We start from the raw sequence: 72,089 nt of genomic DNA, 5'->3' as shown, positions 1-72,089 counted from the left end.
TTACATCGATGCAAGCTTTGACACAGATCCGGACGACTCTAAGTCGCAAACCGGATACGTATTTATTCTTAACGGGGGTGCAGTAAGCTGGTGCAGTTCCAAGCAAAGCGTCGTAGCAGATTCTACATGTGAAGCGGAGTACATGGCTGCCTCGGAGGCCGCTAAGGAGGGTGTCTGGATGAAGCAGTTCATGACGGATCTTGGAGTGGTGCCAAGCGCACTGAATCCAATAACTTTCTTCTGTGACAACACGGGTGCCATTGCCTTAGCAAAGGAACCACGGTTTCACAAGAAGTCCAGACACATCAAACGACGCTTCAACCTCATCCGCGGCTACGTCGAAGGAGAGGACGTAAATATATGCAAAGTGCACATGGATCTGAATGTAGTAGACCCGCTGACTAAACCTCTTCCACGGCCAAAGCATGATCAACACCAAAACTGTATGGGTGTTAGATTTATTGCAATGTAATTCGCATGATGATGTGAGGGCTGGATTATTGACTCTAGTGCAAGTGGGAGACTGTTGGAATTATGCCCTAGAGGCAATAATAAATATAGTTATTATTATAATTCCTGTATCAAGATAATTTTTTATTATCCATGCTATAGTTGTATTGAATGAAGACTCATTTACATGTGTGGATACATAGACAAAACACTGTCCCTAGCAAGCCTCTAGTTGGCTAGCCAGTTGATCAAAGATAGTCAGTGTCTTCTGATTACGAACAAGGTGTTGTTGCTCGGTAACTGGATCACGTCATTAGGAGAATCACGTGATGGACTAGACCCAAACTAATAGACGTAGCATGTTGATCGTGTCATTTTGTTGCTACTGTTTTCTGCGTGTCAAGTATTTGTTCCTATGACCATGAGATCATATAACTCACTAACACCGGAGGAATGCTTTGTGTGTATCAAACGTCGCAACGTAACTGGGTGACTATAAAGATGCTCTACAGGTATCTCCGAAGGTGTTCGTTGAGTTAGTATGGATCAAGACTGGGATTTGTCACTCCGTGTGACGGAGAGGTATCTCGGGGCCCACTCGGTAATACAACATCACACACAAGCCTTGCAAGCAATGTGACTTAGTGTAAGTTGCGGGATCTTGTATTACGGAACGAGTAAAGAGACTTGCCGGTAAACGAGATTGAAATAGGTATGCGGATACCGACGATCGAATCTCGGGCAAGTAACATACCGAAGGACAAAGGGAATGACATACGGGATTATATGAATCCTTGGCACTGAGGTTCAAACGATAAGATCTTCGTAGAATATGTAGGATCCAATATGGGCATCCATGTCCCGCTATTGGATATTGACCGAGGAGTCTCTCGGGTCATGTCTACATAGTTCTCGAACCCGCAGGGTGTGCACACTTAAGGTTCGACGTTGTTTTATGCGTATTTGAGTTATATGGTTGGTTACCAAATGTTGTTCGGAGTCCCGGATGAGATCACGGACGTCACGAGGGTTTCCGGGATGGTCCGGAAACGAAGATTGATATATAGGATGACCTCATTTGATTACCGGAAGGTTTTCGGAGTTACCGGGAATGACGAATGGGTTCCGGGAGTTCACCGGGGGGGGGGGGGCAACCCACCCCGGGGAAGCCCATAGGCCTTGAGGGTGGCGCACCAGCCCTTAATGGGCTGGTGGGACAGCCCAAAAGGACCCTATGCGCATTGGAAGAAAAATCAAAGAGAAAAGAAAAAATAGAAGGAGGTGGGAAAAGAAAGGACTCCACCCACCAAACCAAGTAGGACTCCGTTTGGGGGGGAGTCCTTCCCCCCTTTGGCTCGGCCGACCCCCTTGGGGCTCCTTGAGCCCCAAGGCAAGGTCCCCCCCTATCCCACCTATATATACGGATGTTTTAGGGCTGATTTGAGACGACTTTTCCACGGCAGCCCGACCACATACCTCCACGGTTTTTCCTCTAGATCGCGTTTCTGCGGAGCTCGGGCGGAGCCCTGCTGAGACAAGGTCATCACCAACCTCCGGAGCGCCGTCACGCTGCTGGAGAACTCTTCTACCTCTCCGTCTCTCTTGCTGGATCAAGAAGGCCGAGATCATCGTCGAGCTGTACGTGTGCTGAACGCGGAGGTGCCGTCCGTTCGGCACTAGATCGTGGGATTGATCGCGGGATAGTTCGCGGGGCAGATCGAGGGACGTGAGGACGTTCCACTACATCAACCGCGTTCACTAACGCTTCTGTTGTACGGTTTACAAGGGTACGTAGATCACTCATCCCCTCTCGTAGATGGACATCACCATGATAGGTTTTCGTGCACGTAGGAAATTTTTTGTTTCCCATGCGACGTTCCCCATCAATGCGATGGGCAGCCCGCATGTGCGCCACCTTTAGTCCCGGTTCGTGTCCCAAACCGGGTCTAAAGGTCTGACACGTGGCATGCCGTAGTGGTGGCTGTTGGAAATATGCCCTAGAGGCAATAATAAAATGGTTATTATCATATTTCCTTGTTCATGATAATCGTCTATCGTTCATGCTATAATTGTATTAACAGGAAACAGTAATACATGTGTGAATGAATAGATCACAATGTGTCCCTAGCAAGCCTCTAGTTAGCTAGCTCGTTAGTCAATAGATGATCATGATTTCCTGATCATGGACATTGGATGTCATTGATAACGGGATCACATCATTGGGAGAATGATGTGGTGGACAAGACCCAATCCTAAGCCTAGCACTAGATCGTATTGTTCGTATGCTAATGCTTTTCTAATCTCAAGTATCTTTTCCTTCGACCGTGAGATTGTGCAACTCCCGGATACCGTAGGAGTGCTTTGGGTGTATCAAACGTCACAACGTAACTGGGTGACTATAAAGGTGCACTACGGGTACCTCCGAAAGTGTCTGTTGGGTTGGCACGAATCGAGATCGGGATTTGTCACTCCGTGTGACGGAGAGGTATCCCTGGGCCCACTCGGTAGAACATCATCATGAGCTCAATGTGACTAAGGAGTTAGTCACACGATGACGTGCTACGGAACGAGTAAAGAGACTTACCGGTAACGAGATTGAACAAGGTATAGGTATACCGACGATCGAATCTCGGGCAAGTTCTATACCGACAGACAAAGGGAATCGTATACGGGATTGATTGAATCCTTGACATCGTGGTTCATCCGATGAGATCATCGTGGAGCTAGTGGGAGCCACCATGGGTATCCAGACCCCGCTGATGGTTATTGGCCAGAGAGGTGTCTCGGTCATGTCTGCCTGTCTCCCGAACCCGTAGGGTCTACACACTTAAGGTTCGATGACGCTAGGGTTATAGGGAATTGTTATACGAGATTACCGAAAGTTGTTCGTAGTCCCGGATGAGATCCCGGACGTCACGAGGAGCTCCGGAATGGTCCGGAGGTAAAGATTGATATATAGGACGGATGGTTTCGGACACCGGAAGTGTTTCGGGCATCACCGGTAACGTACCGGGACCACCGGGACCACCGGAGGTGGTCCCGGGGGACCACCGAAGGGGGGCTGCGACCCCAAGAGGTAAGATGGGCTAAGTGGGGGTGGGAACCAGCCCCTAGTTGGGCTGGTGCGCCTCCCCACTCAGCCCATGGCGCAGGGGAAAGGAAAAGAGGGGGGGAACCCTAATTTAGGTGGGCCTTAGGCCCACCAGAGGGGTGCGCCACCCCTCCCCCTTGCCCTGGCCGCCACCCCTTCCCCATCTGAGGGCTGCCGCACCCCTTAGGGGTGGGAACCCTAAGGGCTGCTCCCCCTCCCTCTCCCCCTATATATAGATGAGGTCCGGGGCTGTTTGAGACACGGTTTAATCTCTCTCTCGCAGCCCTGCTTCTCTCCCTCCTCCTCTCTGCCGGCGCTTGGCAAAGCCTTGCCGGGAGACCTCGTCTCTCCACCAACACCACGCCGTCGTGTTGCTGGTCTTCTTCCCCAACCTCTCCCTCCTCCTTGCTGGATCAAGGTGCGGGAGACGTCACCGGGCTGCACGTGTGTTGAACGCGGAGGTGCCGTTGTTCGGCACTAGATCGGAATCGCTGCGAGTACGACTCCATCAACCGCGTTCTAGCAACGCTTCCGCTTAGCGATCTTCAAAGGTATGAAGATGTTGTTACCCCTCTCTCGTTGCTGGTCTCTCCATAGGAAGATCTGAACATGCGTAGGAAATTTTTTGAATTTATGCTACGTTACCCAACAGTGGCATCCGAGCGAGGTTTTCTATGCGTAGATTCTATGCACGAGTAGAACACAAAAGTTGTGGGCGATGGTTTGTCAATTTGCTTGCCGTTACTAGTCTTATTCTTTTCCGGCGGTATTGTGGGATGAAGCGGCCCGGACCGACCTTACACGTACTCTTACGTGAGACTGGTTCCACCGACAAACATGCACATCGTGCATAAAGGTGGCTAGCGGGTGTCTGTCTCTCCTACTCTAGTCGGATTGGATTTGATGAAAAGGGTCCTTATGAAGGGTAAGTAGCTTTGGCATATCATCGTTGTGGCTGTCACGTAGGTAAGAAGGCGTTCTTGCTAGAAACCCAAATCAGCCACGTAAAACTTGCAACTACAATTAGAGGACGTCTAACTTGTTTTTGCAGGGTTTGACATTTTATGTGATATGGCCAAAGTTGTGATGTTGCATGTATGATGTATGAAATGATCATGTTATTGTAATAGGTTTCACGACTTGCATGTCGATGAGTATGACAACCGGCAGGAGCCATAGGAGTTGTCTTAATTTATTGTATGAGATGCAACGCCATGTGCTTACTACTTTTACTTCATTGCTAACGGTTAGCCATAGTAGTAGTGATAGTAGTAGTTGGCGTGACGACTTCACGAAGACACGATGATGGAGATCATGATGATGGAGATCATGGTGTCACGCCGGTGACGATGATGATCATGCGATGCCTGAAGATGGAGATCGAATGAGCAAAGATGATAATGGCCATATCATGTCACTATATGATTGCATTGTGATGTTTATCATGTTTTACATCTTATTGCTTAAAACGACGGTAGCATAATAAGATGATCCCTCCTAAAATTTCGAGAACGTATTCCCCTAAGTGTCCACCGTTGCGAAGGTTCGTTGTCTCGAAGCACCACGTGATGATCGGGTGTGATAGATTCTAACGTTCGCATACAACGGGTGTAAGCCAGATTTACACACGCGAAACACTTAGGTTGACTCGACGAGCTTAGCATGTACAGACATGACCTCGAATACAAGAGACCGAAAGGTCGAACATGAGTCGTATGGTTGAATACGATCAGCATGAGTTGCTCATCATGGTGACTAGTCCGTCTCACGTGATGATCGGACACGGGTTAGTCAACATGGATCATGTATCACTTAGATGACTAGAGGGATGTCGATTTAAGTGGGAGTTCATACTTAATTTGATTAAATGAACTTAATTGTCATGAACTTAGTCTAAAAGTTGTCTTTATAAATATTGTAGATGTCCAACGTCAACCTCAACTTCAACGCATTCCTAGAGAAAAACAAGCTGAAAGATGATGGTAGCAACTATGCGGACTGGGTTCGCAACCTGAAGCTCATCCTTGAAGCAGCTAAAAAGGCTTATGTCCTTAATGCGCCGCTAGGTGACCCTCCCGCTCCCGCAGCAGCCCAGGACGTTCTAAACGTCTGGCAAGCGCGGAGTGATGACTACTCTCTGGTCAGGTGTGGCATGTTATACAGTTTAGAAACGGGGCTTCAAAGACGTTTTGAGCAACACGGGGCATATGAGATGTTCCAAGAGCTGAAGCTAGTTTTTCAAGCTCATGCCCGTGTCGAGAGATATGAAGTCTCCGACAAGTTCTTCAGCTGTAAGATGGAGGAGAACAGTTCTGTCAGTGAGCACATACTCAAAATGTCTGGGTTACACGGTCGTCTGACTTCACTTGGAGTCGAACTTCCGGATGATGCTATCACTGACAGAATCCTTCAGTCTCTCCCACCAAGCTACAAAGGCTTTGTGCTTAACTACAACATGCAAGGGATGGATAAAACCATTCCCGAGTTGTACTCGATGCTCAAGTCTGCAGAGGTAGAAATCAAGAAGGAGCATCAAGTGTTGATGGTCAACAAGACCACTAGTTTCAAGAAAGGCAGGGGTAAGAAGAACTTCAAGAAAGACGGCAAAGCTGTTGCCGCGCCCGGCAAGCCAGATGCCGGGAAGAAGAAAAAGAACGGACCCAAGCCTGAGACTGAGTGCTTCTACTGCAAGGGAAAAGGTCACTGGAAGCGGAACTGCCCCAAATACTTAGCGGACAAGAAGGCCGGCAACGTTAAAGGTATATGTGATATACATGTTATTGATGTGTACCTTACCAGCGCTCGTAGTAGCTCCTGGGTATTTGATACCGGTGCTGTTGCTCACATTTGCAACTCAAAGCAGGAACTGCAGAATAAGCGGAGACTGGCCAAGGACGAGGTGACGATGCGCGTCGGGAATGGTTCAAAGGTCGATGTGATCGCCGTCGGCACGCTACCTCTACATCTACCGTCGGAATTAGTTTTAAACCTTAATAATTGTTATTTAGTACCAGCTTTAAGCATGAACATTGTATCAGGGTCTTGCTTGATGCGAGACGGCTACTCATTTAAGTCAGAGAATAATGGTTGTTCTATTTATATGAGTGATATGTTTTATGGTCATGCTCCGCTGGTGAATGGTTTATTCTTGATGAATCACGATCGTGATGTTACACATATTCATAGTGTGAGTACCAAAAGATGCAAAGTTGATAATGATAGTCCCACATACTTGTGGCACTGCCGCCTTGGTCATATCGGTGTTAAGCGCATGAAAAAGCTCCATACTGATGGACTGCTAGAGTCTCTTGACTTTGAATCATTTGACACATGCGAACCGTGCCTCATGGGCAAGATGACTAAGACTCCATTCTCAGGAATAATGGAGAGAGCCACCAACTTATTGGAAATAATACATACTGATGTGTGTGGTCCAATGAACGTTGAAGCTCGCGGTGGTTATCGTTACGTTCTCACTCTCACCGATGATTTGAGTAGGTATGGGTATATCTACTTGATGAAGCACAAATCTGAGACGTTTGAAAAGTTCAAGGAATTTCAGAATGAGGTTGAGAATCAACGTGACAGAAAGATTAAATGTCTACGATCTGATCGTGGAGGAGAATATTTGAGTCACGAGTTTGGCACACACCTAAGAAAGTGTGGAATCGTTTCACAACTAACGCCGCCTGGCACACCGCAGCGCAACGGAGTGTCTGAACGTCGTAATCGCACCTTATTAGATATGGTACGATCTATGATGTCTCTCACCGACTTGCCGCTATCATTTTGGGGATACGCATTAGAAACTGCAGCATTCACTTTAAATAGGGCACCGTCTAAATCCGTTGAGACGACACCGTATGAACTGTGGTTTAGCAAGAAACCTAAGTTGTCGTTTCTTAAAGTTTGGGGCTGCGATGCTTATGTGAAGAAACTTCAACCAGAAAAGCTCGAACCCAAAGCGGAGAAATGCGTATTCATAGGATACCCTAAGGAAACTATTGGGTATACCTTCTATCTTAGATCCGAAGGTAAAACCTTTGTTGCCAAGAACGGATCCTTTCTAGAGAAAGAGTTTCTCTCGAAAGAAGTAAGTGGGAGGAAGGTAGAACTTGATGAGGTAATTACACCCCCTCTCGAACAGGAAAGTAGCGCAGCGCAAGAAGTTGTTCCTGTGGTGCCTACACCGACTGAAGAGGAAGTTAATGATGATGATCATGAAGCTTCGGATCAAGTTACTACTGAACCACGAAGGTCCACAAGGGTACGCTCCGCACCAGAGTGGTACGGCAACCCTGTGATGGAAATCATGTTGTTAGACAACGGTGAACCTTCGAACTATGAAGAAGCGATGGTGGGCCCGGATTCCAACAAATGGCTTGAGGCCATGAAATCCGAGATAGGATCCATGTATGAGAACAAAGTATGGACTTTGGTGGACTTGCTCGATGAACGGCGAGCCATAGAAAATAAATGGATCTTCAAGAAGAAGACTGATGCAAACGGTAATGTAACCGTTTACAAAGCTCGACTTGTCGCAAAGGGTTTTCGACAAATTCAAGGAGTTGACTACGAAGAGACTTTCTCTCCCGTAGCGAAGCTGAAATCAGTCCGAATCATGTTAGCAATTGCCGCCTTTTATGATTATGAAATTTGGCAAATGGACGTCAAAACAGCGTTCCTTAACGGGAATCTTAAGGAAGAGTTGTATATGATGCAACCAGAAGGTTTTGTCGATCCTAAAGGTGCTAACAAAGTATGCAAGCTCCAGCGCTCCATCTATGGGCTGGTGCAAGCATCTCGGAGTTGGAACATTCGCTTTAATGAGGTGATTAAAGCGTTTGGGTTCATACAGGTTTACGGAGAAGCCTGTCTGTACAAGGAAGTGAGTGGGAGCTCTGTAGCTTTCCTCGTACTATATGTGGATGACATATTATTGATGGGGAATGATATAGAGATGTTGGAGAGCATAAAGGCCTATTTGAACAAGAGTTTTTCAATGAAGGACCTTGGAGAAGCTGCATACATATTAGGCATCAAGATCTATAGAGATAGATCGAGACGCCTCATAGGTCTTTCGCAAAGTACATACCTTGACAAGATGTTGAAGAAATTCAATATGGAAAACTCAAAGAAAGGGTTCTTGCCAGTTTTGCAAGGTATGAGATTGAGTAAGACTCAGTCGCCGACCACGGCAGCAGATAGAGAGAAGATGAGTTCTGTCCCCTACGCTTCAGCCGTGGGCTCTCTAATGTATGCCATGCTGTGTACCAGACCTGATATAAACCTTGCGATAAGCTTGGTAGGGAGGTACCAAAGTAATCCCGGTGCGGAACACTGGACAGCGGTCAAGAATATCCTTAAGTACCTGAAAAGGACTAAGGAAATGTTTCTCGTTTATGGAGGTGACGAAGAGCTCGTCGTAAAGGGTTACGTCGATGCTAGCTTCGACACAGATCCGGATGACTCTAAGTCACAAACCGGATACGTATATGTGTTGAATGGTGGGGCAGTGAGCTGGTGCAGCAGCAAGCAAGAAGTCGTGGCAGCATCTACATGTGAAGCGGAGTACATAGCTGCTTCAGAAGCGGCTCATGAAGGAATTTGGATGAAGGAGCTCATCACCGACCTTGGAGTGGTTCCAAGCGCGTCGGGTCCTATGACACTCTTCTGTGACAACACTGGAGCCATTGCCATAGCCAAGGAGCCCAGGTTTCACCGGAAGACGAAGCACATCTAGCGCCGCTACAACTCCATCCAGGACCATGTCCAAACTGGAGTGATAGATATTTGTAAAGTACACACGGATCTGAATATTGCAGACCCGTTGACTAAACCTCTTCCACGAGCAAAACATGATCAACACCATGATGCTATGGGTGTTCGATACATCACAATGTGACTAGATTATTGACTCTAGTGCAAGTGGGAGACTGTTGGAAATATGCCCTAGAGGCAATAATAAAATGGTTATTATCATATTTCCTTGTTCATGATAATCGTCTATCGTTCATGCTATAATTGTATTAACAGGAAACAGTAATACATGTGTGAATGAATAGATCACAATGTGTCCCTAGCAAGCCTCTAGTTAGCTAGCTCGTTAGTCAATAGATGATCATGATTTCCTGATCATGGACATTGGATGTCATTGATAACGGGATCACATCATTGGGAGAATGATGTGGTGGACAAGACCCAATCCTAAGCCTAGCACTAGATCGTATTGTTCGTATGCTAATGCTTTTCTAATGTCAAGTATCTTTTCCTTCGACCGTGAGATCGTGCAACTCCCGGATACCGTAGGAGTGCTTTGGGTGTATCAAACGTCACAACGTAACTGGGTGACTATAAAGGTGCACTACGGGTACCTCCGAAAGTGTCTGTTGGGTTGGCACGAATCGAGATCGGGATTTGTCACTCCGTGTGACGGAGAGGTATCTCTGGGCCCACTCGGTAGAACATCATCATGAGCTCAATGTGACTAAGGAGTTAGTCACACGATGACGTGCTACGGAACGAGTAAAGAGACTTACCGGTAACGAGATTGAACAAGGTATAGGTATACCGACGATCGAATCTCGGGCAAGTTCTATACCGACAGACAAAGGGAATCGTATACGGGATTGATTGAATCCTTGACATCGTGGTTCATCCGATGAGATCATCGTGGAGCTAGTGGGAGCCACCATGGGTATCCAGACCCCGCTGATGGTTATTGGCCAGAGAGGTGTCTCGGTCATGTCTGCCTGTCTCCCGAACCCGTAGGGTCTACACACTTAAGGTTCGATGACGCTAGGGTTATAGGGAATTGTTATACGAGATTACCGAAAGTTGTTCGGAGTCCCGGATGAGATCCCGGACGTCACGAGGAGCTCCAGAATGGTCCGGAGGTAAAGATTGATATATAGGACGGATGGTTTCGGACACCGGAAGTGTTTCGGGCATCACCGGTAACGTACCGGGATCACCGGGACCACCGGAGGTGGTCCCGGGGGACCACCGAAGGGGGGCTGCGACCCCAAGAGGTAAGATGGGCTAAGTGGGGGTGGGAACCAGCCCCTAGTTTGGCTGGTGCGCCTCCCCACTCAGCCCATGGCGCAGGGGAAAGGAAAAGAGGGGGGGAACCCTAATTTAGGTGGGCCTTAGGCCCACCAGAGGGGTGCGCCACCCCTCCCCCTTGCCCTGGCCGCCACCCCTTCCCCATCTGAGGGCTGCCGCACCCCTTAGGGGAGGGAACCCTAAGGGCTGCGCCCCCTCCCTCTCCCCCTATATATAGATGAGGTCCAGGGCTGTTTGAGACACGGTTTAATCTCTCTCTCGCGGCCCTGCTTCTCTCCCTCCTCCTCTCTGCCGGCGCTTGGCAAAGCCTTGCCGGGAGACCTCGTCTCTCCACCAACACCACGCCGTCGTGTTGCTGGTCTTCTTCCCCAACCTCTCCCTCCTCCTTGCTGGATCAAGGTGCGGGAGACGTCACCGGGCTGCACGTGTGTTGAACGCGGAGGTGCCGTTGTTCGGCACTAGATCGGAATCGCTGCGAGTACGACTCCATCAACCGCGTTCTAGCAACGCTTCCGCTTAGCGATCTTCAAAGGTATGAAGATTCTCTTACCCCTCTCTCGTTGCTGGTCTCTCCATAGAAAGATCTGAACATGCGTAGGAAATTTTTTGAATTTATGCTACGTTACCCAACATGTGGCCCAAACCGGGACTAAAGGTCTGACATGTGGCCTGCGGTAGTGGTGGCAACCGTTGGTATCCCTCTTTAGTCCCGGTTGGTGGCTCAACCCGGGACTAAAGGCCCAAACGGTTTGCATCCCGCTTCCCAAAACCACAACCGAAGCAGAGTCTCTGTTGCGTCGCCCTTTCTCTGTTCTTCTTCCTCTCTCGCTCTCGCTCTGTTCTTCCCCTCTTTTCTTCCCTTCTCTTCTTCCACCATGCCAACTCGCTTTTGAGATGTGCTCGCACATGGCAAGACCAAGCTCGATGTCGTGTACAAGAACGAGAGCAGGGAGGTGCCGCATTTTCTTAGACAGTTGAAGGAATGGCTTGACGCCGCAGTGGATCATGAGAAGTTCTTGGGGCTTGATCTGGAGTACACGGCCGATCAACGCGGTGTTGCCATCATCCAACTATGTTTCAAACACCATGTCTTGATCTTCCAATGGGCGAGGTAAGTTTTGAGGCTTTCTTTGATCCAAGGTAATGACATTGTAAGTTTATTTGTTTCAATCATAGTTGGTTCCCTTCAAATAGTTGTAGTGAAACAATTTTGATTAGTTGAAGGGGAACACAATCTGATTGGAATAGTGTTCCATAATCTGAAAAATTGTATTAGAATCAACTAACGTTTAATATGTTCCATTGGAATCATAGTTGGTTCGCTTCAAATAGTTGTAGTGAAACAATTTTGATTAGTTGAAGGGAACACAATCTGATTGGAATAGTGTTCCACAATCTGAAAAATCTGATTTGTTCAATATGTTCCATTGAAATCATAGTTGTAGTGATACATTTTTATGTGGTGTTCTTTGATCCAAGGTTATGAAAATTGCATATAGCTAGTGATCTCTCTAGGTTCCATTGGATAGCAATATGATATGTCATAGTCATGAAAATTGCATATAGCTAGTGATCTCTCTAGGTTCCATTGGATAGCTATAGTGATCTCTCTAGGTTCCATTGGATAGCAATATGCAATATGTCTAGCTTATTGAATATTTGCAAAACCGTGGGAGAATATATATATATATATATATATATATATATATATATATATATATATATATATATATATATATATGTCATAGTTAATTTACGGTTTCTTGATCAATTCGTAGGATATGAAAATTGCATAGGATAGCAATATGTTCTATTTGAATCCTAAAGATAATTTTCTCTTTAGTTGTAGTGAAACATGTTTCCTTATTGCAGCAGTATGTAACATTTGTTCCATTTTAATTTGTTTCTGTTGCAGTAGTGACAAGCATTGTCCAGAACTCATGGACTTCCTTCGCAGCGACATCACTTTTGCTACCGTTGACATAACGAACGACAAGCTGAATATGAGGTACAGCTTCGGTATTGAGATACCAACTGGTTGCCTCATTGATCTCCAAACGTTATTCAGGCTTCGACATGTCAGGACTTCGATGGCTCATATGGCAGTTGCCTTGACCGACGAGGAGTATGGAAATATGAAGACCAATTTCCCAAAGTCTCATCACAAACTTTGGGAGAAGGCCCCACTTGATCGTATCAACATTGAGTATGCAGCAAAAGATGCATACGTTTCATACGAGTTGTACCGCAAGATTTGAGTCGTCAACTATGGCTAGCGTCACCTCGAATAAGGTGGACATTCTGATTCAGACGATTCAGACGAGTAGTGTTCTCAACGTCGAACACTTGTATATATATATCTATGATAGCTATTATTATGTACTGTTTAGACTAGTATCATGTACTGCTTGGACCAATTTATATATGTCTAGTTTCTATTTGAGCCATTATAGTTTCCAAATTTGAATGGTTTAGCCCTTTCTAACTTCATTTGCAACTTTTGAATGGTTTAGCCCTTTCTAACTTCATGGTATCATGCATTTCGACCACATATGAGCCATTGAATGGCATGCTTGGACCAAATGAAGTCAGAAATTTTTGAAATTTTGTGATGTGCCTTTGAATGGTGCATTTTGAACACACAAAAAGTATGGAGTTCAAATAACTTCAAAAAAATGAAATCCCTTTGTAAGACATGAGTTCTCGTTCGAAACCCTCATACTTCGAGAGAGATTGTCCGTTTTGTACACGAAGTGCATCCAGTTTTTGTCGTAGCCCTCTCAACTTTTTAACACATGCTATGTGGGTGTAATGATGATAGCATGCCAACTTTCAACATTTTCAGAGTTCATTTGTAGTGCTTTTCAATTTCAGGGTCAACTAGCTCAGAAAAAAATAAGTAAATGCACGAAGAATACCAAATGAAGTCAGAAATTGTTGAAATTTTGTGATGTGCCTTTGAATGGTGCATTTTGGACACACAAAAAGTATGGAGTTCAAATAAGTTCAAAAAAATGAAATCCCTTTGTAAGAGATGAGTTCTCATTCGAAACTCTCATACTTCGAGAGAGATTATCCGTTTTGTACACGAAGTGCATCCAGTTTTTGTCGTAGCCCTCTCAACTCTGTAACACATGCTATGTGGGTGAAATGATGATAGCATGCCAACTTTCAACATTTTCAGAGTTCATTTGTAGTGCTTTTCAATTTCAGGGTCAACTAGCTCAAAAATAAATAAGTAAATGCACGAAGAATACCAAATGAAGTCAGAAATTGTTGAAATTTTGTGATGTGCCTTTGAATGGTGAATTTTTAACACACAAAAAGAATGGAGTTCAAATAAGTTCAAAAAATGAAATCCCTTTGTAAGAGATGAGTTCTCGTTCGAAACCCTCATACTTCGAGAGAGATTGTCCGTTTTGTACACGAAGTGCATCCAGTTTTTGTCGTAGCCCTCTCAACTTTTTAACACATGCTATGTGGGTGTAATGATGATAGCATGCCAACTTTCAACATTTTCAGAGTTCATTTGTAGTGCTTTTCAATTTCAGGGTCAATTAGCTCAGAAAAAAATAAGTAAATGCACGAAGAATACCAAATGAAGTCAGAAATTGTTGAAATTTTGTGATGTGCCTTTGAATGGTGCATTTTGAACACACAAAAAGTATGGAGTTCAAATAAGTTCAAAAAAATGAAATCCATTTGTAAGAGATGAGTTCTGGTTCGAAACCGTGATACTTCAAGAGAGATTGTCCGTTTTGTACACGAAGTGCATCCAGTTTTTGTCGTAGCCCTCTCAACTTTTTAACACATGCTATATGGGTGAATGATAGCATGCCAACTTTCAACATTTTCAGAGTTCATTTGTAGTTCTTTTCAATTTCAGGGTCAACTAGCTCAAAAAAAATGCACAAAGAATACCAAATGTAGTCAGAAATTCTTGAAATTTTATGATGTGCCTTTGAATGGTGCATTTTGAACACACAAAAAGTATGGAGTTCAAATAAGTTCAAAAAAATGAAATCCCCTTGTAAGAGATGGGCTCTTGTTCGAAACCCTGATACTTCGAGAGAGATTGTCCGTTTTGTACACGAAAGTGCATCCAGTTTTTGTCGTAGCCCTCTCAACTTTTTAACACATGCTATGTGGGTGAAATGATGATATCATGCCAACTTTCAACATTAACAGAGTTCATTTGTAGTGCTTTTCAATTTCAGGGTCAACTAGCTCAAAAAAATAAGTAAATGCACGAAGAAGACCAAATGAAGTCAGAAATTGTTTAAATTTTGTGATGTGCCATTGAATGGTGCATTTTGAACACACAAAAAGTATGGAGTTCAAATAAGTTCAAAAAAATGAGATCCCTTGGTAAGAGATGAGTTCTCGTTCGAAACCCTCATACTTCGAGAGAGATTGTCCGTTTTGTACACGAAGTGCATCCAGTTTTTATCATAGCCCTCTCAACTTTTTAACACATGTTATGTGGGTGAAATGATGATAGCATGCCAACTTTCAACATTTTCAGAGTTCACTTGTAGTGCTTTTCAATTTCAGGGTCAACTAGCTCAAAAAAATAATAAGTAAATGCACGAAGAATACCACATGAAGTCAAAAATTGTTGAAATTTTGTGATGTGCCTTTTAATGGTGCATTTTGAACACACAAAAAGTATGGAGTTCAAATAAGTTCAAAAAAATGAAATCCCTTTGTAAGAGATGAGTTCTCGTTCAAAACCCTCATACTTCGAGAGAGATTGTCCGTTTTGTACACGAAGTGCATCCAGTTTTTGTCGTAGCCCTCTCAAGTTTTTAACACATGCTATGTGGGTGAAATGATGATAGCATCCCAACATTCAACATTTTCAGAGTTCAATTGTAGTTCATTTCAATTTCAGGGTCGACTAGCTCAAAAAAAAGAGTAAATGCACGAAGAATACCAAATGAAGTCAGAAATTGTTGAAATTTTGTGATGTGCCTTTGAATGGTGCATTTTGAACACACAAAAAGTATGGAGTTCAAATAAGTTCAAAGAAATGAAATCCCTTTGTATGAGATGAGTTCTCGTTCGAAACCATGATACTTCGAGAGAGATTGTCCGTTTTGTACACGAAGTGCATCCAGTTTTTGTCGTAGCTCTCTCAACTTTTTAACACATGTATGTGGGTGAAATGATGATAGCATGTCAACTTTCAACATTTTCAGAGTTCATTTGTAGTGCTTTTCAATTTCAGGGTCAACTAGCTTAAAAAAATAAGTAAATGCACGAAGAATACCAAATGAAGTTAGAAATTGTTGAAATTTTGTGATGTGCCTTTGAATGGTGCATTTTGAATACACAAAAAGTATGGAGTTCAAATAAGTTCAAAAAAATGAAATCCCTTTGTAAGGGATGTGTTCTCGTTCGAAACCCTAATACTTCGAGAGAGATTGTCCGTTTTGTACACGAAGTGCATCCAGTTTTTGTCGTAGTCCTCTCAACTTTTTAACGCATGCTATGTGGGTGAAATGATGATAGCATGTCAACTTTCAACATTTTCAGAGTTCATTTGTAGTGCTTTTCAATTTCAGGGTCAACTAGCTTAAAAAAATAAGTAAATGCACGAAGAATACCAAATGAAGTCAGAAATTGTTGAAATTTTGTGATGTGCCTTTGAATGGTGCATTTTGAACACACAAAAAGTATGGAGTTCAAATAAGTTCAAAAAAATGAAATCCCTTTGTAAGAGATGAGTTCTCGTTCGAAACCCTTATACTTTGAGAGAGATTGTCCGTTTTGTACCTGAAGTGCATCCAGTTTTTGTCATAGCCCTCTCAACTTTTTAACACATGCTATGTGGGTGAAATGATGATAGCATGCCAACTTTCAACATTTTCAGAGTTCATTTGTAGTGCTTTTCAATTTCAGGGTCAACTAGCTCAAAAAAAAAGTTAATAGTTTGGATAGTCAAAATAATTACTTTTGAAAATAGAAAATAGTTTTGCATTATTTATTCAATTTCAAACACTTTTCATTATCATAGTTTTGTCAAATTCTCAAATATGCAAAAAGAATTTTAATAAACATAGTTTTTAATTGAATATAACAAAATAGTTAATAGTTTGGATAGTCAAAATAATTACTTTTGAAAATAGAAAATAGTTTTGCATTATTTATTCAATTTCAAACACTTTCCATTATCATAGTTTTGTCAAATTCTCAAATATGCAAAAAGAATTTTAATAAACATAGTTTTTATTTGAAAATAACAAAATAGTTAATAGTTTGGATAGTCAAAATAACTACTTTTGAAAATAGAAAATAGTTTTGAATTATTTATTCAATTTCAAACACTTTTCATTATCATAGTTTTGTCAAATTCTCAAATATGCAAGAAGAATTTTAATAAACATAGTTTTTAATTGAAAATAACAAAATAGTTAATATTTTGGATAGTCAAAATAATTAATTTTGAAAATAGAAAATAGTTTTGAATTATTTATTCAATTTCAAACACTTTTCATTATCATAGTTTTGTCAAATTCTCAAATATGCAAAAAGAATTTTTAATAAACATAGTTTTTAATTGAAAATAACAAAATAGATAATAGTTTGGATAGTCAAAATAATTAATTTTGAAAATAGAAAAAAATTGAAACTATATGAGAATTTATAGAGAAAATTCAACATAAATTCAAAGTGAACTCACTTTGAATTTAGGTTGAATTTTCTCCATAATTTCGAATATGGTTTCAATTTTCAGTGAGTTTAGGCCCGTAAGCCTGCTTTAGAGAGGAGCTCGATGGAGAAGCTGTGACGGGGCTTATAAACAAGTGTTAGTCCCCCTCGCTGGGCGAGGTGGGACTAAACTTATCGTGCAGCCGTGGAGGGGCTTTAGTCCCGGTTGGAGCTCCGCACCTAGACTAAAGGCCCCTGCTTCCCGCCTTCTGGTCTGCCCGAAAAGAGGCCTTTAGTCCCGGGTCGTGGCTCCACCCGGGACTAAAGGGGGTCTTTAGTACTGGTTCGAGGCATGAACCGAGACTAAAGATCCACCTATATAAGCGGGAGTTAGAAAAATTCCAACCCAAATCGTTCGTTTCTCTTCTTCTTCCTCTCGTTCTCGTGCCCGGCGCGGCACACCGACGACCTCGACGACGCCGTCAGGCTGCCCGCCGTCCTCCTCGCCGCCGCCTGCCGTCCTCCTCGCCGCCGCCGTCCTACTCGCCTCGCGCCGCCGTCCTCCTCGCCGCGCGCCGTCGACACCTCCAGCCGGTAAGCCCCCCGCCCCCTCCTCCCCAACACTCCGGCCAGTAGAAGAAAAGAAAAAAAGGAGAAGAAAAGACGAAAAAGGAGAAGAAAAGAAGAAAAAGGACAAGAAAATAAGAAAAAGGAGAACAAAGGAAGAAAAAGGAGAAGAAGGGAAGAAAAAGGAGAAGAAAGGAAGAAAAAGGAGAAGAAAAGAAGAAAAAGGGAAGGAGAAGAAAAGAAGAAAAAGGAGAAGAAAAGAAGAAAAAGGAGAAGAAAATAAGAAAAAGGGAAGAAAGGAAGAAAAAGGGGAAGAAAGGAAGAAAAAGGAGAAGAAAGGAAGAAAAAGGCAAGAAAAGAAGAAAAAGATTTTTTTTGTCATTTAATTCCTATTGTTATTAGGTTTGTGCTAGATTATTAGGGTTAGTAATATTTAGAATTTGGAAAAAGTAAAATAAGAAGAGGAGGAGAAGAAAAGAAGAAAAAAGGAGAATAAGAAGAGGAGGAGAGGAGAAGAAGAGGAAAAATAGAAGAAGAGGAGAAGTAGAAGAAGAGAAAAAATTTGAAGAGGAGGAGAGGAGAAGTAGAAGAAGAGAAGAGGAGAAGTAGTAGAAGAAGAGAAGTAGAAGTAGAAGAAGAAGTAGAAGAAGAGGAGAAGTAGAAGAAGAGGAAAAATTAGTTTAGGGTTACAAGAAGAAGAAATATATTTTTTGCCATTTAATTTTGCTATTGTATGGTGTATATGCTTAAGTGTTAATAGTGTTTCTTAGATTATTGCTTAATTTTGCTATTTTATATGCTTAAGTGTTAATAGTTTAATTTTGCTATTGTATATGCTTAAGTGTTAATAGTTTATTTTTAGCAAGAAAATTAATATAACTAGTTTCTTTTTTTAGTTCATTTTACGATGCCTATCCCGCATCCTCGTCGTCGACTCGGCGGAGGACACCTGCTTGATCAGAGGGGCCCTGTCCGGGACTGGGCTCCGCCCGACTGGTATTGGGAGGTGCTACCTTCCACTGGGCGTAGGTTGGTGAGGAGCCAGCCCGTCGTTGACCCGATCCTTGTTTGGTGGCGGTCGCATGGGCCAGTGAGGGAGCCGAGGCTTCCGGACACCGCGGAGGTGGTACGTCACCGTGTCAGCGAGGAGGATGAGCACGTCCGTCGCTACATGGATGCGTTGGAGGTCAGGTTCGAGCATACCTGGCAGGTTCTTCGGGGATCTCACGGGAGCTATGATCCTGTGATGGTTCCTTCTCTTTGGGTGTCCACCGCCCGCGCCGATACCCGTCGGGCGCTACGGTTCTAGATGTATCAGTGATGCTATATGTATGATAGTATTCCAGGAGTATTAGTGATAATATTCGGCAATGTACGGACAAAAGAGATGATGTATTTGCTTATAATTGAATGCATGCTAATTTGAATACTACTTTATTTTACGATTTGGTTTTGCTTATTGAATGCTCAAATTGGAAAAGTACTCCTACTTTGAATACTATGCAGAAATCTAGGAGTCCCGGATGGAGCCACGACCCGGGACTAAAGTTGTTTTGGAACGGAGTTCCTGATAGAATAATTCTTTTTTGGTACAAAGGTTAAGAGAATCCGTTAGACATATTTTAGAGTTTAGGTTCTAGCCAAGACCCGGGACTAAATGTCCTCCTATATAAAACGACACTTCGAAGTTTCCAACCCCTCTTATATAGTTTGCTAGTTTATTAGTTAATCAAATGTCCATTTTTTGCAGAACTATGGATCCACATATCAGGAACCTCAAAGAGGAAGAACTTATCAAAGATATAATCAAAGACGGCCCCGACGTTGAACTGGCTGAATCTCCGTCGTCATATCTAAACCCCTCTGGATATGGAATGGAGGTCGACCGACACGAAGATGAAGCCAATGGGGCAGGAGATAGGTCCAATGATGGAGAAGGTGATAGCTCCACTGATGGAGAAGCCGGTGGAGAAGCCGGTGAAGAAATAATAAAGTCCGGCGAGGTATACATATGAAGTTCGACAATCACTTGTAATATGTGAAAAATATTGGAGATAGCTCTATATTGTATACATATACATTTATTTGACGAATGTTTCTCCCTCTTAGGCCTCCACATCGAGCAAAGCTACGAAACGAGGCCCGACTAGAAAGTTGGATGCACGGACGCATTACACCTTTGAGGTGATATTGCCTACGGGCGAATCCAAGCTTCCTAAGAATGCTGCTGACACATTCAAGAAGCAATGCAGAGTTCTCATTAGGGATCACGTCCCGATCAGCGTTCGGGAGTGGAACAAGCGCAAAGGGGCAGCCGATAGTGACTATGTCGCCGAAAGGTACAAAGATAATCTTTGGAATGATCTCATGTCACATTTGAACCTGCCAGAATGTGAGAATGAAGACGTCGCAGATAAACTGAGGGCCAAAGTCAAGCAGTGGACTCTAAAGAAGATGGCCGAACTGTTCCGTAGCTGGAAGAAGAAGCTATGGAAAAACTATCTGAAGACAAAGAAAGTGCCAGTATTCGAGGGGTATCTAGCCAAGAAGGCGAATCACTCGAAGGCATTTCAAGAGTACAAGGAGTCAGAAGATGCCCAGGCATTATCAGAATAGAACAAGATAAATGCCGACAAGAAGAAATATCACCACAAGCTGGGGCCAGGGGCTATGAGACTGCCATCCCAAAGTGGGACAAGAAAGAGCAAGATGTGCTAGCTAAAGGCATCGTACCTGAACCACTCCGTGATGAGTGGGAATTGAGAGCAAGAAATTGGTTCCTTGCGCATGGTGGTTCGTACGACGAAGAAACATGGGACCTCATCTGCAGTGACGGTCTTAGGATACCCAGGGAGAATTGGAAAAGGATAGTGAAAGAAATTAAGGAGGGAAAAAGAAAGTTCACTGCAGATAGAGAGAAAGATTTGCTCACACTGGTCCTCGGCAATGACGAACATGGAGGACGAACGGGAGGCTTCGGTCCTTCTTACCCGTGGTGGCTTGGGTTTGCCAGAGACCGAGACACTTACAGAAGCCGAGAGAGAGCAAAGAAGCGGCAACAGGATGAGGAGAATGACAAGTTCAACCAGTTGCTTGCCAGGATTAACGAGCAACATAAGCAGATTGATGAGCTTAGAGGAGTAGCGCGCCACGAAGATCCTGCATTTGATATTATCAACGCCCCATCTAATCGAAAAAGCAGCGTGGCTGAATCTGAGGCCCCGCCCGACGATGAACGAAGAATGATAGAGGGCGGTCCCGGCTACCCCGTGGATGGTATCAAGGAGTCAACATCATGTGAACTCCCTTAGAAATTCAAGAACATATCCATGAAGGTGGCCGTCGGACAAGCTTTACCTTCTGGCCCTGATGCACGCTGGCATGGCCGTGAGATTCCAACTGGCTTTGCTAAAGTCGGGGTGGATGAAATCATGGCGGGGTTTCATGATATGGAGCTCGACATAGCTGGACCCGAAGATGAGAGGACACTCGGAGAACTACTGGGTGGAGTCATCCTATGGGACAAGAACTACATCAAGCTTCCAGGCTCGGCCCCAAGGACAACACCGCCTCCGAGTCGTCGCAGGTCACCTACACCTCCATTACCTCCAAGCCCTGCACATGACGTCGGCCAGCACAACACGAGTCCATCTCGATCACCGCCGCCGGACTTGGGTCGTCCGTCTCCGCCGCCGCCCGCTCCGGATACTAAGCGGAAGCGTGCCAGCAAGAACGCTCCGCCGACGATTTCTAAGCGACGGAGCCCCCCAAAGCGCAAACGGTCGCCCCTCCCAAAGGTACCTCATGCTAATATTCCCATCAGACCTTATGATCGTACCCCCGAGGAAAACGCCAGGATAGCAAAGGAACATCATGATGCGCAGATGAAAAAGAAGGAACTCAAGCCCCGCCCGGAATACACCGAGAAGCAAATAGCATTTGCAAAATACTTCACGACCCTTCCATCACAGTATGACTTACACCATAAGCCTGATGACTATACACGCACATTGCAGAAGGAAGTGAAAAAGAGCAGATCACGTGCATGTGCAAGTGGGAGCAAATCAAGTTCAACTACAAGCAAGAAAAAATCAGACGTTCCTCAGCTTGGACAAGAGGCCAAACAGTCGATCCCACCCCTCAGGGTGTTAACCGAGAATGTCCCCCCTCCGGTGCAGGGGCAAGATTTCGAATTAGCAAAGAAGTGGGCGGCTGAATGGGGTATCCCGGTTGAAGACATTCTGGCTTCCCAAGACGACAGGTTACCCAAGGCTGTGGTAGCCCCTAAGCCACAGTTTGTCATGGGAGCGCCTTTGGTCAGCAAAGATGATCTCGCAACATATATGTGTTACTTGCATACATGGTACTTAAGTGAATCAAAGAATGGGAGAACGATGATCGTGGTGAGTGTCCCACGGGAGTACTACGGCCGCCCCGAAGAAATCCATATCGACTTTGATGAACTCTTCCAGATGTACAATGGCGACGCCCTCGGCAAATCGCTTATGAGTTGCTATTGTCTGTAAGTTTTTCAATTCGTTGTCTACATATAACTTGTTTAGTTATTTCAATTCATTGTCTATATATAACTTGTACTCTATTATGCAGAATGAAGATTCTGGATTGTAAAAGTAGGAACATCCTAAATATTGGGTTTATTGACCCAGATAAAATACATATAGCGACGCTAACTGATAAACCCAAGGAGACGGAGGAAAACCTTCTAAGGTTTCTAACAGATCAAAATTTCTGTGACCACATACTGTTTCCATACAACTTCAGGTGAGGGTCTTTACTTTGTTGTGTCCATTCACTTATAAGTGTAATTGATAAGTTACTGACACACACACACACATGTGTATATATATATATACATGTGCAGTTTTCATTGGATTCTGTTGGACATTCAAATTGATAAGGGAAGACTTGATGCCTTCGACCCATTATCGAGACCCTTGGAACAGTTTCAAAGCCTGCAGGACATGCTCCAAGGGTAATTTCAATCATTCATGCGCTCTATCGGTCTCGTTCGATGATTTTCTGATATATCAATTAATGAAAAACTTAGCAAATCATTATCCTTGTCGGGCAGGGTTTGGAAGCAGTTCAAGTGCGTGACTCCCGGTATCGAGCCTGAGAAGATGACCTTTAGAGCGGCTCAGGTAAGTAGTAGTATGATATACTTCTATTTTCAATACATTTATGATGCTAGATTATTATTTTGATTATATATATTCTATTCTCATAAAGTGCGACCAGCAGCCACGGGGAACGCATCTATGCGGATACTATGTTTGCGAGACCATTCGCACGTTTACCTCTGAGCACAAGGATCACAGATTCGACGTAAGCAATGAACATTCACACCTCTATTTTTACCCGTCATTCTTTGTTATCATGATTGATATTCATATTCATCTCCTCTTCTTATATAGTTAACGTCCATGAGGACGAAGGTCCTACCAGAGCAACGCGCGATTGCTGTTGCAGAGGAGCTTGCGACCTTTCTGAGGACAGAAGCTATAGATGAGAAAGGACGATTTCGTGTAGCTAGGGGCCATTACTGATGTTCGTCCATGTAATCGAATAGACGGGCTCTAGTCCCGATAATTCAGATCTCCATATAATTGTATATGTATGCTCGCTTGTAAGATAAGTTAATCTTATATATATATATGCATAATTGTTTCTATTTAAATTATATGAAAACTAATCCCCGGACACCAAACGAGGCATCACGTTAATCTCCCGAACACCTAAACCCTAAAACCCTAAAACCCAAAAATAATTTCATTCAAAAAAAACCCAAAAATAAACAAAATCTGAAACTCTTTAGTCCCGGTCCGTGTAACGAACCGGGACTAAAGGGCCTGCCCCTGGGGCGCTACGAGGCGCCCACGTGGAGCATCTTTAGTCCCGGCTTGGAACACGGCCGGGACTAAAGGTTAGGCCTTTAATCCCGCCCCTTTCGTCCCGGTTGGTGAACCGGGACTAAAGCCCCTTACGGGCCGGGGCTAAAGGCCCCGTCCCCACTAGTGAGTATTACCTCAGTAAGAACCAAGGTTTATCGAACCAATAGGAGAATCACACCATCAACTGTAGACAATACCTACACACACAAGAGCAAATACTTGCACCCAGCGCGGATAAAAGGATTGTCAATCCCTTTGTACACGTTAATTACAGCGATTGAATCTGATAATGGTTGGTAAATAAATTACAAAGTAAATTAAAAGTAGCATGCACATACTTATCCTACTACTATTTCCAGCATGCACACACTTGTCCTACTACTATTTGTAGCATGCACAAAAAAATCATGCGCACACCCCTAAGCAGCACCAATCTAGCCAGAAATATCACCACCAACAACCATCTAGCATGAACACGATAACCTATAGCAATCTAGTACTATGATTGTATCAAAAAGACCCCGAACAACACCAATCTAGCATGAATACCGTAGGCAGTAGCAATGTAGCGTCTTCATTGTACCAAGAAATACCACAAACAACACCAATCTAGTATGATGACCCGAAGCAGTAGCAATGTTTGCTCTGACTTAACCAAAATTTATTGGATTCGAATACAATCGAATCCAATCCAACCTAATCGGAACTATTCAAAAAAAAAACCTAACTACTAATGGGAGTAGGGGAAACATATCGCTTACCGGAGCAGTTTTCGGTGAAGGGTACTTAATCCGTCGGCAAAACAGACCCTGGCGGGAGCAGAGGTCCATCCGACGAGGAAGAGCCGGCCAATCTGAGCGTCGTCGCCGATGCGCCCGTGCTCCTCATGGCACACAGGGTGGAGGAAGAGGGCGCTGCCATTGACGCGCGTGTTGTGCTCCCCTAGTCTTCAGTAGAGCAAGGGGCAAAAAACGCTAACGGAGGTTAAAAAACCGGCTAACCACAACTGTCGCCGGCATACCCGATGAGGTTCTCTTTGTCCCCTTCGTCGAAGCCAAAATGACTAGGTCTAGGACTGCGGGCGGAGCCAAAGTCCACGCCGGGGGGGGGGGGAGGGCAATAGATAGTTCCCACAACATGGTGCAGAAGGGGGGAGCACCCTAATAACCGCCATGAGGTCAATGCCCGAATAGGCAAGGACGACCACTCACATGTCCTGAATGGCGTTGTTGCCGACGAGGATATGGTTAGGGGTTGCGCAGTTGTGGGTTTGCCATCGGACAAACAAAAAGGATGATGACGGTGAGAGAGAGGGGGTGAATGGGCATGTGTGGCTTAAGCAAGCCTGGCTAAAAAAACGGTGATTTAGCTGTCCCCCCTAAACCAGGCTCGGCACTGCTTAAAGTTTTGCGCAAGCCGAGAAACAAGTGCAGCTCAGGCAACCAAGCAGATCATTTTCGTCCCGCATAGGTCTGGTTGGACTGTATGCGGACATCGAAACACAACCTAAGTATATGTATATATGTATAAGCGTCCATCTGTGTATTATGTTCAGAAAAAAAGTGGATATACATGTGTCAGGCCAGTTCCTCGTATATGTCTGTGACAACCGCAATGTGTGTGGGCTGCTACCATGTCACGGAGGGAGGAGAGACGGGCGAGCTTTGCTACACCTACGAAGAATAGTGTAGATATATTCATATCTAGATAAATCTAAAACAAGAATTTTAGGACAAAGGGAGTATATAATTAGTTGGCAAATTATGATTAGAGGGGAGGACCGCCCACCCTGAAAATCAGGGGATAGATTGATGAGAGCAAGGCACGTTGGCACGTAAGTAGATTTTCGTAGGTTTCTTTCGTAGTTATAGAATTTTTGGAGACTGGCCGGCGACAAGCCAGCGAAAAGACGGAAGACCAACCTGGTACCTGATCGATCGAGCTGCGCACGAGGCTGGTCAGGTGGCCGGTCAAGCTATGCTCCGATCATATTCACTTGATCATCGATCATCGTCGGATACGAATTCAGTTATTCAAATGTCCAGCTTGCCGTTGCCCGTGAAAGGATCGGATCAAATGGAACGCAGTGAATCTCCACCGTACATACGTACGGAGTACGTAGGTACGTGCATGCGGACGCTGGAGTCCACTGCTTTGGAGACTGGAACAGTTTGCTAGATTCTCGCCCGTGCCCGAGAATGAATTCTCGTTCGTACTCTGAATTCTGAACTGCAGACTGCCGAGTGCTAATGAACATCAATTGAATTGATGGGGCTGATGAGCGGCAGACAGCGCTGCAGGCTTGCCGGCATCATCATCCAGCCGAAGCAGTTAACTAGCAGTACGAGCAAATGTATTTATGCATGCCTGCCGGTTGCATTGCAGGCGGCCGGTCGAATTGGTGCATCTCGGCTGCCGTGTTAGCCTGCCGCGGTCAGGGCCACCGGCATCGCCGACCGCCGTCACGGGCCTGAGACGGGACCGGTGTATGGACCTCCCTATTCAGCGCATAGCGCCTAGCGCGATTGGCGCAACAACGGCAGAGCGGCAGCTGGACCAATTAACGACTCGCTTTGGGCTAAAAACGAGCATACCACGAAAGAAATGGTATCTTCGTGGTGGATCTGTGTCCTCGGGCTTACCGTTGCGACGACGTTTGCTTCAGCATCAACACAGAGCTTGTGGGGTAGCCCAGAAACGGATGGAGATTGTGGTCTGCATCATGTGTTGAGTTCGATGACTTGTTCGGGTGTTGCCTCAGTCTGATTCGTTTAATGATAAGGGCTTTACTTTTTGTGAGTCATTTTGGAGGTCCGCAACGCTGCATATCAGCGATGAAGTCACGTCGAGCTCGGATGACGAAGTGATCCGTCTTTCTTTTTTCCGATGACTGCAGTGATGGTGTCGGAGACATATGATGATCGTTGATGTCAAGCTTAGAGATGTTCTGCGATATTTACAGTTTTATCATGCTAGTCTTTACGTGACTCGTAATTTGTTATTTATAATACAAATGAAACACATATTATTATGAGGAGTTAAATACACTGTGAGTGCCTAAACTTGTTCTGTACGGTCAGTTTAGTGCCTAAACTTACAAAATACACAAAAATGATGCCACAACTTGTCCCATGGTTCAAATACAGTGCCTCCAGACGTATTCCGCGGTATGCACCGCCCGCGTGGCACGCCAGCGTGTCACCGGCCCATATGTCGGTGGCTAGGGGCGACGGAGGGGCTGGGTGAGGCGCACAGCCTGGTTTTTAAGCAGAAAAACGACGCCCTGAGCCACTGACATGTGGGCCGGTGACACGCTGGCGTGCCACGCGGGCGGTGCATACCGCGGAATACGTCTGGAGGCACTGTATTTGTACCACGGGACAAGTTACGGCACCACTTCTGTGTATTTTGTAAGTTTAGGCACTAAACTGATCGCATAGGACAAGTTTAGGCACTTACAGTGTATTTAACTCTATTATGAGAAAAAAAAACGATGAATGGGGCTACATACAACATAATACTCTTAGCAGTATTTTATACCTAGATTTTCCAGTCATTTTCTTAGAGTGAACTTTTTTTCGCGTAGTTCACAAGGTGTGCTCGGCGTAAAGTCACGTTTAGCAGCTCAACCTCCCTAGCGGTTTTCCTCGTATGAGCATTGACCCATGGTTCGGTAACACTTGGAGCCAAGTCAAATTGTTATGAGGCGTTTGGTAGGTTGCATTAGGTTGGGTCAGGTCCGTGCAAAAAGAATTTGGGTCGTTTGATTACCTCCATGGACTGGTTGGTCTGCATAGCACGAGCATTAAAGCATCTTTGGACCTGCATACACATGAACGCTTAAATCGATCGTTTTTATGGAACCAGGCCCGAGCGGTACCACCCTAGGCACGTGGGCGTGGACGATCACATGCGTGGATGCAATCTCAAAAAGTTGCGTTGTTCCCAAAGTGCCATCATAAATTACTCTCACCTTCCTACCTCACCACTCTCTCCCCTCTCCCCCACTCACACCGACACCGGAGCGACAACAGCACGATTTACTATGACGACGACCACTGCACCAACTTCACACCTCCACCGCAGCGCATCGGTAATGACGGTAAGTTCCTTTGACCTCTCTAGAGTAACTCCATCGAGGACGGGATAGATTTTATTGAGCTCGCGATAGGAGAGTGCGGAAGGGGATTGAATACAACGAGGGTGGGGGGATTGAACACATTTTCATTTCCTAATCGGTAGATTACATTTGGGGTGGGGATTGGGGTACTAGCCGCGGCGACCCTGGAGTCGCGTCGAACGGCGGTGGGGCATAAACTTCTTTTCTTTCTTCGACGTGGCTTTGAATGGTGCATAGTAAACACACAAAAAGTTTAGAGTTAAAATATGTTAAAAATAATAGCAAAAATAGTTTTCATAAAGTATTTTTTGTTAAAAACTTTCATAGCAAAAAAACGCCCACCTACTAAGGCAACAACGGCCTACATACGACTAGAAATCCATTTACACATGGGCGAGGATGCAGGCCCGTGTAGCATGTAGGTCCAACATGCAGATATGAAATTTAGGCATTTACAGCTTGCTCTAGAGAGGAGCTCGAGACGATAGCCGCAACGGGACTTATAAACCGCTGCGAGTGGCCTTCGCCCTGCGAGGTGGGGCTAAACTTCCATCCCGCATCGACCATGCCAACACCAACCCTTTAGTCTCGGTTGGTGGCTCCAACAAGGACAAAAGGTGTCATTTAGTCCCGGTTGGAGCCACCTACCGGTACTAGAGGTGAAATTTCGTCAGCGCAAATGGCGGGAGGCCAAGCAGTCCCCGTCGGAGCCTCCAACCGGGACTAAAGGGGGAATTTCGTCAGCCGAAAGGGCGGGATCTCAACCCTTTAGCCTCGGTTGGAGCCACGAACCATTACTAAAGGGTTGGGATATATATATATATATATATATATATATATATAACATCCGCGACCCTCCCTTGCCAATCTTCCTCTCCCCTCCGACGCTGAATCCACGTAGGACGTCGCTGATGTCTACTACGCAACCTTCTCCTTGTAGACGTTGTTGGGCCTCCAAGTGCAGATGTTTGTAGGACAGTAGCAATTTTCCCTCAAGTGGGTGACCTAAGGTTTATAAATCCGCGGGAGGCGTAGGATGAAGATGGTCTCTCTCAAGCAACCCTGCAACCAAATAACAAAGAGTCTCTTGTGTCCCCAACACACCCAATACAGTGGTAAGTTGTATAGGTGCACTAGTTCGGCGAAGAGATGGTGAAACAAGTGCGATAAGGATGGTAGATATACGTTTTTGTAATGTGAAATTACAAAAACAGCAAGGTAACTAGTAACAAAAGTGAGAACGAACGGTATTGCAATGCGTGGAAACAAGGCCTAGGGTTCATACTTTCACTAGCAAAATTCTCTCAACAATGATAACATAATTGGATCATATAACTAGCCCTCAACATGCAAAAAAGATTCACTCCAAAGTCACTAATAGCGGAGAACAAATGAAGAGATTATTGTCGGGTACGAAACCACCATAAAGTTATTCTTTCTGATCGATCTATTCAAGAGTTCTTACTAGAATAACACCTTAACATACATATCAACCAAGACCCTAATGTCACCTAGATACTCCATTGTCACCTCAAGTATCCGTGGGCATGATTATACGATATGCATCACACAATCTCAGAATCATCTATTCAACCAACACATAGAATTTCAAAGAGTGCCCCAAAGTTTCTAATGGAGAGTCAAAACGTGTGTCACCCCCTATGCATAGGTCTCCAATGTCACGAACCCGCAAGTTGATCACCAAAACATACATCGAGTACTCACATGAATCCATGTGTGCCAACCCATATGCATAGGTTCCCAATGTCACAAACCCGCAAGTTGATCACAACGGATAGACACGTGCAAGACATACATCAAGTGTTCTCAAAGACTCAATCCGATAAGATAACTTCAAAGGGGAAACTCAATTCATTACAAGAAGGGAGAGGGACATCATAAGATCCAACTATAGTAGCAAAGCCCACGGTACATCGAGATCAATACATCTCAAGAACACGAGAGAGAGATCAAACACATCGCTACTGGTAGATACCCTCAGCCCCGAGGGTGAACTACTCCCTCCTCGTCATGGAGATCGCCGAGGGTATGAAGATGGCCACCGGAGATGGATTCCCCCTCCGGCAGGGTGCCGGAACGGGCTCCAGATTGGTTTTTGGTGGCTACAGAGGCTTGCGGCGGCGGAACTCCTGATCTAGGTTTCTTTCTGGAGGTTTTCGTATTTATAAGACCAGATGGCGTCAAGAACAAGTCAGGGGAACCCACGAGGAGGTCACAATCCCTTGGGGCGCGGCCAGGGGGGTGGGGGCGCCCCGAGGCTTGTGGCTTCCTCGGGACTCTTCTCCGGTATCTTTTTCTTCCGGTATTTTTGATATTTTCCAGAAAAAGTCTTTTCGGGGATTTTCTTCTCTTTGGACTCCGTTTCAAAATCTCCTCTGAAAGGGGTCAAAAACATGGAAAAAACAGGAACTGGCACTTGGCACTAAGTTAATAATTTAGTCTCAAAAAATATATAAAAGGTATGCATAACATCCAAAGTTTGACAAGATAATAGCATGAAATCATCGAAAATTATAGATACGTTGGAGACGTATCAGCCGCCACGCTGCTGGATCACTGTCGCTGCTCCCCCAACCTCGACGCCACCGTCGCCGGCTCCTCTCGTCTCTGACCCCGACGCCACCGTCGCCGCTCCTCCTGCCCTGACCCCGCCGCACGCCACTCGACCCCGACGCCACCTACCGGCCACATCCATCGACTCCGCCGCCTCCTCCCATGAGCCGTCGTCGCTCCTCTCGTCTCTATGTTCATCATCTTCGTGTTGTTTTCGTAGGATTCACATATATCGCATTACATCGAGTGGCTAATCTAGGATCATGGCGTTGGGCTCAAAGTATTATCTGAAACTTTCACATATTACTACTAAAAACATGTACTAGCTCATGCAACCCCTGCCCTGCGCTGCCGCCGCTGCCGCCACCCCTGCCCTACTGCTTAGTCGTCGCCCCTGCCCTGCATTTTCTTTATGTTCATGTATGTATGTACATATGTTCATGTAGGTATGGCATTATAATTTTTATGTTCACTGAATATTCATATGTTGATGGTGATCTATCGTGTGCACTTGGGAAAAGCTCATCAACAAACATGATCATTTCTTACTAAAAGATTCAAATGAATAGTGCTCAAGTTAAATAGCATACACATTATATAAATTTGTGTTTCTTAGGTTGCAATAAGGCATGTCATGTTATGAGTTTTTAAAGATTCACATTATATATCATAACTTACATCTATTAACTATTCTACATTCGGAAATGAAATATAAAAAAGTGTTAATTGCATTCTATTACATTTGACAACTGCTTGGGCTTATTAGGGACCATGAGGCGTAAGATCTCCAAGGTCTGCCAAAATTCATGTATGGACAGTCTTGGAACTGCATTGCAGTTCGGGGTATTTTTGAGAAAGGGATTTAAAATTTCAGTGGTAACGGTCTTTAACTTGAATTTGTATTGAATTCTGATAATTTGTTTAACTATTTCACTGACTTTATTGTTGATTATTAACTGTTGCATAGTGTGTTTGATGCAACATAAGGGAGGACTTCAACAATTCATACGATAACGTGTTGTACTTTGAGGATGATGAGGAGAGCAAATTCAAACTGGATCTGCGCAAAGGAAAGAATAAAACCATCACATATGGTGATGGTCGGGAGCAGTACATTGCGGTGAACTATTTTAAAGGAGGAGAATTCGTAGCTTTTTCCTTAATAAGAGAGGTGAATAGGTTAAGGACATTATATGTCCAAAGCAATGATGATGACGATGATCAAGATGACAGCGTCAGCCAAGATGACTAAGATGACATCGACAGCCAAGATGAAGATGAGGACATCCAAGATGAATATAAGGACAACCAAGATGAACAGGAGGACATCAAAGATGAAGATGATGGTCCTATCCTTTCTGCAAAAAAATTCTCAAAGGGTGAAGAAGCTTACTCGGGATGATAAAGCTAGTGTGAAATAAATGTTACCATCCTCTTCGGCATTCTTGGGGAAACCCTTTGTGCACCGTCTAACAAAAACAAACATGGTCAAAAAAGTTATGGTGAGTTGTTTTATATTCTTTCATCTCTTTTTGGTCATAACCAAGTACGGTGACATGTCTAACATTATGTGCTCTCTATTTTCTATTAATGATGGGGTCTTCAGAAGTTACCTTTGAAGATGTTTTCCGGAGTGGACATCCCCGCCGTTGGCACTACTCGAGTAATCCATGGACCAAGAGGGCGTGTCACGAACGTCCAATACAAGACAGAATCTGGCGGGCGCATATTATTCCACAAGGAAGGCTCGCAGGAGTTCATGAAGGGAAAGAGAAAGGGTGGACACCCGTGTGGTAATCACTATATGGAAGATCAACCGAACGGACTATCAGATGATGGTTGTTGTTGACCATGTTTAGAACTAAGTCATGAATATAAGAGCTGGAGAACTGTTTGTTAATTAATTAGTATGTTAAGATGAATGTGACACATTGATGTTTGTTTCTTAAGTTGAACAACTTTCAAGTGATACTGATGGTTCTTTCTATATAATGATCATGACGATGTTGTGTAATGGTTCTTTCATTGCTATATGTAGTAGGTAGCATCGAGTTGAATGAAAAGCATGAAATAAAAATGGTAAACATAAAAATAAAACGGGGAAACACAATATGGAAACCCCTAAACCCTTGAAATCCCCTAAACCCCTCCTTTAAAAAAACTAAGCATGGCAGCTGCTGACGCGTGGTTACCTTTTAGTCCTGGTCGGTGTTACCAACGTGGACTAAAGATCCTCCTGCCAGGCGTCCCACGACGGCCACGTGGAGCTCATTTAGTCCCGGTTCGTAAACAAACTGATACTAAAGGTGATCGGCATTAGTCCCGATCGTTTTGTCCCGGTTGCAGAACCGGGACTAAAGGCCCTCTAGAACCGGGACTGAAGCCATGTTTTCTACTAGTGTTAGGCCGCTAGGATTGAAGGCTGACTTTTGAACTACGTGTTGTTGATAATGCAGATGGACAAGGGCAAGCAGGTGGTGCCACCATTGGACAAGGGCAAGGAGGTCGTGCCTCCATTGGTGGAGATGTCGGTGCAGGATCACCGTAACGCCAAGCGGAAGAACTATGAACACTACCATGAGGAGGCAGGACCAACCCACTTATGAAAGGTGATCTTTGCTCCGAAGCTGGAGGCTCTTCCTTTGCCTCTGGACTTCACCAAGCACTTTCTCGCTATGCCTACAGAGTTCAGTATGAATACAAACACCGGCTGCTCATGGAGGGTCACGGTGAAGGTGGTCGACGGCAGGGTGACCCGTGATCAGGGTTGAGAAACCTTCGCCGCCGTTCACCGGGTTAGGATCGGGTATATGCTTACTTTCAAGGTGCTCACCCCGAACATCATGAAGGTGATCTTATTTAACGGCAACGGCATGGAGGTGGTCACCAAGTGCAAGAAACACGGCGAGGCCTTTGTCATGACCGCGTAAATGACCTCCCGTTCCTAGTGAAGTTGTTGGTTGTTGGTTTAAGACTATGTGTTACGGTTAAATTTAGACAATTATCGTACTATGTTTAACTTTTGTGTGTGATTAAACTTTGATGTGTACTTAAGTTAGTTCTGTTCTGGTTGCTCCATTTTTATGCCTCTGGGAACCTCACCAAATCGAAGAGCAAGTTACCACATTATTGTCCTGGATGTAACCAAACAATCGGACTTGTGTTTCGCCTCAAATCAGACCACAACCAAACAATATGTCTTCAATTTCGGCACATGCAAGCTAGAGGGGATGCACGCAACCAATCTACATGCAGCTCTCAGATTTTGCCAACATATGCTCAGTCAGGCCCAACTGAATCAAGTATGCAAAGTGTCCTAAAATGATGCAGGTAACCGAACGCGCCCTTAGTGTCCTTATTTAGAGATGGAGAAGGATTGTGTTGACCTCGTAGGTAGGGGAGGACATGATACTGGTTTCTTGTAGTATTTCCCGATGTTGTGTTTGCTTCGTGTCTGGCATCTCATCGTATATATGGGCTTTTTTATATCACTTAAAATCCACATCTTTTACCGTTTCTGTTGTCGTGTGCTTGCTATGCTCAATTGTTCTTCCAATAACCTTGTACTTTAAATTAAGGAACAATGCTTTGAGCATTGACACAAACTAGTTGAAGAGGAAGTCGCCATTGCCTAGTCCGGCGAAGGTGCATCTGACCGCTTGTGGTCACTGGCCACTAAAATCCAAAAGATAGACGATTCTTTTTTTAAGAATACGCCTAGGCGTACCTATTTTTATAGAAGGCAAAATCAATTACAAAAAACTATGACTTGTTGCGAACAACAAGTGTAATTGAAATTGCACACTCCACCACGATAATAGAGACATAACGAAAAAGGATCTCGCCTAAACCAATCATCTAGCCGTGTCACAACAAAAGTCGGTCGCCTCGAAGAGCAACAAATCCAACCGAAATTCCCTTGCCAACTCACTACCCACCCTTCAATTCCTAAAAGGAGACGACGAGTGGATAGAGGGACTCGATCAACCCAGAGAAAGTATTCATGTTGGAATTACCGACAGCTGCATACATAACGCCAACAATGATCAACTCGGACAACGATAAGCACCGGAGAACTTCCGACACAAACCCAGGCCATGTATCCACCTGCAATGCTCTCAACAAACTAACAACACCACACCGCCGCCATCACCAGTCCAACAATGGACAAGCCTTTCGCCCGGAGACCACAACCCTATCAAGGAGAGGAGATGCTAACACACCTCAGTGACGCCTCCAAGGAGGGAAATGACGCCCACAGGCACCGTCGCCGCCAATTCTGAGAAGACAACCAGGATTTTCATCTGAACCGTCGCACATCGCCTGCTGCCAACAACGGATTAGGCCAAACGGTCGGAGTCACACCGTCGTTGTTGCAACACCTCGCCAAAATGTCCAGATCACCATGGTACATCGACCTCGCATGGCCGAGTGCAGCAAGACCACCAACCAGCACATGCACGGTCGCGAATCCACCTCACCAACACCCATCCATCCTCATCATCTCCACCTTGGCCGTGGGCTCGCACTCAATGCCACTGTTGCAACCCGAGGCCACACAGAGGAGAAACCGGCATGCCGAGTCGCCCATGCGATGACACACGCCCACCATGGTGCTCTCTGTGTGAGACCCTGCTCCGACCTCCGTCATCGCACCAACACCGAACCTGGCTGCATCACCTCCAAGACTGCAAAGGGTCCGCCTTCCTCCAGGCACATTGGCGTCAACAGGAACCGCACCGTGCGCCCCGGCCACCTCAGTGAATCCCGGCCGCCGCTCTCGGCACCACCGCACGTGGCCAAGATCCACATCTATCAAGGTCCCGCGTCGTGATCTCCTGCTCCCGCATCAGGATTGCTCGAAGCAGAAGACCTCCCCGCTCCATCTCGCGACCGTGCTCCGCCTCTTCCCACGCTCTCCGCCTTGCACCATCTCCATCAGCAACACCACGCCGGACAAGCGCGGCCGTTGGCACCCCCATGTTACCCAAAGACCGCCTAACCTCGATGAACACTACACCTCTGAGGCCGCCATGGCCTAGACTCGAGTACGAGCAGATCCAGATCGAGGTCGGGGTCAAGGGACCCAATCCGTAGCCGCCGCAGAGGCAGCATCACTGGACGGCGCCCTGTCCTCTAGCCCCGCCAGAGGACCGAGCCAGCGCCGGAGCTCCGCCGCACCACTCCGCCAAGCCGCCATCCGCGAAACCTCACACCCCCGCCAGAAGAGAGAGAGGGACGCGCCATGGAGAGGCCCCGTCGCCGCCGGCATTGCCCGAGCTTTGCCCAACTGTGTCCCTCGACGGCGTCGAGGGGGAAGGATGGGTGGAGGAGGGTCGACAACGAAGGAAGCTGGCGTTCCCCAAGTCGCCTCAAAGAAGGACGCGGGGGACGGGTGTCTCAACCCCGTGTTGTTACGACAGAAGATAGAGGATGCGAGTGGGGGTTGGGGGTGGGGGGAGCAAAAATGCTAGACGTACAGGCACATACGGGATCTTACAGGCTCTTTCCATCCCATTAAACTTGCCCCCCTTGAGTTTCAGAAGGGTGGGGCCAGCTGCCTCAGCTAATGGTCAATCATAAACTGCTATGCTAAAGCAATCCGTAAAACATGTGTAACTATCCGTACGTGTAGCTTTACTCGTGGGGGAGTGGGGTAACGGCGGCAGGTTGTATCGGGCTGTTTGGCAAGTCAACTACCACGCGGGACGGTGTTGGAGGCGTGGACGACATGGACGATGAGCACCGGCCATAGGCAGGAGCGGCCAATGGCTAGTGATGAAACCAGAAAAATGCCATCAACGCAGAAGAAATTCAGAGTCCTTGATAACTCGCAACCGGTTACATTGTCATCCGTGATGATGTGACGAGTGGGAAGGTACTAGCAAAATCAAGGTGTGTTTCGAGAGGGGTAGCAATTAGCTAGCCAGGTAGAGTCGGCGCATGACGACCATAATAACTCCGGGCGACATCACATCCACGGGATGTACGTGCGCGCGCGCCCAGGGCCACCATCGCCAGTCATCAGAGCCAGCGAGTGAGCTCTAGGCGCGAACAATTCAAACTTCATGTGGCGTGTGGCGTGTACTCCCTCCGTTCCAAAATATAAGATTTTTTAGGGATTTTACTAAGATACTACATACAAAGCAAAATAAATGAATCTATATACTCAAATATGTCTATATAGATACGTATGTAGTTTATAATGCAATCTCTAAAAGGTCTTATATTTAAAAACGGAGGGACTACATCCTTACTGTAGCATGCATGCGTGATGGCAGCCGACCCATCGTGCGTGCCGTTGGTCCGTGCTTGTCTTAGAGCATCTAAGGTCGGATCTTATAATTCTGGTCCCTTGAACGCTTGCGGACCTGTTTGTCCATCCGTTCAATCATATTTTTAATTTTTTTATTTATATGTCCGGTTATTTGTATGTGATAGATGAAGAAAAGGAGTGAAAAAATAGATATGGTAAAGAAAAATGTGGTCTGAAATGAGGCCGCGTCCTATATAACGGACTGACTGAGTGCGTTCGGATGCGTCTGCGAACCCTCATATTCTCATCATATTTGAAATCGATATAAGGGTTCGCGAAAATTCCGAACATATATAGACGATATAAAGGGTTCAGTTGGGCTAATTTTTTTCTTCTTTCTCTTGTCCGGTCAATGATCGGACGCGACAACCGACATATGATGGATTATTTAAGGGGTTCGGATGTAGATGCTCTTAGTTGTCTACCTATACGACGTTCATGCATATGCATTCGCCTATTACATGTATGCAGTGCACACGTATACGATTTTGTCACCGAATAAATAGTACTCCTTCCGTTCCTAAGTATTTATAATTCTTTTTCAATATTTCAGTACGAGCTACGTATGAATGTATATACACATATACTTCCTCTGTTCAAAAATACTTATCATAGAAATAGATGTATTTTGATTCTAAAAACATTTGTTTGTATTCATTATTGTGACAAATAATTCCGAACGGAGGGAGTACTTTACAGTATATATCAATGTTTTAAATAGCGGGCTACGGCAAATAGCGACGAGCCTCTAAATCAGCTATAGCGGAGCTATAGCGGTATATTTGTACATGATACCATTTAGCGGCACCCTGCTGAAAAAGCTATAGCGGGGCTATAACGGGCTATTTAAAACTATGGTATATATTCAATTATTTTATTGCGTATGCAGTCTATAATGAAATATGTAAAAAGATTTATATTTTGATACAAAGGAAATACTAGAATACTGAGTAGTATTATTTCTTGTGAGAGAAGACAGTAATATGTGTGGCTAGTACGCGGCTCCGTGGATGCATGCGGGCAGATGAAGAAAGATGCCGATCGATCCCGCGGTGTGTGTGCGTGCGTGCGTCGTGCGCTCGTACTACCGTCGTACGTGCACATCACTACGTGCGTGCATGCATGCATGTGCTTGTACCTATGTTCCGATTCTATGGTAGCTTTGTTCGTTTTCTTTTGAACTTTTGAAAGGAGCTAGCTAGGCAACAAAGTCGGCCTCCGTGCGATGAAAAAGGAACATGTGACTCGTGATAGACGTGGTTGCATGCTAGCTAGCCTATCTTCCTACTGCAGTACTGGACGGCTTTTTGAGGAGAGGCTGTGCACTTGTGTGTGATAGCTTCTGTTACGAGAGAGAGAGAGAGAGAGAGAAACGTGGCGACCCGTGAACTGCAGGACGACAGACGAAGCGATGGAAGGAGTACCGACCTAGCTAGCTAAGAGTTAGCGGGCCCGTTGATGCAAACGACGTGCCTGAACTGCTGGTGAACTTTTAAGGATCACCTTGCATGCATGTGACTGGCCCTTCTATTCCTGGTTAACCTGCTCCCTTCCTTTTCGACGTGACCGCCGGCCGGCCTCTCATGCATGAACCGGCAAATGCTGACAAAACAACGCTAGCTAGCCAGGTTAACAAGTACGACATGCACCGCTCACGGGCCATACGGGATGGGCGACTACAAACCGTGGCCTGACGCAGGAACATTTCGGGACCCACTACAAACCGTGGCCTGAAATTGCTTTGAAGCTAAATCATTTTAAGCTCACGTCAAACTTACCCGGACCGTTCGATCAGAATTCAAGGGCCTCCATTCGTACTCCTTCTCTGGCCTTCTTCCTTCTGCCATCCAAATGATTTGCCCTAGATTCTCCTCCGGCAGCGCATGTCGCGTCGTCCCCGTCTCTAGCAAGCTTCTGCCATGCCCTTATTGGGAACGCCGTGACTAGCCATGGTGACTTTGTCTCCGGCTGGGTGCGGTCCAAGCTCGGCCTCGCCTGGCATGTCGCAAGCCCACTATCGCTGCATCGTCGACGCCTCACATCCTTCACCATGGAATTGATGGACCCGTGAACAACTTGTACGTCGATACTATGAAATTGACCTATGAAATTACAAAATACCTTAATCTCTTCACCGAAAAAATCTAGGTGGGCCGGGACCCACCCACTGGCTTCGCCCTACCCCAGTGCTTGTACATATGATGTTGCCAGGGTACCGTACGGCGTCTACCCTGCGACGGTCAGCTCAACAGAATTCCGTTGGGAAGGAGGGGGCGGGGGGTAGAGGGCATGGCATCCGTCAAATGGTGGGAGAAGGTGAGCATGGAAGAGCGAACCAAATGGTAGGAGTACTAGTATTACACGAGAAGCAATGGTGTACGTCACAACTATATCTTGCACAAGTCACGTGGTCGTTCGTGGGGCCACACATGAATTCATGGTTGCCAGCACGTACTCCCTTCATCTTAAAATAAGTGACGTAAATTTAGTATTAAGTTAGTATAAATTTTATACTAAAGCAGCGACATTTATTTTGAAATGAAGGGAGTACTACACATGACACAAAGCAGCGCGCGGTCGAGCGTAGCGAGCGAGCGATGGATGTGCCGCATGGTGAATGAACGGAAACAAATACAACGGACCAGACCTGCTGTGTACGTTGTACCGATGATTTGTCTAGACAAGCACACACTGTGGACCGACCGATGCATTAACAAGGGGTGTGCGTGTGCGTGTGCGTGTCGGCGCGGACAGATGCACGGCAATGCATGGCGTGCGGTAGTAGTGAAATGCAGCATGCGTTCGCTCGCGCGCAGTACTACGTACGTACGTGCTGGTCCCGTCCGTAAGGCCGGTAGCATGCACCATGACAAGCGCAACATGGCTCGGCTGCTCCCATGTCGCGGAGGGAGGAGGGTCTGGCCGGCCGGCGACAAGCAGCTAGCGGGCGAAGACGACGGAGGAGAAACCACTGCACGCATGCACGCAGGGGACGTCACCGATCACGAGGCCGGTGGTCGAGTGGTCGGTCGGGGTATGCCCGCTCGCTCCCTCCATCATCATTCATTGCCGCATATACGAATTTCAACTGTTCAGATCAAATGTCCTTCCGGCTGATCGAATGACCGGATCGAACGGAACGGAGCGAATCTCCGACCGTACGTACGTACGTGCGCGTACGTAACGTGCATGGGGACGATGAGGGAGAAGCGTTTTTTTTTTAACTTTAAAGTGTGTTAGAAAGATAAAAATACACATTTTTGGACAAATTTTGAGATCAAACGTACTCCGGCGACTGGAGCAGCTCGCTAGATTCTCGCGCGCGCGCCGGCAGAATTTTCTCGTTCGTACGACTGCTCTGCTCTGCTCTGGGCTGCCACCAAATGCCAACGAACAATGGATTGAAGGAATTGATGGTGCGTTAATGTGATGAGTGGCAGACAGCGCCGCAGGCTGGCCTGGCCGGCAGAGGCAATCAACGCATTCACGCCATTCATCTGTCTCTCTGGGTGAACAGTACGACACGTGTATTTATGCATTGCATTGCAAGACGCCGGTGCAATTGGTGCTTCTCGCCTCGCCTGCCGCCGTCGGGGCCACCGACGTCGCCGGCCGCCGTCATGGGCTGTGGTTGCTATTGCAACGAAGCAGCCTTCTTCTCACCAGCCCCGGGCTCAGCTGCCCCCTCCCGGGTAATTATACATGCATGGGCCTCATCTTACTCTGCTAGCTGCTTGAAAAAAAAAAACGCTTTGTAGCTGTCTTCTGTACGCGGCAAGCCGGGGAAAATTATCAAAAATTCAAAAAATCACCACCACATTCTCAGACACTGACAACTACACACTATCGCAACCTGCATGTTTTCCCCTTTTCTTTTTTAGATTCGTCTACAGAACATTTTATATCTTGGCATGTGGGTCAAATCCCGAACCGTTCTTACTGTTAGATTTCTCGCGTCAAGATTATTCTTAACTATCTTTTTACTACTGTTTCAGAATTTACTATTCATGCTGGTGCCTTTGAGCTCGGGAGTAGATTATGCATGTCCGTGGAAGCAAAGAGTTCTGGCGGAAGCATATCCATGTTCCCATGAACAGCAAATATGTGCTTCTCGTGAAAGCACAATATTTTTTGACAAGCACATTTTTTCCTTTCTTAAAAGAACAATTCTGCTCCTAGCGGAAGAAAATATGTGCATCATGTGTAAGCACAAATATTTAGATTATTCTCCTCTGAACAAAATTCGTGCCACTTCTCTTTGCTTGCTTCAAGATCGATCACTCACTCATTGTCCTAGTTTTGGTCCGGGTTTTTTCTTCTTGTTTTGTTTGTTTTCTTTTCGGTTTTCTTTGTGTCTTCATGTTTTTTCTACAGTTTTCTTTGCTTTTTCACCTTTTTTTTGTTTTTTCATGGATTTTTGTTTTTCTCTTTTATTTCTGTTTTACTTCCTTCTTTTTGGTTTCCACTGTTTTTTACTTTTCTTTCTTTATTAGTTTTGCTTCATTTTTTATGTTTCATGATTCTAATTTTCATTTTTATCGGTGCTCTTCCTGTTCCTATGTTTCTTGTATGCATCAGAGGCATTTTATGTATGTTTCCTTACATGCTTCAAATACACCATTAATATTTTTTTGAGAACTTATATTGTTTTCATGTCTACTTTTTTCATACTTATCATATTGCTTCGTATACATCAGGAACATTTTCATATGCATGTTCAGCATTTTGAAAGTACATGATTAACATTTTTTAAATAAATTTATTTTATGACTAATTATTCCATAAACATTGTACATCCTACTTTTATGCATGAGGAATATTTTATATATAACTGTTTAATATTTTTCAGATAAATAACTAGCATTTTTTAAACATTTTTTTATGTCCAAGTTTTTCATACCCATTGTATATATTTTTGTATACATCAAAAACAGTTTTTTGTATACATTTTTAACAATGAAATACATGATTAACATTTCTGAGACTTTCTTTTTTATGTCTAATTTTTTCTATACACATTGTGCATTTTTCATACATTGGAAACATGTCTTTCATACACATTTAGCATTTTCAAAATACATGATTAACATCTTTGTAAACCTATATTTTTCATGTCTGTTTATTAGTACATATTCTCCATTTTTAGTATACATAAGATATTTTTTCTATACATATTTTACCTTTTCAAAAAAAATGTAAGGAGTTTTTGAATTATTTACATTTATAATATTGGAAAGTAAAAAAGCAGAAAACCGGAGAAAAAAAGTAAAAAGAAAGGACGTTCTGGCATGTGGCCTCCCACGCGCTAGATCTGTCTTGGTGAGCCGCCCCTACGTCAGGCACTAGGCGAGAGATAGGAGCACCCGCTCTTGTCTGATGAAATCACCAACTACTTTTCTTTTCGGAAACATAACTAATGGCTTTTCGGAAACACCCCTCCCTACATGTGGATGCTTCTGAGCGTCCAACTTTCAATCATACATCCCATCGAATACTCAGGTTGGCTAACTATAAGATCAATGTTTTATCCACCCTCCACTGCATTTTCAGCCGAATGGAAACCGTTATGTGGGAGGAATCGAGCTGGCTCGGATCGATACCCTCGGATCCACGGGCTCGCTGGAATATACTCCTTCCGTTCCAAAATAATTGTCTTAAGCTTAATATAATTTTGTATTAGAGCTAGTATAAAGTTAAGACAGTTATTTTGAGACGGAGGGAGTATTGAGAGGGGGGGGGGGGGGGGTGATACATGACCGAATCGATAGCTTCGTGTGTTAGCTCGGTTCGGTCCTGACTCGAACGATCTCAAATCAAAATCTAACATGGCTACCAGATTACTCTTGGATGCGTGCAGTGCGATCTGATGGCCAAAACAGCGTTCGATCTGGCTCTCGTCTCTGCATCATAACGATGCACACATACATACGTAATACAACTTTGAATAAACGTATATGTATCATCAATTGTATATCAACCACACGTATGTCCCTGGGAAAATATTTCGAGCATTTTTACTACATACAAGGTAACGGTAGGCTGAGTCGATCGACATAGTTTTCCCGGCCCCCCACGAGCCAAGAAATACCACGCACGTCCACCTTGAGTATCCGCCGTACGTCCACAACAAATTAGCTACGCTCAGCTGTCGTAGGTGCGGCACTCGTCGGTCTCGGGGTTCTCCTTGCAGTAGTTCTCGAGCGGGTCGGAGTCCTTGAGCTTGTCCCGGGCGTGGCTGGCCGCTGCGCTGAGCTCCTCCACCTCGTCCCACGCCGCCGCGCACTCCCCGCTAGCGGCGTCCTCCGAGCACGTCTCCTGGGCCTCCTTGATGCTCTCCGACATCTTGTCGGAGATGCCCGACGGCGTGGACGGCCCGCCCGCCCTGCAGGAGAGGGCGCCGCTGCCGCGGTACGCCGTCGGGAAGGTGACCCGGGCGGCGGCGGCGGCCACCTGCGGCCTGGCGAGGACGTCGCCCCTGGCCGTGGGCGCGAAGGTAGACAGGCTCACGTTGGTGAGCGCGGACGCCATTGCTGGGTGTGTGGTGGGTTTGGCGGAAATTTTATGTGGTTGGGCTGTAACAAGTTGTTGCGTTTGATGCGGTAAGGTTTGTATTTATAGCTCTGCTTGGATGCTTGGGGAGGGAAGCTCTTGGGTGCACTCGTTTCCTATCACGTACGTTTGGACGTTTGGGACGGGAAGCTTTTACGTGCACCCGTTTCCTATCACGTCTGGGCCAATCGCTCCGGGCCACGTCGTCTCATATAGAGGATATTTTTCAGGCAAGCAAGTGGTGCGTGGCAGGAGATCTTTTCTACTTGTCCACGATTGGCAAGATGAGGAAGTGAGTGATTTTCATTTTGACACGAAGAAACTGGCTTTGTGAACGCGTTCTTCGGTGTATGTTGGTGAGAAATTCCGTGTTCGATAGCAAGTGTATACAGGGTTCATCTTGTGCCGGAGAACAGTAGTTTGTACAGATGCGGATTAGACGTGGTTTGGAAAATATCTGACATATATCTGCTATATATATCTCCTACATCTGGTATCGGTAATACCATGATACTTCGAAAATATGCCGTGGAGCAGAGGTCCCAAGATGTCCTAACAATATCCCGGCCTAATGCCATTCCACATAAGTTTTGCCGGTGCACAATTAAAAAAGAGATGGTCAGCATCTTCGCGGGTGCCATAGCGGGCTTAGAGCCCGTCGCTAGGACCATGTCACTGGACAAATTTCAAGTCGGTTGGTAGTCTAAGTGGAATTTTGAATGCCCAAAGCATTTTGGCGTTGCGAAGAGCGAATCCCCGTACCAGCTTACCATACATCAAGAAGTTTTGTTATGATAACTGAACTTAACTAGCTGAAGAGCCACTACATTTGTTTCCCTTCAACAGTGCATGAACTTCACAATCACAGTCGTCATTGACGAGTCCACGCAATCCGCATAAATAGCCATTGCGACATTCCACCAGCTTGCCTGCTCCGTGCACAAGTTAATAACCTCTATCGAATCAGATTCCACCTGTAATATTTCTAAACAAAGTGGATACGCCAAATGGAGCATGTACTTCATTGCTAGAGTTTCCTTTCTTGTTGCATCTGATGTGTTGGTCTAGAAAACACATTGTGCTGCTACAAATTATCCAAATGCATCTCCCAGGATCGTGCGTGTAGCTCCTACCCCATCATCCTCATGGAAAGAGGCATTGAAATTAAGTTCTATGAAACTTAATGTGTGTTTTCCCATTTTGCCTATTCCCATGTTCCATGGGGAAGACGTTCAACCCTTGAAGCATTTGTTGCAATGTAAAGAATAGAAGAAGCCCGGCGCCGGAATGCGCTTAGCTCGACTAGTTTGTCGCCGAACCACAATATGTATCAAACAACCACAACTATAACTTCCGAAGCATCCAGACATAGGAACCATGGCATCGGCTGCATCGATCCCTTGAGGAGAGATTCAAACATTGCCGATCCCGATTGATCCACCACAAACACTAAATTTATAGTCTTGAGAATCCCCAGTCTGCACCATAGATCTGATGCTCGATCGCGGGCGAACAAAAGGTGTTGAAAGCCCGCAGGCCTCTGTTGGAAAACAAACAATGATCATCCATACCTATGTGCTTATCAGCAAGGATAACTTTATGTGGGCGGATATTATGTAGATCTCTCCAACAGAAGCTTTTCCCTTTGCACGGTATTTTCATCTTCCATAGAGCACACTAGAGTGGGTTATTCATAGATGGGCATGGTGCATGCACATTGATGGCATCAACATGTTGGTGTTTGCATTCCATGTGATACATTGTACGGACTAAGAAGACACCCGGCTTGGAAAAATGCCACGATATGAAGTCATAAAGGCATCGTATTTCGATGGAATTTTCTTGATCCTTGATGCATTCACCAAGAAATAAATGAATCAAACCATGGTCTCATCCCAAAGGACGGTCGAAAGATCAATAAGGTCCTCAACCTTGGAGATAAGAACTTTCCGGTGCAACGTGGTGATCATTCTGCTTGGGCTTGAAGGGGTCCAGGGACCGTTTAGATGTTTATGTTGTGTCCATTCCATAATCTCCAAATGTGTCTGTGCTTAAACGTTTGAATCCCAACCACCAAACACTTCAAAATAAGCGAGGAGACCTTCTTGGGACCAACCCGAAGGATATCTTCATCCGGATAGTACTTTCCACAAAGGATCTTTGCACAAATGGACTGATGTTGTGATAAGGCATGATATTTCTTGGTTAATATAACTAAGTTGAACGAGCAAAGACCGTGAAACTTCATACCTTCCAACTTTTTTGGTATACATAATTTCCACCAAGCACTCCCATGCATTTTACTTTCTCCTTGTTACCACCCCGCCAAAATCCAACAATAATGTTCGTGATGTCCTTGCAAATCTCTTTTGGAAGTTTGAATGCTTACATCACAAGTCCATCAATCCGTCCCACATTTTGTTTTTCTCTTCCCATCAAAATTCTTCATAGATGCCACTAAAGCATCAGGCAGCATCACCACCTTCCACTCGAACAACAATATAGTTTATGTATGAGAACAAGAGAGATAACTTCATTTCCTTTCTCCATAATAAAGCAATTCCAGGTTTCCTTCCATCATTAGGGTTAACTATCACAAAATCTATTTTGAGATGACGACGTAAACAATATGGCGGGTTGCCATCCAAGTGAGTCTTAGAGAAAAACAATACCTCGGGATTGTGTCTCCACTGAACATCCAACATAACTTGAACCGCAAAGGCATTCCCTAGTCCCATATAGTTCTAGGGATGTTCCCAACGCTACTCCTCGAAGGATCCCACCAATTCTGAGCGTGTAATTAAAAATGAGTTGTGATTTTCTGTCTTATGCCTCCTAGATGCCTCATTATTCTTCCTCGTATCATGCACATTAGCACACCCATTAAGGTTTCCGCATGTCTTTAAGTCTGTGAGCATCGGAATTATGGGTGTCGGGTCCCTCATAGCCGGGTCAATGTGAGCATCAAGTTCCCTTGTACCATTGTTCTGATCACCCTAGTTTTGCTTGGGGCGGGTATGCTCCTTGTGTAATCCCCAATCAATGGATTCATCATGATATCGCCATCTACCTGCATCATCATAACCCCACTTTGACCTCTAGCATCGAATCATGTGCCCCTTAAGAAGGCTCCTCTACCCTACCATGTTTCACGACCAGCGTTAAGCCATGGCCCCTATTTGACGTCCTTCACATCATGCTTTTCTGTTTTACATTTAAGGTGTGAGTGTCTTCTTTGCCCGCCCGCCTCACAAAATCATAGAGTATTTTCATAATTCACTTGAAAAAAACATTATGTTCCCCTCGAGAGGTGATAGTAAAAAATTTGTGATGGGTTCGGGCACACTATGCTTAACGCGAGCCCACATATAATTTCCAATACCCTCAGCTCAATTCCCACCTTATCCAACTTACCAATGCGTCTGCCAAGGTTTTTTGCATAGCCTTTGACTAGTAACCATCTAGGAGCTTGTGTTTTCGCCCATATATACAATTGAGTTCAATTGAGGTATGGGTGAGTAGACATCATATGGTTCTATGATCACAGTTAATCATCTGAAGTGCCACAGACCTCCTTCAGACACCTTCAATCAATCTCCCATGCATAAGCACTCGAAACTGGACGTGTTCTCTTCGAGAGCACGAAACTTGACCTCCGAAGTGGTGCTCCATGCAATCCTCATGTGTGAATAGAAGGCCGACTAGGTGAAGTGATTTGAGGTGTGAACTTTGGTCGGAGCCATGGACTTTATCCCTTCTTTTGACCACATCTTCAATTTCCTCAAAGACAACATCGTCATACTCTTCTTCGTCAATCCCATCTGCCATCACATATCATCCAAGTCCTCATGAGAACCTCTTGACCGTCAGTTTTAATGGGTGCACTTGAAGCTTTGCTTCAGCTTGCGCCATGAGGAGAGCCTAAAACCCTATAAATCGACCTACCCTCGAAAGCGAAGACACCCACCAAGGTCGGGTGAGCGAACTCGTCACCCCCTTGGTTCTACCCGAGTAAGCGAGATTGGCAGGGCGGGAGGATGGTAGGGATAAGCTATTGGTGGACTCTCGTCGGAGGAATTCTCTGTCGAAGGATACGGAAACATAATTCCCGAGACCTAGCGGAAAAAGGGTAATTGGTCAAAGATTGAGCACTCGCATACTCAGACCAGGCTTCTGTTTTCTCTATCATCCTTCTGTAACTATAGAACATATATCTTTTTTGTCTTCTTGTTGTTCGAATGCGCTGCTTACTTACTTGAAGTAGCAGTAGCACACACACATAACATCGGTCACAAATGTTACATGAACCCATACTTGGTCTGATGTCTGGCCTATTGTTCCGTCATCTACCACATCTACTTGGGAAGCATGGGCATGAGCGGCTTACCCTTGGAAGAAAGCCTCCAGGTTCCCGATCATGAGGTCGGAAAGGTTGGAGTCAGACTCCTCGGTGACGACGACATTATGTGCGATGAGCACCACATTATCCATGAAGAACAGAGCTCTGCTGCCACCTCAGGCTCCCTCTCAAAGATGTCGAGGCCTGCGCTCGCTACCTACCCTCCATTTAGTGCGCCGATCAGCGCCATCTCATCAACATTCCCTCCCCAAGCGACGTTCACGTCAATGCCACCTTTTTCTATTGCATCTAGGACTTCCTTGTTGACAGTGTTTCATGTTTGTTCATCAATGGCGCCGATGAGCAAGTCAGACTCGAGAGCCAAGCTGGTAACCCTGGGAAGTTTTTTTTTGAGACGGTGGCCTCGTCCTTGGATCTTCTGGAGTGGCAGGAGATGGTGCAGCCAAATACCTCGAGCCACTTCACGATCGATGAACAGATGATGTTAACGACGCTTGCCACCTAGCTGGTAGGTATAACATCGGAGTTGATGTTGCCATTGGTTTCAGTTTGAGATACAAAAACATATGAGTACGTATGCAAAGAACAAAACGAGGGGGGGAAGTTGGCCAGGACTTAGGAACAGTGAGTGAATGATGATCACCCGCACAGTGTACCCAGACTACAGATCACTCTACCTCCTTGAGCAATGAAGCAGAAGCAATTTGCAAAATTTATCCTACAATTATTTCTGAAATGGCGCAGTTTGGTGCCAAGAGGCAGAACCACGCATGGTTCAGAATCTGCTGCTTGAGCAGCAACCACCTAACCTTCATCCTTTGCTCGATCATCATAAGTCTACCATTCATCCCCAATTGGCCTGTACATATTCCTCAGCGAGAAATCCTCGCCCTCGGAGAGTCACGGGGCTCTTTTGTCAGTTGAGTTTTGTACCAGGTTACAGGAACATGGAAATCCCATAAGGGCAGCCAGCTCTTTTGCTGCATATCTGGGCAGTTAGCCAGTTACCACCACCTGACCTGGGAGGTGTTCCTTTGCTTTTATCCCACAACATGGATGGAGTTCAATTTTAAATTTCATCTCAAGTTTCTGCCAAATTTCACGGGCATGCATGATCTACATGGCACCACAATCAAAATATCCGAGGGCTGCTACGTACATGTACACATCTGGTTCTTCAGAGATGCAGCTACTAGAGCGAATCAGACGTGATGTTCATGTTCAGCTACATTGGATTTACTTGCATGGTAGTGCCTCCGTTCCATAATTCTTGTCGTGGTTGAACAAAATGCACGACAAGAATTATGGAACGGAGGGAGTAGTAATCAGTAAAAGATTTAAAGTACTCACATACTTATAGGCAAGACCTTGGTTTCCTGTACCATCCTTTTGTAATTACAGTCACAGACAACATTTGCTACATTTTTAGAAAACCACTAATAATGCTGGTGTGCCCTCTGCTTACTTACTCAGAGGTGGACTGGGATATACTATCTACTTGTCGCATGTAACATCGATCACAAATATCATATGAAACCTGACATGGTCTGATCCGTCGTTCTATCACCTACAGCATGTGCTCGGGAAGCACCGGTGTGAGCAACGGCTTACCTTGGAAGAATGCCTCCAGGTTCCCGATCATGAGGTCCGAAAGGTCAGAGGCCGACTCCACAGTGAAGGCGGCCTTATGCGCTGTGAGCACCACATTGTCCATGGAGAGTAGCTCCGCGGGCACCTCAGGCTCCATCTCAAAGACATCGAGGCCCGCGCCCGCTATCCCCCCTCCCTTGAGTGCACCGATCAGCGCCGCCTCATCGACGTTCCTTCCACGGGCAATGTTCACGATGACGCCATCTTTCCCTAGCGCCTCCAGGACTTCCTTGTTGACAATGTGCTTTGTTTGCTCGTTGAGAGCGCACGCGACGACGAGCACGTCGGACTCGAGAGCCAGGTTAATGACACTGGGGAAATATTTGTACGAGATGGTAGCTGAATCCTTGGCCCTTCTGGAGTGATAGGAGACGGTGCAGCCAAATGCCTCGAGCCGCCTCGCGATCAATGTACCGATGCTCCCCAAACCGATGATGCCTACTCGCTTGCCACTGAGCTGGTGCACCATCGGAACAAATGTTTACATCAGTTTATGTTTGAGATAAAAACATATGTATGCAAAGAACAGAACTTGGAGGAATCAATGTAAAGTACTCTGAATTCTACTTTCTCTGTTTCTAAATACTTGTTGGGGAGAACTAGATCAGTTATCCCCAAGAACAAATATTATGGTACGGAGGGAGTAGTACTGTATCATACTGTTGTACTTGTTGAGCAATGAATCAGAAACAATTTGCAAAACAAAGGGCAAGATGTGGATTCAAATCTTGGCAGTTCAATCAAATACTCTAGTTGACAAGGACCAAAATTTGCTGTGGTTTTCAGTTGAATACAAAATTTGTTGTCATTTTCAGTTGAACACAAAATTTGTTGTGATTTTCGGATCAAGAGGAGGAAAGGCTTCAGAAATATTGTGTCTGCTACAACTATTTCAGTAGAGAAGGAAGCCACGGACCTTGGAGCCAAGCGGGTAGTCCCCGCGCGCCGGCCAGAGCCCGCGCCGGACGAACCGGTCGGCCGCCGAGACGCGCCGGAGCACGTCGACGAGGAGCCCGACGGCGTGATCCGCCACGTCGACGGAGAATGTCTCACCGGCGCCGGCCACGGCGACGCCCCGGCGCGCGCACTCGGCGAGGTCGATGTGGTCCATGCCAGCGGCGGTGGTGACGACGCAGCGGAGGCACGGGGCCGCGTCGAGGAAGGCGGCGTCGACTTGGATGGCGCCGCCTCCGAAGACGACGGCGGCCCGCGGGGGCTCATCGGGCCCCCGGGCGGCCGCGGCTGCGGCGAGGAACGCCGGGAGCGGAGCGCCCGAATCGTAGAGGCTGTGGACGCTGTAGCGCGCGCGCAGCGCGGCGGCGAGGACGTCGTCGGCGCGGCGAAGGTAGAGGACCGACGGCCTCCCGCCGGTGGCAGGCGCCCGCGCCCCGGCGCCGACGGTGGATGCCATCGGCCGTTGCTCCGAGGGGAATTTTGCTGATCCAGAGCTGAACTGATTCTTGTGGCCTGCGACTTGGATAACTAGTGTGACATGTCCTGGGTTTTTTTTTTATAACTTTTTGTGATCAACTTGGATGAAGTGAGCTTTGTTTTTCTGAAAGTATTGCATCTGCCTCTGAAATTTTATGTCTTTGCTATTTCCCTCACCGAGTTATTTTTTGAAAATAGTTTCACGATATTGGCAAAATCTTGTTTGTAGCCAACCAATTGATAGCCACATTTTACTTACAAAAATACTGCGTGGCTAATGTTTGACAACCAACTAATCATGTTCATACTCGCAGCATGTTTTCTTCCCTTTTTTTATTTTTGTAGATCAACAACAAGCATGTCCTCGTCCTGAAATGTTGATAAAAAAGATCTAAAATACAATTGAGATGTATGAAAAAAAAATCGATGCTTGTGTGCTCGCAAAGTCTAGGTTTTGAATGCCCTACTGCAATATCAAACATGTGCCTTTCAAGCGTCGAGAGTAGCTCATAAGCCCTTCAGTAGTGTCGAATCAAACGTCATCGACCTTGATGACGTTTGATTCGACACTAATAAAGAGCTTGTGAGAGTCTTGTCGTCAGATTTGTTGGCTCTTTTCGAATCTTAGCAGTTGGTGTGTCTATCAAAAAGAGCAATTGGCTATTGTATTGATGCTTGAATTTTGAATCGTGGTGTACACATTGTGAAAAGGTATTTTTGTCCGACAGGTATATCGTAGCAATGCATGATTGCTGCCTTGCTGGAAGCATTGAACTTTGGGGAATGGGTGCTTTCATAGTACATTGGACTAAAATATCTATGGCCTTCATTAGTTTGAAGTCATATAATGGTGTTACTCCTTTGGCCGATGTTTCTCTTTTGCTTGGCTTCATGTTTCCTTATAAACAGTAATACTACAAATGGTATAAAGATACATATGGCCCTTATTCGACACCCTATTGAGAAATATCCTTTCATAGTTAAATCTAAAATTAGATGAACATGCTCGGTATTGCCTACTTTATTCTTGAGCTTTTGCTAGGGAGAAATGAAGCATCACAGCTAAGCAGTAAAGTGAAGTCAAAAGTTGGGCTTTTTGTGGTTTATCAAGCACCATGACAAAAGTAAATATCTCAGCTCGAGCTCAAACGCTCCAGGTATGAACAAAAATATCCAAAACAAATAGAAAAAAACTTAATTTTTGAGTGGAAATATTAAGAAATGTTTTTCTAGTGCTTTCAGAATTTCAGCATGGAATCACATTCATTGAAGTCATGACAAAAATAATAAAATCGGAGATCCAAAATGCATTTAAAATTACGATTTTGAGAGCATCATTTTTTTTCCATGACTTCCATGAATGTGATTTCAGTTTACAAGCACCCGAAACACTACTTAATGTGTGCCACTATTTTTCTTTTACTTTTTTTTGAACTTTTTGCTCATCCAAGAGCATATGAGCCGGCGAATATATATACTTTGCAACCGCGGTATGATATAAAGCATTATGAGTATGTATTGCTTCCTATACAACTTGAAAGCATATTTGGTTTGCAGGAACTTGTTAGGAATTCCACAAGATGGGATTTTTGTAGGAAAATTACTTTCAGAGTCCTTTGATATATAGGAATTGTTCTATTTCTATGTAGGATTGATTTCTATCCTCGACATTTCAAAAGAAAATAAATATTAGCCCAGACTCAATGAAGAGAAACATATCCCATGAACCAAATGATATCTCATTTTCTATTTTTATACCTATTCATAGGCTTTGATATATATGTCATCTCATTTCGTACATTTTTTTATTTCTATGATATTCCTATCCTATAAACCAAAGAAGGCATGATTAGGCTCGGAGAGGTGACTCATGCACGTTATGAGTTGTGGCCATGGGCTTACTGTATGTGTATCTTAATTCTTGTGTACTGTGTGCCACTCCATGTATGCCAATTTTCTGTTATGTATGTGGACATTCAAGTTGTTTGTTCAACATTTCAGCAGGTATTTCTTTTTACCTTTTACAGAGTAAAGTTTTTTTTATTAGATTACCCTGTCTTTGTTTTTTTAGATAAAGGGTGGATTTTATTGGCTTGAAATGGGGCATCAAGAGGATAAAAACAAAAAGAGCACACTCTTCTCTCCGTTTATGCTTCAGATTAGAGGAAGTGACTAGTTCATCCATGCCTATGAATCAATCAACATTTTCGAATTTTACGATCATAAGCTCTTACTTTCATAATTCCATATCTTTTTTAACTATGAATCTAATATTTTGGAAAACAATAAGTCTCTTTGACAATTATAAGATTCAGAATGTATTTATATGGTATGGTGGTGTATCATTTTGGGACATGGGTCTAGGTGCATCCGACTAAGAAAAAGTTATTTTTCTAAGCTAGTAAAAAATCAAAAGAATGTGAATTTTTTTTTGCTACAAACATAGTCTAACATAAAAGAAATGTTTAAAATTTCCGGACAAAATGAGCCATGTCGTATTCTGAACAGTAACACAAAAATGCATTTATATAGTATTGATTATGTTGTAATTTGCTCGCAATATAGCGCAAATCATTTTGTCCCAAAACTTTTACCAAGTTTTATGCTAGATCATGTATGTGGTGAAAAAAACTCAAAAATATTTGACTATTTAAAAAGGAAAATTTCGGGTGCGCCTAGACCCAGATTCCATGCATTATTTTCCTATGGTATGCCTTTTGTAAAGTCTCATATGTAGTATGATTATATTTATTGACCCAAATGATAAGTGCCGCACATATGGCATAAAGTAACAACATCCTGACTTTTTTACAACTCAAATTGCCACCCGATAAAAAAACTAAAAAGAGTGAAACTTGTCATCCAAACAAAAAATTGTCATTCTTCACAACTAAGGTCCTATTTGAAATCACTCAGATTATGATAATCCGGTTTTTATAATCTATATTGTCTTCAAATAGAACATATTATGTTGTAAATTATAAAAAACTAAATGAAAAGATTATTAAAAACTCACAATCTACTCTACCCAGATAAATCAGATTATGAATTGCTAATGACTCATTATCCTTGTAAAGTTGGAGGTAATTATTAATTCCTTCCACCGCCATCCCTTTTCTTTTTTTCTCCTCAGCGTGCACATGACAGACAGGTCATTATGTAATGTAAAAATATGAATTACAGTTTATATAACCTGTTTTCCAAACATGCGCACCAAAATTATTTTTATAAACCTGATTATATAATCTATCTTCATAATCTAAATTCTCAGAATCTATTGTGATTTTCAAATAGGGCTTAAATTTGTCAAGGGTAACTAAACTTGTCATTCAAAAAACATCATGGCATGATTGCTTCGTGTCACACATGTGACATTTATCAGGGTTCTTTGCTTATTTATTACTCGTATTTTGCAAATTTAATGGCCCCATGTACTATCATATTATAAAAGTAAAAGTGATGGGAGATAGTAAGGATGCGCTTGATATACAGTCGTTTGAGTGATATTGTACGCCATGATGTTCTCATGAATTTTTATAAAATCAAATATTGATTTTGAATCGGGAGCACATGCTCCCATATGCTCAACATACGAAATTACCGGTGACAAAGTCCACTTCTTTATTGTAAATTTAGAAAATACGTTCAGCCGTTGCATCTGCTCCGCTTTGCTCGTCATTTCGGTTCATGGTGGCGCCCCCGACGGCAACGCCGCATTCTTTATCGCAACAGAAACTGCAACTCTGCCCAGATCAACTATACCTGGCCGCCCATCGCGCCCTCTCCATCCCTCCGTCGACAACGATGGCAGCGACGCGGCGGGTGCTCGTGCTCTGCCGCCTCCCGCCGGCCTCCCTCGCCTCGCTCTCCGCCCGCTTCAGCCTCCTCGACCGCCACGCCTCGCCGCTCTCCATGGAAGCATTCCTCGCCGCCGCGGCTGCCGACGACGACCCGCCGCGCGTGGCCCTCGTCCCGGGCGGGGGCGTCCGCGTCGACGCGGCTTTCCTTGACGCCGTCCCGTCGCTGCGCTGCGTTGTGACCGTCAGCGCCGGCCTCAACCACGTCGACCTCCCCGAGTGCGCGCGCCGCGGCGTCGCCGTGGCCAATGCCGCTGGGGTGTACTCCTCCGACGTCGCCGACCACGCCGTCGGCCTGATCATCGACGTGCTCCGTCGCGTATCGGTGGGCGACAGGTACGTGCGGCGGGGACTCTGGCCGGTGCGCGGTGACTTTGTCCCCCTCGGGTCCACGCTCCGCGGGAAGCGCGTCGGCATCGTCGGCCTCGGCAGCATCGGCTCGGCGATCGCGAAGAGGCTCGAGGCATTCGGCTGCGTCATCTCCTACCACTCCCGCCGCCGGAAACCCAACGTCTCCTACTGCTACCACCCCACCGCCCGCGACCTCGCCGCGTGCTCCGACGTGCTCGTCATCGCGTGCGCGCTGACGGCAGAGACCCGGCACGTCGTCGACAGGCGCGTGCTGGACGCGCTGGGGAGCGGCGGCGTGGTGGTCAACGTGGCGCGCGGCCCGAACGTGGACGAGGCGGAGCTGGTGAGGGCGCTCGCGGAGGGCAGGCTCGCCGGCGCCGGGCTGGACGTGTTCGAGGACGAGCCCGACGTGCCGGCTGAGCTGATGGCCATGGACAGCGTCGTCATGACGCCTCACCGGGCCGCGTTCACCCCGGAGTCCATTGCCGACCTCGACCGCCTCGTCGCCGGCAACCTCGAGACCTTCTTCGCCGGCGCACCGCTGCTTACGACCGTCGCCGTCTCCGACTGAGCACAAATAATTTCTACCGTGACTGACCGCGGGCTATTCACAAAGAATAAAACTGGCTTTGTTTAGTCCACCACCAACCGTGTCTGCTGGCGGCGTTGTCTCTGTCCGTCCATAGCATCAGGTACTGACCGATGCTCCGATAGCGTAGCGATACCGGATACCATTCCTTCCTCCCTCCACGGAGCGATGGAAGGCACGACGCCGCCCGCTGGCGAGAGGCCGCTGGTGCTCCTGGGGCAGCCGCTGTTCCCGGAGTTCGCCGCCGCGCTGGCCGGGCGCTTCCGGTTCGTGCTGGTCGAGGACGCCGACGCCGCGACCCTTGCCGAGGGGAGGGCGCTGCTCATCGGGCTCAAGCCGGTCACGGACGACCACCTGGCCGCGCTCCCGGCGCTCGGGCTCGTGGCGGGCATCTCCGTGGGCATCAACCACGTCGACCTCGCCGCCTGCCGGCGCCGCGGGATCGCCGTCACCAACGCAGGTGCAGCCTTCGCAGTCGACACGGCCGACTACGGCGTCGGGCTCGTCGTCGCCGTGCTCCGCCGGCTGGCTGCCGCCGAGGCCCACATCCGGGCCGGCAGGTGGGCGACGGACGGCGACTATCCTCTCACCACCAAGGTAGGTACTAGTACTGGGCCGCCACCGCGCTGGACGACTCTGTTTTTTAGTAGTAGGTGCTCTGTTCTTCCCCTTCGCTTGGCTGAGTAGTCACTACCTACCCAAACCCAACCCACCACCGATTGAGGAGATGCCGCCGCCGGCGCAAACCCAAGCCGATGCCTCCAAGCCTGTCGTGCTCCTGGCAGACCCCATCATCCCGGAGTTTGAGCTGGAGCTCTCAGCTCGCTACACTCTCCTTCCTCTCGCTGACGTTGACGCGGACACAGCCGCCTCTGCGCTGGCGCTCCTTACAGTCCAGCTCCCGGCAGTGACCGCGGAGCTCATGGGCGCGCTCCCAAAGCTGGAGCTCGTACTCACCTCGTCCGTCGGCGTTGACCATGTCGATCTTGCCGCCTGCCGCCGCCGCGGGATCGGCGTCACCAACGCAGGGGACGCTTTCTCTGCTGACGCGGCCGACTACGCCGTCGGGCTTGTCATAGCCTCCCTCCGCCGCGTCGCCGCTGCGGACGCGTATGTCCGGCGCGGCAGCTGGCCGGCCGGCGGGGACTATCCCCTCGCCTCCAAGGTTAATTTAACCGGAGATCCCCGTCAATCGCGGTAGCAAGAATTAGTTGTTGTTGGCCATCCCCGCAAAATTTATGGAATTACAACTCTTCAAAGCATCCAAATTATTCTGAAAACGCGCACAAGAGGAGAATTTGATCACCGGAGTCTTATGCGATCGATGGCAGGTGAGCGGCAAGCGGGTGGGGATCGTGGGGCTGGGCAACATCGGCTCCCGCATCGCGCGGCGGCTAGCCGCCTTCGGCTGCGTCGTCTCCTACAACTCGAGGTCGCCCAAGCCGTCGGTGCCGTACGAGTTCGTCCCCACCGTGCGCGACCTCGCCTCCGGCAGCGACGTGCTGGTGCTCTGCTGCGCGCTGACGGAGGAGACGAAGCACGTGGTGAACCGGGAGGTGATGGAGGCGCTGGGGAAGGACGGCGTGCTGGTGAACGTCGGCCGCGGCGGCCTCGTCGACGAGCCGGAGCTGGTCAGGTGCCTGCGGGAGGGCGTCATCGGCGGCGCCGGACTGGACGTGTTCGAGAGCGAGCCGGACGTGCCGCCGGAGCTCTTCTCCATGGACAACGTCGTGCTGTCGGCGCACAGGGCCGTGGCCACGCCTGAGTCCATCCGTGACGTGATCGAGCTCGTCGCCGGCAACCTGGACGCCTTCTTCGCGGGGAAGCCTCTGCTCAGCCCCGTGCAGCTCTGAAACAAGGACGCCATCTGTGTGCTGTCCGATGTCCTCTGAATGAATTGCAGAATTCGTTCATGTATGTTTAGTTCAGTGTAATCCAGTCTCTGAGTGAATAAAATCTGTCAGCAAGCGGTCAGCAATTCAAGTTCGTTAACAGCAAGTATTACCACTACATAGAGTGCATAATAGGAGAACGGACGTTTGGCTCCCGAAAGTCATGAAGGCCGAAATTTTTTAAAAAAAATCAAAATTCAAAAAATTTAGTTCTGAAAAATCTGAAAAAAATATACAACTAAACAAGTATGTGATCCGTGTGTGTTTAAAATTTCAGGCCGAAATACTTTGAAATGCAACCTGTACAAAAAGACAAATTCATTGTCTGAAATGATGAATATTAACATGTGTTAAAAAGTTCCAGATTTGTCTTTTTTGCACAGCCCTCATTTCAACGTATTTTGTTCTGAAAATTTACACACTTGTGTATTATACCTTCATTTATCTATGTATTTTTTTCAGAATCTTTTGAGATTAAAAAGTATCAGCCTTTAAAGGCTCATTGCTAGCAACCAATCACCTTTCTTAAAGATAGATACTCCCTCCGGTTCATAATATAGTGCGTTCATGCTTTTTGAGATTTAAATGTAACCATAAATTTAACCAATGAGATCGACTTTGGGCAACAGAAACTATACCAGTGAATTTGTATTTTCGATACGAATTTAGTGGTTCAATTTTTACTTCCGTCACAGACAGTCTCGTTGGTTAAACGTATGGTCAAATTTAGATCTCAGGAAGCGCACACACTGTACATTATGGAATGGAGGGAGGGGTGTGAATATTTGGAGGTCGGGCTCGAGGAGCCCTTTTTTCCAAAATCTTCGAAAATGATATTTTCAAGTTTCAAAAAAAAAAAAATCATGTGCAAACTTATACATACTCATGACGGATCTGAAAATTTTCGTTCAAAAATATTAAGATTTGCTTGCTGTGAAAAAAAGACAAAATATAGGCCCAACAACAACAAAATTTGGCCCATTTTCATTTACGTATCTGTCTTTTTTGTGTACGCCACGTATGAAATTATATTGTTCTGAAACATTTCTCAGGCGTGTTAAACATGTATTTGTGTATGTACAATCTTTTAAAAAAAAATTGTGCTAAATAAATATGATTATTTAAAAAGAGATCACTGGAGCCAAGCCTCCATTGGTCATTTGTGATGGGAGGGGTACCTTTTAGGAACTATAGTAACAGCTCATGAGGTTTTACACTCTATTCACTCTAGCAAAAGGCAAGGGCTAGTCTTGAAACTAGACCATCAAAAAGATTTTGACAAGGTTAATCTAGATTTCCTCGTTGATTTACTTAAACCTAGAGGTTTTGGGGAGAAATGGATGAGTTGGATCCAACAAATCATCCATGGAGGATGTGTTGGTGTTAAAGTCAACAATAGTGAAAGCGATTTCTTTGTCACTGTTAAAGGCCTGAGGCAGGGGGCGCATGTCTCCCCTCCTCTACAATATTGTGGTAGATGTTCTCACTAGGATGTTGATTAAGGCTTCTCATCGGCAACTGCTTGAAGGGCTATGCCCTGAAGTCTGTCCTGGAGGCATTGCATGCCTCCAATATGCTGATGATACCATCCTCTTCTTTAAAACTGATCTCCATCATGCTACTAATCTCAAAATAGTCTTAAATTGTTTTGAGCAAGTTTCGGAAATGAGGATCAATTATAGTAAGAGTAAGTTGATGGCTTGATGCCCGTTAATTTGGAAGATCCTGAACTTGATGTTTTTTTAGATGCTCTCGGATGTGCTAAAGGGGCCTTCCCAATTAAGTACCTAGGGATCCCTATACACTATGACAAACTCAGGAGAGAGGATATTTAACCTTTGATAGATAAGATTATGAAGAGAATTGATGGGTGGAGGGGAATTTTTCTCTCTTACAAAGGCGGGCTGATCTTGATCCAAGCATGCCTCGTTAGCATCCTTGTATACCTACTTTTTTCTTCAAATTCCTCAAATGGGCCATTAAGTGGATTAACTCTCAGATGTCTAACTGCTTGTGGAATGATTTTGAATGCCATAGAAAACTACATTTAGCTAATTTGAATCTAGTTAATATGAAAAAAGAATTTGGTGGACTGGGAATCCCAAACCTCAAGGAGGTTAATACTTACCTCCTGGGATCCCGGATCAAAAGATGCTATGAGGGGGATGGAAAACCTTGTAAAACTAAGATAGACAGCAAATACATGCATGAAAAAACCAATGTTTTCTCTCTTAGCTCAAACCCCCATGCATCCAGATTCTGGCAAGGGATCTAATGTATTATCCAAACACTCAAGTTTGGATATAGGTGGAAAGTAGGTAAAGGGGATAAAATCAGATTCTGGGAAGATACTTGGTTTGGTACATCTCCTCTTGTTGTTCAACTCTGGAATGTATATTCCATTTGTAATGAACAGAACAAAAGTATCATAAATGTTTGGGATGGCAATATCCTAAAACTCTCTTTTAGAAGGAACTTTTCTGATGGGCTTATGGAACACTGATACCAACTCTTGTAAAACTGCCAGAAGCATAAACCTCTCAGATGAGGCTAATGCCTGATTTGGCAGCTCACTAGTAAAGGAATATACTCTTCTACCTCTTTATATCATGTGATTAATTTTAGACGGGTGCAACCCATGTTCATACCTGTTGTCTGGAATGCTTTATGTTCCTCCTAGAATTCATGTTTTTGAAAGGGAAAAAATACACCAAATTTTTAGCAACAACAAAGAATATGACCACTTAATGTATTGTAAAGGAGTAGTCGTGTCCTTCAAATGGGCTGAGTCATTGCGGCTCATGTTGCACATGTTAGTTTTCTTGAGAAATTGTCAAAGCTTTGTGAATTATAATCACAATAGTAATAAAATACATTTAAAGTTTGGAGTTTTATTTATATTATATGTAAAATATAACATATTAAAAAAAGTATAATGTTTAAAACTAATCACTTATTCACACGTGGATTACATTTAAAATATTTACAAAATAGAAAAATTAAATTGTTTACTAAATGCAAAGAAACACTGTGGCTTGTACAAAATTATGAAAATATAAATTTTAATTGTTACTATTCATGTGTGTATAACTTTCACTCATGGCATATATTCATAAATTTCATATAATAGTTTTAGTTGATTTCCTTTGCATGTTTAGGAATATTTTTAAATTACACAAAATATAATTAAACAATATTCCTATGAATAAAACAAATGTGCAAATAATTATTAAAATGTTTGTAAAATTAATATAGTTTATCAGTTCTAATTTGGAAAATATATACCATTCTCAATTATACAAATATTTTTGTAATCATCAGTACTATTTTATTTACTTTTTTAAAAATTAAAAATGATTTAAAAAATTTAATAATTTCCTAAAGAAGTTATTTTATTTGTATGTATAATATTAACTCACGAATAATTGAAATTTAACTTTATGACAATCAATATAATTTACATACTTCTTACAAATCTAAAACCTAAAGAAAGCTAACATGTGCAACATCTGCCGCACTAACTGCATCCCATTTACACGACACAAGCGTGCTTCTTTACCATACATTAAGTGGTCGTATCCTCAGTAGATAGTCTCTCCATCCCACAATATAAGACACTTTTGCAAGCTATTTACCTTGAAAAAATAATGGGATAGAGGAGAGAAAAAAAGGCTATCGCAATGGCTATCAAAACCATCGCCGCGAGAGGGAGGTAGCTGGTTCGGGTCCCAACGGTGACTCTTTTTAGCGGCAATAGCCTTTGTGCTGATAGGTCGGACCACGGGTTATAGAGACATAGTAGTATGAATTTTCCCTTTGTGCTCCTAGATGTGACCCATGGGCCCAAGCAAAATAAGGCGTCATGTTGGCGTATTTTATGTCTATTGATGGAACTAGAACCGTATTTGTACGCTCGTGCCATGTTTCGAAACTAGTTCAACATATTTTTTAAGCCCACCACCAACTAAAGTGTACATCGGTGGAAACTTTAAACACTACTAGTGTTATTGCCTCCTTTATTAACTACCATGTCCGTACGTACGCGTGCGTGGCAGCTATGCACCATGGGGACTATATCTTTAGATCATCTTGTTTAGTGCGAGTGTTTCTTTCACCTCGCCGAAGGGATTCCATCCTACCTGTAGCTACTGGCCGATCCATATTAGTTTTTTTTCGTTCGCTGGATTGCAATTTTGTTAGCAGTGTTCTTTCGCTGGGTTAGTTCAGTTTTCCTCGTTTTTTCTTCTCTCTTTAAGTTTCTTTTCTTTTTTTCATTTGTTTTTCTCATCGATTTTTTATGTTTTATATCCTTTTTTTTTGCCTTTTCATTGGTTTTCTTGTTTTCTATCTAGGATTTCAACGTTTATTCAATTTTTCTTTGTTTCTTTCTCGGATCCTGTTGATATTTTTTGCTTTCCTTTCTTTTTTCATTTTTTGGTTTCATCAGTTTTCCTTATTTCTTTTTTGATTTTCGGTTTTCATTTGTTTCCACTATTTTCTTTGGCTTTTCAATTTCCTTTTTTTTCTTTTTTTATTGTGTTCGTCCTCTTTTTTTATTATTGGTTTCTTCTCTGTTCAACAAGTGTTAACTCTTTTAAGTACGCATTCAACACTATTTTGTGTACATCAGAAACATTTTTATATACATGTTTAACATTTTTAAAATACATAATTAATGTTTTCTGATAACTTATATCTTCAATGTCTAATTGTTTCCATACATTTTCTGATATGAGATTAACATTTGGTTCATGTATAATACATTTTCTAAATAAGCTGTTAGTACTTTTCAAATAAGAAATTAATATTTTGTTAATACATGGTTTTTCAAGTACATGTTTTTGAAATAGAGAGACGACATTTTTTATATACACATTTAATTTTTTAAGTTTTTATTAACATTTTTTTTAAATGCATTATTAACACTCTTTTTATACCTGCTCAACATTTTTTATACACATTTAACATTTTCAAAAGCTTGATTCAAAATTTTCTTATATAATATAACATTTTTTGAAGACATAGTGGACATTATTTTTATACACATTTAACATTTCAAATGTTTGGTAAATATTATTCAAATACTTGGGTAACAAGGGTTTTTTCATGTTCTTGATTAAAGGTTTTTAACTACATGATCAACTTTTTTCACACACACTGTATATTTTTCGTGTACACAACCCACGGCTTTTCTATAGACATTTAGCAGTTTTTTTAAATACACAATCAACATTTTTCCAAAATATTATGTAAATTATGTTTTTTTCTAGTATATACGTTTGGAGTACTTAAAAGTGTAAAAAAAGTAAAAAAAGAGATCAATCCCTTGCATGGTCCTTCAGAGGAGACCAGATTTTGTCTTGCATGCCGTAAGACATAGTCGCGCCCTGGAACAACTATATCTCGCTTGACGCAAGATGGAATAAACTCTCGTGTTTAGCGGTTACAGTAATGGGTCAACCCAATCAAACATTTAACATTTCAAATGTTTGATTAATATTTTTCAAATACTTGGGTAACAATGTTTTTTTGAAGCTCTTGATTAAAGATTTTTAACTACATGATCAACCTTTTTCACACACATTGTATATTTTTCGTGTACACAATCCACGGTTTTTCTATACACATTTAGCATTTTTGAAATACACAATAAACATTTTTCCAAAATATTATGTAAAATATGTTTTTTATAATTTACCCCCTCCGTCCTCAAATAAGTGTCTTAAGCTTAGTACAAATTTGTATTAGAGCTAGTATAAGTTGAGACGGTTATTTTGGGGCAGAGGGACTACATGTTTAGAGTATTTAAAAGTGTAAAAAAATAAAAAAAAAATCAATCCCTTGCATGGTCCGTCAAAGGAGACCTGATTTTATCTTGCATGACGTTAGACATAGTCGCGCACTGCAACAACTATAACTCGCTTGACACAAGATGAAAGGAACTCCCGTGTGAAGCGGTTACAATAACAAGTCAACCCAATATCGGGCACTTCAAGGAATAATGAATAGAAACCGGAGCGCAAGGGGGATTCGATGCCTGGTCTTATTCAGCATTTTTTTCCAATGCTTCCTTAACATTTTTATATAGATGATCAAAATTTTCATCCATTTATTAACACAAGGTAAACATTTTTTATACAAATTTTCAAAATTGTAATGCTTGATTACCATTTTTGAAATACTTTTTCAATATTTAAAAAAAAATCTTGATTAACATTCTTATATACATGACCAAATATTCTCATCATTTTGTAATAGATGGACAACATTTTTTATACACATTTAGTATTTTAAATTTTCGTGATTAACATTTTAAAAATCCTTGATTAAAGTTTTTTGGAAATTCTTAATTAACCTTTTTATATACATGATCAAAATATTTAATCATTTTTATCATATATGCTCAACATTTCTTTATACAAGTTTAACATATTTTAAACTCAACTAAATTTTTTTAAATACTTCTACAACATTTTTAAATACATGATCAAATTACTTTATACATATTATATTGTTTTTGCATACATTTATTGTATACGGGATAACCATTTTCGATATACACATTTAACATATTTCAAATTCTTGGTCAACATTTTTCAATTTTTTTATGCAGAGTCATTTTTGTAATATATTCATTTAAAATATTTTGAATTAAAAACAAAATTCGGAATGCCCATCAAGATTAGTAAAATAGGAGTTGTTAGTCAACCTTTCTAATATCCTATTTATGAATGGTAGTGGGTAATGATCCTTCTGAGTCCATTTATTTAATTTCCTGAAATCAACACACATTCCATATCCAATAATAGCCCTAGTAGGGACTAGGGCATTATTCTCATTAATTACTAAGGAAACTCCTTCTTTCTTAGGAATGCAATGGACTGGGCTTACCCATTTACTATCAGAGATGGGGTAAATTACCACGACGTTAAGAAGATGTATTACCTCTTTTCTTACCACATTCTTGGAAGCAGGGTGTAGTCTTCTTTGACTTTTAGTTACTAGTTTAGCTCCTTCTTCAATAGGAACACCGTGAGAATAAATAGATGGATCTATCCCTTTTACGTCTTTCATTGAATAGCCCAAAGCCTTGCGGTCTATAGCTAATATTGTCAATAGTTTTTTTTTGCTTTTTCCTTACGTGAAAAGTCAGCATTAACAACAACAATAAATATTTCAGAATAGGGGGAGGTAGTTCTTCATCTCCTTTTCTTCCAAGTACCTTGTATAGTTTATTTAGACGTGGGTTGGCTATCAGTGTAGCATCATTATCATTTCAATTTATTCCCTTTCTTCTTCTTCTTCAAATAAATACCCGGGCCTTACCAAGACTCTTTCAACTTCGTCTTCCGGAGTTTGTAGATGATTCTCAGCTAGTTGATTTAATTTCTACTCAGCCTCATCTTGAGCTTCTTCATGATATGGTTTGCGTAGGACTGTAGGGAAAATTTAATCGTCTCTTCGCCCCATTTCGTAGAGATAGTTTTCTTCTTGATATATGCTCCTGTAACATTTAGAAAAGAAGTTACAAAAACAATAGGACAATATTTATCCTATAAAATCATTAGTACATAAATATCAATGCGATAAATAAACGAGCCTATTATAATGTTGACATCTTTAAGGATGCCACAAGGTATTCTATCAGTCTTATCTACAAGCTTAATAACAACGTCAATTGGCTCGAGGGTACGTGGAGAAATATCATTATATTTTTTGGAATAAAGAGTGGAAGGAATAATATTGACCTGGGATTCAGGGTCACATATTCCAAAGTAAGACTTGTTGCAAAGAACCCTCAGTATCCTTACCTCCCGTACACCCTTTCAGGTAAGATGTAGTATCTCGGTCTAAATAAACTTCTTTATTAACCACTGCTATAGGTGTAGCAAGTTCTTTCACGATATCAACATATGATGGAGTCCCATATTGTTCAATCTTAATGCTCTTCTTATGCTTAGCTGTAAGTGATTCCCCCCCCCCCCCTTTGCTCTTTTGTTTAAAATAAGCTTCTCTTTGATCTTGGGGTGGAGTATTTTTTTTTCTTCACGATTGCCTCTATCATGCGAATTGCTTTTCAAACCTTACGTCTGCTAAATGCAAAAACTAAAAAAAATCCTGCAAAATACCCAAAGCGGGCTCAGTCCCAATATTAAGCTTACGACAAAGATTTTTCATCTCCTTTATTCTAAGGAAAGACTTAATTCTATCTTCAACATGATCGGTCTTTGTCTTTTCTTTCGAACATAGTTACCAACTCTAACCATTATGTCAGATTCCATCTAGTAGATTCCATGCTTGTGAGATCTCGGTCTCATAAAAGAACCTTTGGAAGCAATATCTAGTGCATGTTTACTCTGTGAGTCAAGTCCATCATAAAAGAAGTTCACAATAAAAACAATTAGGATAATGGTGTTTGGGACATTCAAAGAGTATACCTTAGTACCTGATATAGGTATCTACCATTGTTCTCACCTGGTCGCTGTCCAAAGCTGCTGTTTTTCCTGCTTATCTTGTATATTTTTTCTTGAGGGTAATAATGAGCATATAATGCAACTGATAACTTTGTCCAATTACTCAAGGTACTCACGGCCTGATGTAATAGCCATTCAGTAGCTTCCTTTTCAAATGAATAAGGAAATATTTTAACTTTTATCTCCTCATTTGTCAAGTCATGCAACTAAAAAGTGCCACATGTAATGTCAAAGTCTTTAATATGTTTATAAGGACTTTCGGTTCTCGGTTCCATAACCTTGGAATGTATTCTTTGTCAACACCTCAATTAACCAAGGGTTTATCTCAAATACTTTACCAAATAGGTCAGGACGAACAAATATGAAGTTCTCTCCTCGAGCCGGTCCTGCAACTAGCTGCACACCTACCAGATAAATTGGTCCTTTAAGAACCCACTGGTAGGCGTAAGGAGAAAATCATTCTCAGGGAGTTCAGAATTCCCATCGGTATGTTTCTAGCGCGCCTATGCTTGGGCACAGTATGGTATGGGTACTTGAGCCACTGCTGACGATTATGCTGCGTGAAGCTGGGTAGAGGACACGTTCTACTCGAGGTTGACTATGTGCCACGAATTCTACCATCATAGTTACCACCTTAGGGTTACAACTCATGATAATTAAGGGTTTATCCCATGGACGCGGCCTCTCTAAGGGTTCTCCATACTTCCCCTATCAATTGCAAAGGTTATGAGTAGAAGTCTTTTACTGTCACCTAAAATTACCTCACTTCCTCGCAAGCGCGGCTTGAGCGTGGATGACATCGTAGATGGCACGCTGCTCCGCGACCAGGGGCGAAGCCAGCAATCTGGCAAGATTTGGCGTCCGCCACACCTAAGTTTTGTACAAATACACCAGCATACTTCTCTAGTACGTGTTTGATTTTAGCTGAGCCATGCATCCAGCCGGCCATCTCAACATGTGGCTTGAGTGCGCTGCCTGTACGTAACAAAATTGCTAAAGATTATATTTAACAAAACAATTTCAGAGATTACGCCTGCTGAACCCAACCCCTTTTGACCAGGAGACTTCTGTGACTGCTTAATAAAAGTGAAACCTATTTATGGAAATGTATACTTTCTAACTAACTGAACTTGTATAATGTGTTTTCTATGATACTATTCCAATTCATGATTTATCTATTGTTTCTATGATTTGCAGATATCCTTTATGTTCGTGTAGGTAATATAGACATAAATTTGTGATTGCTCATCCATGTAATTTTCATTGAGTAAGAAGAAACTCCATCTAGTGAGATATATATTTTAAGTGTCAATACAAAACTCCTGCATTTCGGTTGTATTTTCTGAACATAAAGTTATACATAGATATCATTCTTGCAAGCTCTTTCATAGTTACATTATATATGACTTTTTGTTCATAAATTCCGCCACACCTGAAAAATATTCCTGCCTTCGCCACTGTCCGCGACGAAGTTGGGGTTCGCGCCGCAGCCATGGACGCCAAGGCCTCCCCGCTCACGCGCTCGTTGTAAACCTGGCCCTCCGCCAACTGGTGCTTCTCTAGGAGGAACATGTTGTATCGTTTGAAAAGGACGTGGATGTCGCCTAGAGGGGGGGGGGGGGTTGAATAGGCGCTTTAAAATAATTAAGGTTTAGGCTTGAACAAATGCGGAATAAAACTAACGTTTAATATGTCAAGCACAAAACCTACAAACAACTAGGCTCACCTATGTGCACCAACAACTTATGCTAAGCAAGATAAACAACTAAGTGATAGCAAGATATATTACAATAAACAATATGTCTATAACAAAGTAAAGTGCATAAGTAAAGGGTTCGGGTAAGAGATAACCGAGGCACGGGGAGACGATGATGTATCCCGAAGTTCACACCCTTGCGGATGCTAATCTCCGTTAGAGCGGTGTGGAGGCACAATGCTCCCCAAGATGCCACTAAGGCCACCGTAATCTCCTCACGCCCTCGCACAATGCAAGATGCCGTGATTACACTAAGGGACCCTTGAGGACGGTCACCGAACCCGTACAAATGGCAACCCTTGGGGGCGGTCACCGAACCCGTACACGTGGCAACCCTTGGGGTGGTTACCGGTGCCCGTACAAATTGCTCGGGGCAATCTCCACAACCTAATTGGAGACCCCGACGCTTCCCGGAGCTTCACACCACAATGATTGAGCTCCGAGACACCACCAAGCTTCTAGGACGCCAAAGCATCCACGAAGAACAATATCAAGGGTACTAAGTACCAAAGGTAGTAAGCTTCTCAACTTCTCACTTCCACGTATCACCGTGGAGAACTCAAACCGATGCAACTAATGCAATGGCAAGAACACACGAAGTGGTCAAGTCCCTCACACTCAAATCCCTCCACAACAACAAAAGCTATGGAGAAATATGAGAGGAAGAACAAGGAGCTCACAAAGAACTCCAAGATCAAGATCCAAGGGGTTCCCCTCACATAGAGGAGAAAGTGATTGGTGGAGATGTGGATCTAGATCTCCTCTCTCTTTTCCCTCAAGAACAAGCAAGAATCATTGGAGGGATAGAGAGTAATCAAGCTCTAAGAATGTCAACAATGGAGGTAGAACAAGAGCTCAACAGATGGATAAGACCAAGGGGGAAGAAGACCCCCTTTATATAGTGGGGGAAGGAATCAGACCGTTACCCCCACTTTCTGCCCGAGCTCCAGCGGTACTACCGCTGGCTGCAGCGGTACTACCGCTGGCACTCCAGCGGTACTACCGCCAGCTAGCGGTACTACCGCTGGGCCCCTGGTAGTGCAACAGCACTACCACCGCCAAGAAAGTCTTCGCAAAAAGGTCCGTCCACGAACAACCGCTAGGCAGGCGGTACTAAGCTCCTGGAGCGGTACTACCGCTGACCAGGGGCGGTACTACCGCCAGCCAGCGGTACTACCGCTTGGGCCAGCGATACTACCGCCAACTCTAGCGGTACTACCGCTAGGTCCAGCGGTACTACCGCTCGCCACTGAAACAACCATAACTTTCGCATACGAGCTCCGAATCGAGCAAACCCAAGCTTGTTGGATTCAGGACGACAAGGGCTATCTTAAGACCATGCGGTTATGAAAATGCCAATGATATAAAGATGTGAGTCCTCTAAGAATGAAGAACCGGCAAAAACTCCAACATCGAAAACATCATAGTAGTTGCATATGGACTTCGTTTTCGATGAAATCGAGCTTGTCATGAAGATGACCATAAGCTCTAAAACTCACAAAGAGAAACACCAAATAAGAACCAAGAATATGATGCAAGGATGCAAATGGTTTGAGCTCTCAACGAACGATACGATCAAGCTACTCACTTGAGAGCCCCCCTTGATAGAACAACAATCTATCCTAACCAGAAAACCTATCAAGGGCAAACCTATACCTTGCACCTCGTCCTCTTGAGCTAGATGATGATGATCTTGGCTTCCTCAAGATGGACCATCTTTCTTGATTGTGTTGGCTTGATGAAGACTAGTTGATTGCTCCCCCATACTCACTATGGGTGAGCCACTCTTCAGCATATCTTCACAAGTCCATTGCCACCATAATGAACGGCAAGCTTCAAGCATGCTATCTTCGTGCTGATCCACTTGAACTTGCACACCGCAATCTTGATGACGATCACAACTTGACGTCATACTCCATGGGTTGTATGAGATCTTCCCTTTGACGCAAGCCCATGGAAACACACCTAACCCCCACATAGAACTCTCACGAAGACCATGGGTTAGTACACAAACACGTAATGGACAATGCTTACCATACCATGGGATCACTTGATCCCTCTCGATACATCTTGTACGCTTTGTGTGTTGATCATCTTGATTTACTCTTTGTCTGAGATCTTGATCAACCATTGATGATGATCACAACTCGACGTCATACTCCATGGGTTGTATGAGATCTTCCCTTTGACGCAAGCCCATGTAAACACACCTAACCCCCACATAGAACTCTCACGAAGACCATGGGTTAGTACACAAACACGTAATGGACAATGCTTACCATACCATGGAATCACTTGATCCCTCTCGGTACATCTTGTACGCTTTGTGTGTTGATCATCTTGATTTACTCTTTGTCTGAGATCTTGATCAACCATGTGTCTCTATGACCATTCTTTGGATAATACCTTGAATACCATCTTGGTCATCATATAAACTCCTTGAACCCAACAGATGGACTTCAAGAAGTGCCTATGGACAAATCCATACCATGGGATCACTTGATCCCTCTCGGTACATCTTGTACGCTTTGTGTGTTGATCATCTTGATTTACTCTTTGTCTGAGATCTTGATCAACCATGTGTCTCTATGACCATTCTTTGGATAATACCTTGAATACCATCTTGGTCATCATATAAACTCCTTGAACCCAACAGATGGACTTCAAGAAGTGCCTATGGACAAATCCTATAAATGTAACTTAAGGCAACCATTAGTCCATAGGAATTGTCATCAAGTACCAAAACCACATATGGAGATATATGCTCCAACATTGTTGTTCCTCCTGCACATTTTGGAACATCGACAAAGGCGCCGGCGCAGGCTGCACCTCCCCAATGGCCGCATTGAAGTGCGCCTGCGCCTGCTCCATGGTGATGTCGGCGTGCACAGGAGGCGTGGGATCCATGGCAGATTCATGAAAACCCAAGTCCATCATGGTGTTGTCCTCGTTGTCGGAGACCTCGAGGGAGCTGGACGGCAAGCCGTCATCGATCCGCTTGGCATGATGACACTACCACGCAACGGCAAAGGGACCACCTCGTGCTTCATCTTCGGCGACAGGCTGTCCCACAGTGCTTTCTCGCTGGCGGTCATGGGGATTTGGAGGGAAGGAGGATGATGTGGATAGGATGTGTTGTGCTATGGAGATAGCCGGGTGTGGTCGCCCTTAAATAGTGGATTCCAATGAGACGAGACGTCAATGCTTGACGCTGAAGTGGGTTTCTCGGTCGATGGGACTGCTTAATGGCGGCATACGGACGAACGGGGCGTTGCACGAGCGTGGTAGATATTCGTCTCGCCCCGTCCAGCCACACATGTCCCGCATTGAACAGGTGTGGACACCGGAGGCGCGTCACAGGCGGCGCCCTCGGCCGATGAGTTGCTTCATTGCTGGCGCCAGTGAGAAGCCGCGTAAGCTTTTCAATGCGGAGCGGACGCTCTAAAGTAGCACGAATGCGGGCACCTGACGCCGAATGGGAAGCGCGCGGGGGAGGGGAGGGGTTGTTGGTGTGCCAGGACGGTCAGAAGCGGACTTGGGATCGGTCCGGACTCGCGCAAACCTTCCCCAAGTTTGTCTCCGGTTTGCTAAGAAAAACGCGTTAGGACATCACCGCGGACCAATAGAGGATCGTGTTGGATGACTTCCACTGTCCGGACGGTTGCGGGAGGTCGGCATTGCAGATGCCCTTACAAAGTTTTTTGTTCTCAAATCAAAGAAAACATTTGGCAGTTAATTAGGTTCATTTGGATATTGTCAAAATAAGATGGAACAGATATCTGTAATTGGATCTTGTGTGCTTGCAATTTTTTTTTCCTTATTATTAACCGTATGAGTCTTAGCAAGGCGCTTCGAGGACTCCCAATACCAATATGTCTGTGTCATTCAATGGCATTCTTTAAGAAGACGTTCCAAGTGGTTCCTGGTTTGGTCAGGGCTGAGAAAGCTTCTTGCTTGTGAAAATGTAGCAATGGCGGTCCTCTAACTAACGGTGTCACTGCATTGCATCTCAACGGTGTCCATGCATAATTCTCATGTTATTTGGCACATCACGACTGAGTACTAGAGCATTGCATCTTCCCATGTGGAGCCAGCGGTACATCATCAGAGTGGTGCACGGCAAAAAAGACAAGGTGAAACTGGATAATTACGAGCAAGTTGCGACCAAATCACCAAATATTGTGCCTACTTGATGTTCTTTATTCTAGAGTTGCTTCCTGGGTACTCCACAGATATGTCATTCGTCTTGATTGGCATGATATTGGAAGGAAGCACATTGCTGGGTAAAGACAATCCAACTTAGATAAATTGCTTAAGGTCGTCACTGATTTCAAAGATAACAAGAACAACAATGAGGATAGATCTCATGAAGATAGCATCTTTGCCAAAGGCTTGAAGGTAGGGAAGGATCTCGACAAGGAAGATGCTGCC

At 44.5% G+C, this 72,089-nt stretch overlaps 4 protein-coding genes across 5 annotated transcripts; 2 read left to right on the top strand and 2 right to left on the bottom strand.

Annotated features, from left to right (window-relative positions):
* Positions 1-42,688: 42,688 nt before the first annotated feature.
* On the bottom strand, positions 42,689-43,331 carry LOC123424399 (calvin cycle protein CP12-2, chloroplastic-like). Its single transcript, XM_045108008.1, has one exon. The coding sequence runs from the start codon at positions 43,275-43,277 to the stop codon at positions 42,891-42,893; it is 387 nt and encodes a 128-aa protein (XP_044963943.1). The 5' UTR covers positions 43,278-43,331; the 3' UTR covers positions 42,689-42,890.
* A 5,663-nt stretch (positions 43,332-48,994) lies between these two features.
* On the bottom strand, positions 48,995-50,787 carry LOC123429136 (glyoxylate/hydroxypyruvate reductase HPR3-like). Its single transcript, XM_045113198.1, has 2 exons — positions 50,225-50,787; positions 48,995-49,765 (listed from the first exon to the last, which is right to left on the bottom strand). The coding sequence occupies exons 1-2, from the start codon at positions 50,717-50,719 to the stop codon at positions 49,226-49,228; spliced, it is 1,035 nt and encodes a 344-aa protein (XP_044969133.1). The 5' UTR covers positions 50,720-50,787; the 3' UTR covers positions 48,995-49,225.
* Positions 50,788-54,388: 3,601 nt separating this feature from the next.
* LOC123424397 (hydroxyphenylpyruvate reductase-like) lies at positions 54,389-55,531 on the top strand. The gene has a single exon (XM_045108004.1). The coding sequence runs from the start codon at positions 54,427-54,429 to the stop codon at positions 55,516-55,518; it is 1,092 nt and encodes a 363-aa protein (XP_044963939.1). The 5' UTR covers positions 54,389-54,426; the 3' UTR covers positions 55,519-55,531.
* Positions 55,532-55,602: 71 nt separating this feature from the next.
* Positions 55,603-57,528, top strand: LOC123424398 (glyoxylate/hydroxypyruvate reductase HPR3-like). 2 transcript variants are annotated; one of them, XM_045108007.1, is made up of 2 exons: positions 55,603-56,133; positions 56,868-57,528. In XM_045108007.1, exons 1-2 carry the CDS (start codon positions 55,705-55,707, stop codon positions 57,387-57,389), a joined length of 951 nt encoding a protein of 316 aa, XP_044963942.1. In that variant the 5' UTR covers positions 55,603-55,704; the 3' UTR covers positions 57,390-57,528. The 2 variants fall into 2 exon arrangements, with proteins under 2 accessions (XP_044963942.1, XP_044963941.1); XM_045108006.1 differs by lacking the exon at positions 55,603-56,133 and adding an exon at positions 56,149-56,701.
* Positions 57,529-72,089: the final 14,561 nt, after the last annotated feature.

This window comes from Hordeum vulgare, chromosome 2H, assembly GCF_904849725.1.
Source record: "Hordeum vulgare subsp. vulgare chromosome 2H, MorexV3_pseudomolecules_assembly, whole genome shotgun sequence".
Lineage (NCBI taxonomy): Eukaryota > Viridiplantae > Streptophyta > Magnoliopsida > Poales > Poaceae > Hordeum > Hordeum vulgare.
The sequence above is the reverse complement of the archived record's forward strand: the minus strand, read 5'-3'. Positions and strand labels throughout refer to the sequence as shown.

What these genes read in the sequence shown, in the direction of transcription:
- LOC123424399 (XM_045108008.1), bottom strand. Translation starts at nt 43,277, where the DNA reads ATGGCGTCCGCGCTCACCAACGTGAGCCTGTCTACCTTCGCGCCCACG.
- LOC123429136 (XM_045113198.1), bottom strand. Translation starts at nt 50,719, where the DNA reads ATGGCATCCACCGTCGGCGCCGGGGCGCGGGCGCCTGCCACCGGCGGG. An exon ending in ACTACCCGCTTGGCTCCAAG is followed by an intron (nt 49,766 to 50,224) that starts GTCCGTGGCTTC and finishes ATGGTGCACCAG; the next exon opens with CTCAGTGGCAAGCGAGTAGG.
- LOC123424397 (XM_045108004.1), top strand. Translation starts at nt 54,427, where the DNA reads ATGGTGGCGCCCCCGACGGCAACGCCGCATTCTTTATCGCAACAGAAA.
- LOC123424398 (XM_045108006.1), top strand. Translation starts at nt 56,264, where the DNA reads ATGCCGCCGCCGGCGCAAACCCAAGCCGATGCCTCCAAGCCTGTCGTG. An exon ending in ACTATCCCCTCGCCTCCAAG is followed by an intron (nt 56,702 to 56,867) that starts GTTAATTTAACC and finishes GATCGATGGCAG; the next exon opens with GTGAGCGGCAAGCGGGTGGG.